Source organism: Armigeres subalbatus, chromosome 1 (genome assembly GCF_024139115.2).
Source record: "Armigeres subalbatus isolate Guangzhou_Male chromosome 1, GZ_Asu_2, whole genome shotgun sequence".
NCBI lineage: Eukaryota > Metazoa > Arthropoda > Insecta > Diptera > Culicidae > Armigeres > Armigeres subalbatus.
The window spans coordinates 156132396-156204484 of record NC_085139.1 but is presented as its reverse complement, the minus strand read 5'-3'; the positions used below and the strand labels follow the sequence as shown (position 1 = coordinate 156204484).

Genomic DNA, 72089 nt, shown 5'->3' with positions numbered 1-72089 from the left:
GGAACGTCCACGAAAAAAGTTATAACGCTTCGAAGATTGAGTGTTCAAACCATATGCAAAAAATCGTTTATTCTGCCAGCACAGCCTAACTACGTAGACCAATAATTTAACTGAGTGTTATTTCAAAATAATTTGATTTTATAGGGCTTTCGAGCTAATGGGAGCTATCCGGAATCATTTCACAAAGAAAAAAATCCGACAAGAAGGAAGATGGATTTTGCCCTTCGAAATCCATAGGTCGTCCGGTAGTGCTGACAGAAAATCGAAGCCGCTAATAGCAAAAATGTAAAAAAGTACGTTTTCCCATACTAATCTCCATGTAAATTGCGATGCGGCATGCGAGGTCGCAACCAATCGAGCCCATATTTTGCACAGTTGATTGGGGTCCCAAAACGATTCAGAAAAACCTTGATCTCACTTGATCAGACGAAGTTTGCGTTTTTCCATACAACTGCGCCCCACTCTAATACCTACCCTATCTTGATTGGCTTTCCTATTCATATGGGACAGATTTCTATGAAATAGGAAATTTCATTTAGGTTGAAAAACCCAGATTAATTAACCTAGCGGTGACGATGCCTTTCTCGATTCAATCGTTTGGTTTCGCCTTATATTTTTCATATTTATAACTTTTAAATACATTGACCGATCGTGATTATATTTATTCAATAATGATCAACTAGGGGTTGTACCAAGTCGAATGCCGAGTCGATTGATATGCAACATCATGGGTCTCCGAGACTTCTATAAAAAGTTTGTTTTTGGAGTGAAATGATAGCCTTGCGGTGCTACTTTGTTGTACGAGAAAGGCAAAACCGTGGAAAAGGCTTCATTTTGGTAATATAGGAAATAGAGTACCGAGAAAAATACATGACTATAGAAATGTTCTACGATTACGTTTATTTTATAATTGATTACAAAGAATGCAAAGTGAACTAGAAATAATATTATAAATCTGAAACGGAAATGAATGTAACATCTCGATCATTCGCGACCACATTTACAGTGTTCTCTGCTCCGGCACAAAGTTGTTCTGCGGCTGGTTCGAGGGATGGTTCTGGCCAACAGAATTGGTATCCTCGCTTATACAAATCCACTGTCCTTCGTTGTTTTCACGCCACAGACTGATCTTGTTGTCACCACCTGACACGGCCAAAATATTCCCCGTCAAAGACCAACTCACATTCCAAACCACGTCGTCAAAGTTGTTCAAAATTGTTGACTGCCAGTTTTGCAAATCGTCGCTATTCCAGATGATTACTCGTCGATCCTGAGAGCAACTGGCAATCTGATGACGAGGGAGCCCCACATTTGGCGCCCAGGCAACATCCCGAACCCAATCTGAATGCAGCTCAAGTCGCTTCTCCTCTTCCCAACGATCACCATCTTCTTTCCAAATTTTCACAGAATTATCGCAGCCCCCAGAAGCCAAACGCTTCACAGCCAGGTTTACTTTAGAAGGTCTCTGGTCAAACGCCGGTTCAGGAGCTGTAGCCGGACACCAACTGACCGTGTTGCATCCGATGCTATGGGCATTGGGGATTTTCTTCGAATCCCATGTACCTGCTTCGACACTGGCTGTCAAAATTGACACCGAACCATCAGAGCTTCCGCAAGCCAGAATCAATCCATATTCTGGAGGAGCCCACGCCACAGAGTTAACTGACGAGTCATGATTGCTATACTCGAACCACTTCGTCCAATCACCGGGACCGGCTTCCTTCCAAATAATGACCTTTCGATCATACGAGCACGAAGCCAAGATGTTCCCGTAACGAGGATGTGCCCAGGCCACCTGCCAAACTGGTCCACCGTGGCCCTTCAGGTCGACAGCTAATGTTTGGGCACCGCCTTTAATGTCGAAGATTTTTACCGAGTTGTCGGAGGAACATGTCGCCAGACGAAGTCCGTAATAATCCACTTCCGCTCCGTGGATCATATCTTCATGACCCGTATCAATTGTGTTTAATACAGACACCATTTTAGACGCTGATGCTGAATAAATATAATTGAAATTATCGAAAAAATTGAAATATATTAAATTTTGTTACCTTTTCTAAACTTTTTTCAAAAACAATCAATCTTTGACGTGGAGAAGTAACGGGAGGCCTGTCAGTTTTGTTCTATGAGACACACGTTACGATTTCACTGTTCACATCTTCACAAGGGCACTTGCATGGACTGTTTTAATCTCTTTCTCAATTTTCGCCTGATTTTTGAAAACGTCGTGTGTTTTCATTCAAAACCGTAGTTTGCCCCAACAACCCAATATATAAATAAGTTCTGCAGCATGACGTCACGAATGAATTCGGTCCTCGTCAAATGAACTTTTTTGACAGTTCAGTAGTACTTTCCACTGACTCCGACAAGGTTCGAGTTCGTGATTGGTTGGCTGCCCCCGAGTCCAACGTGAAGTACTACTAATCTGTCATCAGTTTGAGGTTAGATACAGACGCTGCAGAACCTAATTGATTATTCTCGCAAGATTTTTAGGTAACCCTACACTTCGGGAACTTGGTTCGCGGAATTTTTCCCCATGGGAGCATCCACAAATTACGTTACGCTTTGGGGGGAAGGGGGGTTTGGGCAATGTGTACACTGAAAATATTATACACGTTCACACAATGTTCTTTTTCATGTGGATCGAACGTGTTTCATCGACCGTCTTTTTCACTAGCCATCCACGTTTAAGCCACAAGATATAAATATGGATTGATACCATAGGTAAAAACTGTGCATATTGACGTGTTTTAAACATTGTTTTCCATAGCAATGAAAGATGAAGAAAAAAAATATGGCGCTGAAAGAAAAAGTTTGTGAGTGAACCAACCGTCTGAATATTGCGAGCATCTTATAATGAAGGAAATTATTTATTATTAATTTTACTTGGTCTATATAGTTGAAACATAATTACTTTCTGCCTATCTCGTATTTTTAATATACAAAAAGGTAAGTTCTTGCTATATGATTGAAAATTATAAATTATTGTAAATGTGCCCTACTGTTTCAGGTTTAACCTTTGAACTTCGGAACTGGTATTTATGATGGCATTGCATTGGATTATTCAATATTACACAATAATTCAAGCAGCAATTTTAGAAACCTTCACGTCTTCGGAATCTCCTATGCAGAATTTTGCTGGTAGACAAGAAAAAATACAAAATTATCACCCTGTTTTAATGATTGACCCGAGAATATATTGTTTTGTTTAATGTTAATAAACTATTATTCAAAATTCAAGATTGATATGTTTCATTTGCATGTTTTGCATTTGCGTGTTCGAATCATTACTTTCATTTGTAATTTAGAAAGAAAAAAAAATCCCGGATTCTGACATTTTTCACAAAAACAATCCATGAAGATTGAACGTGTTTTCCATTTTAATTATCGATGAAATCTCGCTTAACTTTTCAAAAGGACCTAAGTAACATTTTTTTCATGAATTAATTTGAATACTGCAATCAATAGATTTCATGTTGTTCTGTTAATTGCGCTATTCAAATAATTACATGAAAAAAATGTTACTTAGGTCCTTTTGAAAAGTTAAGCGAGAAATTCATCTGTACCGAACGTTCCATTTTTTGACGTATGCGACTGGAATTCCACGTTATTTAAATATGGTTTACAAGTAGTGAAAATTCACGTGTGAAACCAGTAGCATGAGTGTGTAGAATAATTTCAGTGTAACGATCCGCATACAAAATTTTCAGACGTTTCATATAAAAAGTGTGACATAGTGGTAGGGGGGGGGGGGGGGGGGGTTGAAAATGCTCAATTTTTGCGTTACGTAATTAATGGATCTTCCCCATGCATTTTTACATATGCGATGTTTGGGCAGGGAAAATCAAAACAAGACAAAATTTTCAAAACGACTTATCTGCTTTTGTAAACAAAGATACAAACGTCGATTTGACGAATCTGATATCACTCCCACGCAAACCAACACTATCAATAGGTAGGTGGAGGTTTCGGCTACCTGTTAATGGCGTTGGTTTGCGTCGAAGTTTTATCAGATTCATCAAAACGACGTTTAAATCTTTGTTTACAAAAGCAGATAAATCTTTTTAAAAATTTGGTCTTGAAAATACCGGCCCCCTTTAAGGACACTCCTCACGGAATCCAAGTTTCGAAGTGCTCGCGTTTTCGGGGGCACACGACTCGATACGGAGGTGGCGCACAACTGTCATTTTTGTTGATTTAGCTTTGTTGCGTCGCAGCATGCGTGGAATAATAAAAATGACAGTTGTGCGTTGCTTCCGTATCGAGCGGTGTGCCTCCGAAAACGCGAGCACTTTGAAACTTGGATTCCGTGAGGAGTGACCTTAAAGGCTACCTTAGAGCAAGATTACCGGTGGTGAGTTTAAGCTGTTTGGCAACGCAGTATCATTACTTGACACTTTACCGGTCGCTACTAAACGCGCTGCTATAACAGTAGCGCGACTGACAGGTGACCAAATTTGGTAGCGCGATAAGAGCGCTGCTTTTATTTAAAAGAGGGGAAGTCGACGAAGAGAATCCTCTTTTGCGACATTCGTTCTTATTCCAGATAGAGCTTATTGAAATATTTAAATTGAAAACCGGAATTGGGTTGTTTAGAGCATCATTATCACGTACGGATTGTGAGAAAAATCCAACTTCGCTATCCCCCAATTGGGTTGTTTAGCAAAGAAAAATATGAGGTTTTTCATAGTTCAACATAAAGAGCATGCTTTCCTGATCTCCAACATATTTTTATTTTGTTTGTAAAACTTTTATTTACATTTTTGAACAGCAAACAATAAGCCATTTCAATCGATAGAATGACACTAATATTCATAAAATGACAGTTGGCCCATGCAGCATAAGAACAAATTTTTAGTCCCATATAAGTTTGAAATCCAAATTAAAAATGGTTCCGGTGCTCCAAAAATTCTGAAAAATTGGGGTTAGGCTCTGTTTTTATGCAGATTCAGAATATGTAAAAACATATCTAGATTGCTTTGAGAATAGGTCGTATGTGCAAAAGAGAGGCTCTCTCAAGGGGTGTCTCACATAGATTGAATTGAATTTATTTGCTCAAAATTAACCAAGCAACCGAAGCGACTTTATTTCGATATAAATCGAAATTATTCAGACTCCAAAGTGATTTTAGCAACGCAACGATTTTATCATCTGTCAGTGATTGTCAAAATATGTAAACGCCTTCACAAATACCGAGTCGTTGGATTTGTTAAGTTGTTATAAATACTGATAGAAAGAGCAGGAAAGTGCTACCCGGACAATACCTCGTTTTCCAGAATACGTGAATTCTGTCTGATGGCCATAGCATAGACCGAAGTATAGATGTTGTCACCTGCAACCCAGAGTCCAAAAAAATTTAATGATTAATGTACTATGTATTTTTTTAGCAATTTCGTCCAGTTTCTGACATTATTATTTTCCCTATACACATCAGAACAGAAGCACCGGTGCATTATTACCTAGTGCAATTGGCCCACGAGTAGATGAATAAATTAAATCAATTCATGAAATTTATCAGACATACCCGCTCTGACTCGTAGTAGAAGCCTGGACAGAAAACTTCCACTACCTACACTAGCTATGATACTACCGAGGACACTCTCTCAGATCGAATTGAAAAAACGATTCGCGGTCCTTGGGTAGTCCGAAAATAAAAAATTACTGTAGCAGTAGCAATAGTTAAAAATGGAAGCTATCATTAATTTTTTTGTACACGAAATGAGCAAACCATCTGAATGGGCAATGAGCTGGGCAAAGAATGTGAAAGTTGTGCGAAATATTATATTTTCGGCCACCGTTGCAAAAGCTTAGATTGGGTATAATTTCTGTATGATTTTCTCATTAATCATCAAAGCTTGAGATAGTATCGTCCTGGAGATCACTTTAACATCCAAAACCTAAAATTAGAGAACTGTTTGTTATTAATTGACATAGGTAAATAACAATTGTAAATTCAGATCTCATGCTTAAACTTAATTGTTGATAGAAAAATAAACAACTCGATTGATGCCATTGGTAACATGTAAAATCCACGTTTGCTTGGATGAAAATTACAGTTCAGTGCCGCAGAAGGTGTGTTGCAAATTTGATTAAATAGTACCATATTATAAAAATCAACACACAAAAAACAAAAACTATTTTAATAAATATTTTGAACTTTATATTTAAAAAGTGCTCTATTTTCTTCAAAATGAAAGTATTTTTTTCACAGTGAAAGTTATCTTTTTATTTTAAAAGTGTTTTTCTTCAAGTTAAGCTGTAAATTTAAAACGCGTTTCTTTCAGTGCAGCAAATGATGAAATTGTCAAATCCGCAAACACAAAATCGATGTGCTGGCGTGTGTCGCATTAGTCGCGGGTGACAGAAAAGAAAATTTGTTTTCTGTTTTGCTGGTCGCTGATATGCTGATGGTAGCAAAATTAATTTGATCGAATTTGATTACTGTTCCCGCCATCGTTATAATCGGAAGGTACGTTTTAGTTTTATACAAGTTTTTACGCGAGGCTCTCAAAAATGCTCACACGAGTAAACCCAGGCAAAATAAATAATGTATTTCTGTTTTCATTTTTCTCTGATTAGATATGTCGTCTCGACGGAGCTTATTTCCGGCTCGTTTGCTTCGCTGCAAAGTCAAGGTATTCCGGTGGCGACCAATCGATTGGAACAGGGAAAAACTCAAAACAAGGTAGTCACAGGTGAAAAACTTTGTTCAGGCAGTGAAAAGGAAAATTGTAATATATTAATTCTAATATGCTTGTTTTTATTGTGTTTTCAGAGCGGAATGGTTGATGGCGGATGAGAAGGCCAGTTGGTCAGCAGTGAGCCAAACGTAATCACAAAAGATGTACTAAGTAAATAAGCCTACAACTCAAGGTACGTCTCCGGGCAGTTCGACGAATAAACGGGACGACGGGATAAAAACAACGAATAAAATGGAATACCCGAGAGAATGCCTGGTTTAGCAGATGCCAACAGCTTCACCGTTTCCCGATAAAACTACCCTGGCATCCATGTATTTTTATTAAACAGTGTTTAAATCTTGTTTGAAATAAACAAGTAAACTCAAATCGATATTAAATAAAACATGTTTCAAAAAAGAATTGACTTGATTAAATAAATGAAATGAAAAATTTTAAAGTAAAATAAAATGTGCTAAAATTTTGGTTTTAGGAGGGGAAAACAACTTTTATTTTTAACAGTGTAACAATTTCGGTTCGACAGTTCTACAGTTTCATTTCTAAAAGTTTAAACTTTTAATTTTGGAACGGGTGATTAACTTTGAAACGCTTTGAAAACAAAAGTTGATCAACTTTTGCACTGAACATATGAGACTCTCTACGAAAAAGAACCAACGCAACTTTTTAAATTTACCAATGGTTTTTTTAATTTTATTAGTGTTTTTTCTTTCTGTGTATACAAATCGACTTTATTTCGATTGAAATTCGCTCCCTTCGATAGCTGTGAGACACCCCTTGGGCTCTCTTGACTTTCATTCTCTTTCGATTATTATAGAACTATACTAAAGTTCACTTCGGATTTCTTAGCAGATATCTAAAGATAATAGCTTAGTCTATCGTGCTGAAGTGAAAATGTAGCAAAATATGCAAAAATAGCTTATCTATTAGCGAAAGAGAGTGCAAGCAAAGAGAGACTCTCTTTTGCACATACGACCTATTCTCAAAGCAATCTAGATATATACCCCTAAGAGCAAGATTACCGGTGGTGAGTTTAAGCCTTTTGGCAGCGCAGTATCATTACTTGACACTTTACCGGTCGCTACTAAACGCGCTGCTATAACAGTAGCGCGACTGACAGGTGACCAAATTTGGTAGCGCGATAAGAGCACTGCTTTTATTTAAAAGAGGGGAAGTCGACGAAGAGAATCCTCTTTTGCGACATTCGTTCTTATTCCAGATAGAGCTTATTGAAATATTTAAATTGAAAACCGGAATTGGGTTGTTTAGAGCATCATTATCACCCGCGCAGCGCTTTTATTTTAGTTTCGTCACTCGTTTCCGTATCGGTCACTATTTTCGGCTCTCAATTTGGTTGCTGTATTCCGTACCGGTGACGTTTGACAGTTGACAGTTTATCAAATAGCAGCGCTCTTATCGCGCTACCAAATTTGGTCACCTTTCATTCGCGCTACTGTTATAGCAGCGCGTTTAGTAGCGACCGGTAAAGTGTCAAGTACAGTGAACGTTCGCTAATTAGGGTTTTTCTAGTTGGGGCGCTTTTTAGTTGGGGGTTCGCTAATTGGGGTGAAACCCAATTAAAAAGCAGCTAAACGTCAGAATGTGATGTCAAAAACGCGTTGACGTTTTGTTTCCGTGTTTGGCGGGATCGATATTTTCTGGCGCTTGTTCAATGCAAAAAGTAATCAACATTGACGCTTGTCAAACCGCCCCAATTAGCGAACGGCATTCGCTAGTTGGGGTGAGGTCGTGCCCCAATTAGCGAACGATCACTGTAATGATACTGCGCTGCCAAAAGGCTTAAACTCACCACCGGTAATCTTGCTCTTATATATAATTTCTTATATATAATTCCATCGCGAACTTTTCGAGAATCCTTTCAGGATTCTTTTGCGTTTCGTTTTTTCAAAACTCCTTCGCGAATCCTTCCAAAATTCCTTTGCGAATCCCTACGCGATATCTTCACTAATCTTTTCGGGAATTCTTTTGTGATTCCTGCATGCATCCTCTCGAAATCACTGTGGGAATCTGTTCGTGAATCCTCTCGGAATTGCTTCGTAAAGCATTCAGCTCCACGAGTCCTTTCGGGAGCCTTCATGAATCCTTTCGACATTACTTCGCGAATCATTCGGTAATCCTTTCACAATTCTTTTTAGAAGTCCTGCGAGAATTTTTTCGAGAATTATTTTTTATCCCTTCACGGGCGCATTCCCGAGCAGAATATAACTTGCTACTGTATAACGATATATGTAAATAGAATTTAAATAAACATTTTTAAATAATTCTAAAATTTTCAATGTAAACAAAACAAAGAAAAGAACAAAAAAGAAGAAGAATCATCAAGTACCCATATCTCCATCATATCTACACTGAAAATATTATACACGCTCATACTACTGGTTCCACACGTGAATCTTTACTAGTTGAGTTTCATACTAAATTAACGTGTAATTCCAGTTGCAAATGTCAAAATCCAAAACGATTGATTCATTTGAACTACTAGAAGAATAAACATGAAAAACACGTTAAATCATTATGGATTGCTTTTGGGGGGGAGACGTCAAAAATGGGTACCGTGCCTTTTTCATCCACTTCTAAATGCAAACTATCTACAAACATTAATTAAACGCCTTTTAGAATTTACTTTATAAAATAATTTATTATTGCATCGAGAACTAGATATCCGACTAGTGTGCACAAAGTAATCCAATGGTGGCATTTATAGGCATTTATATGGAATGTCGTCTACATCCTGCTGCCAAAAACCTGTTCCATGCGGCTGGAACATACGAACAGCTGGTCGCTTGTAGCTATAAATTTAATTATTAAGTATTAAGTATTAAGAAAAGACTAGGCCTTGAACTTACCTTTTGTGAAATTCATCTCCGTTGCCGTTCTAACCGTTTGGACCACGCTGAACTGTGTTGTAAATATGACAGCACAAAGTTTTTCTCACCATGCTTGACAAGGGGTTCAGTATAATGAACCTAAAGAAATCGATGTTTAAAACACGTTAAAATGAACAGGATTGGCAAGTGGTATCGATTCTGAACTATTTCCGATGAATTTAACGTGGATTGTTAGTCAAAATGAAAAATAATGAAACACGTTAGACGCACATGGGATGAAGCATTCAAACTAACGTGGTTTACTAGTGAAACTAGTAGGTAATAAAACACGTTACACACTTAATCAGCATTTCAATGTTCGGTATTTTGTTTGCCGAGTTCCAACTGCAATATTTCGTTTTTACTGAACTGCTAGTTTTTTAGTGGACCACCAATGATTGTCAGTAATAAATTCCCGAGTTTCGGTAAAAAATTATGTTGATTATTCTGACGTTTACTCATTTTTACTGAACAAATCATTAAATTCCTAAATTGCTGAACAGCACAAAAAGTCGGTACAAATCCACCAGTGAAAAATGAAAATTTACCGACTAGCCATTTAAAAAATGTTGAACGCTGTTGTAGAGGCCCTCGATGTTGTTTTCTTGATTCTTTTTCTCCGGTTGGGCTACCATTTTGAAAATTATTTCCGTCGTGCTAGTTGACGCGTTTCCAATAGTGATCATTTTTGTCTGCAAATTGAAGTTTTCGTCGCACAGCAGTGTAAAACAAGTAAAATGCATTATGAGAACCCTGTGCCTCCTTCATCTGGGAACTTTTTAAAAAGGATTTATCATGGGAAATAGCCTCTCGAATTATCGTATACGGTTATAACCAGATTGCATAAACGTCTTTCAGGGTATGCTAAGCCCCGACGGTGTGGCGGCGTGCTAAGGATGATGTTAATAAGTGAAGGATTTTCTTCTTTTGTTTAGGATCCAATTCCCTGTCTGGCAATAATAAATTATAACCCGCCAAAGTCTTCATTTCTCCTTAAGTATATCCTATTCATTTTACGATCAGTTACAAGGTATTTTACATGAAAGATGACAATAAGAAATTCAATTAAAATACGATGAGTGAATTATGACATCAAGAAACTCTTTACCATGTTAAATACCACGTAAATGATCGTAATCTGAATACGCTATTATTTTTCATGCAAAGATACATTGATTAGACATTCTGTCCAATCGGTAAAATGCTTTAAAATAAATAAATCCCCATTTACTGACTAACTCAGTAATGTTCATATAAACAAACACCCTTCATTACCGATTTTGATGTTAATTTGACATTTCTCGATTATGCTGAAAACTCGGTAATGTAAAATATTGCTGTTGAAATTACTGGGTGATCCGTAGTCCAAAAACTCAGTAAAATTTTACCGACTCCGGTAAAATAAAATAGCTGTGTAGATCTACGTGTAAAAGAACATTGGATGAGCGTGTTGATTATTTTCAGTGTAGCAAAAGTCTAGCAGAACTGTGGTACCAAAGTCTAGGAGATATCTCTGCGTTATCTAAGAGAACCGATGTGTCAAATCCCTCTCGGTTTAACCGGTTGAAACGGTCTACTCGTCTAAAATCTGAGGTAGATACCGGTGTAAACGGTTGTTGCATTTGAGGCGGATTTGAGGTCTGATAGGTGCTAGACATCGAAGGAAAATATCTATACCCGCTCGGAAAGATATTCTAGACTTCTACCGTGATATCTCTGAGACAAAAAAAATAGTCTCCTAGATATTTTTCTTCGATGTCTAGAACCTGTCAGACATCAAATCCGCCTCAAATGCAACAACCGTTTCTACCTCAAATTTACGGCGAATAAACCGTTTGAACCGATAGGGATTTGACAGATAGAATCTCTTCGATATTTCTTAGACATCTCTTAGACACGGGTACCATCATTCTAGTAGATTTTTGCTAGATATAATGGAGACAAGGGTACCTGAATATATACTTCTTCTTTACTTTTTTTTTTGGAATTTTCGATTTGTTGACATAATATTATCTAAAATTGAAAAGCTGGAAAGTTCAGAATTTTATTTTTATTTTACATTTTTATATTTATTTATTATAAAATAATGCTATGGACTATAGCTCATAACCCTAACTATTTACTCCTGATGCTGGTCTACGTGTGTATCGTTTTTAGTTGGTCTTGTACAGCAGTGTAGTGGCCAGCGGGAGATATGTATATACGCCCAGCGAGATTTCCTTATGTTCCAATGTCCTACTTCCAATGTTGAAGGAGAACCTCGTTATGGATTGTCGCTCGGAATTCACGAGTACCACTTCGGCGATCAATGTGAATTGAATCAGCATCCTTCGGTTTCCATATCCAAACATGGACAACTTTCCGGCAAAATCCCCGACATAAAACAGCGGGTTTTGATTTTAAAATACTCTGGATCACTTCGCGGTGTGGCTTTCGATGGTAATTCGGATCACTTTTTCCAGATGCGGGATTTTCTTCGGAGGAATTTGGCAATGGCAAAACCAAAGCATCATGCATCAACATCAGTTTCTTCATGATTAATTTCTCCGTCTCCTCTTGGGATATTATTTAGTAGGTATTTAGTAATAAATATCACTCGGATATAAATTTATAACCTCACCGGTGAAAAAATGGCAATTACCAGCGGAAAAAAAATGTCAGTTTTAACCGTTGAACCGTTGGAGTGCGAATTGGCGAAAAAAAAATTCTCGGCGAAATTACTTTAGGTGAGGGGAAAGGCGAAGGGTTAAGCGGTTTAAAAAATGGTGGTTTTGTTCAAATGGACAGTTGATGGTGAGGTAGATTCCTGTTCGCTGTTAGATATCCTCCAATGCGGGTAGGAGACTAATTTTTTGGTCTCAGAGATATCACGGTAGATGGCTAGAAGATCTTTCCGAGCGGGTATGATTCGTTTCAGATTCGTTGGCATTTGGCAGAGCTGTGAACAGTTCTCAGAAAAAATCAAGCAATGGAAAAAAGTAGAGGCCTGAATAAGAGAAACGCGGATAGAAAATATGACTCTGCCAACACTGCATTTAATCTTCTTCATCAAAGAACAACACATGAAAAGGAAGAAATGGTTTATTGTGTATCCGGAATAAATTTATACCGCTTTTTATACCGAAGTTGGATTTTTCTCCAGATACAGGCAACTTTCCCAACTTCGGAAGTAGTGCGCTGGATTCGCCTAAAGATGCGCTAAACAACGCATCAATTAGTTTGACAAATAAAACTTCGGAAGAAAGTTCGGTTCGGAAGTCCCGACTTCCGAATTCTAACTTAGTGCTACGCCGACAATATGTAGATAAAATTAGAGGCCTGAATAAGAGAAACGCGGATAGGTATGTGCCGCCAATCGAACCGTCAAAAAACAGCAGCCAATCGAGCAGGAGACCTGTCAAGCAGCCAAAACATTGACTCAGATACTGAAAACGGCCAAATTCGATTTTATGACATTTTTAAATAAACAAAATTTAATTTATTTTACATTAGTTTGCAATAATATATGCAAGTCATTTATAGATTATGACACACTTAAAGGTTGGTATCGTGTTCAAAAGAAATTTCTTTTTCTATCTCAATCACATGTTAAATTCCGTTCACTTAATCGGAAAAGTAAAGAATCGAAACAAAATTCTTACAGCAGTATCCACATGAAAAGAACAAAAAACAAAATTGGCATTGTATACCTACACTCAGAAATAAATTTATACCAAATAGGTTAAAAGTCATACTAACTGACTATTTGCCTGGTTGACCCCTGAGACGAGACCTGCAAAGACGGCTTCTTTTTCCTTGTTTTGACACTTGTTCTTCTTTTCATCACAGTTGATCATCGATTCTCAACTGTTTCCTTGAGTGTTTCACCTAAATCCCGGGTAGAATCTTCTGAGCGCAATAAAAGTGTTTGCAATTTACGGATTTATAATCTTATTTTAAAGAGATTTTCCTATCGGGAATAAAACACGTATTCATAACTGTGCAATATTAAGCTGTCCGGCTATTCTAGAATACTTTTCAAAGTGAAAAAGTACTCGTAAAACAAAATCATTCGGAATACTTTTTGAGGGATACCAATACTTTCACACAAAAAGGTGCTGGTTGCATCTGACAATTCGTGACAGCGCTTGCTGGTTGCAGATGAAGTTACATTTTTTCCTCTTTGCAAGTCCCGTCCCAGGTTGACCCCAAGCTCGTATTTAATCAAACTAATCCGCGTTAGTATAACTTTGAGAAATTGAGAATTAGTATAAGTGAGCTTTATTATTATTTAGATTACTTTAACAATCAGGTATCAGGTATCAGAACGTCGGCTCCAGGGGCACGTTCACCTCAATTCGGGAGATTTGTGCCATCGCCTTCACAGCCTTTCTCATCACGCACCTGACGGAAAAGGAAGTGAACAAAAAGGAAAGGAATATGGATGGGAGAAAAATGGGAAGTTTGGGAAAGGTACCCTTGAAGAGGGCATACAACGTATACAACACGTACAAAAGCTCATAGCTCCTTACCACAACGGGTTATGAACAACAGAATACTTTGAAGGTTCAGGTTTCTGTAGTCAATTTCACTTAGTAAGTGTTTACCAAATATTTGGAAACGCAGTTGCAAACTGATGATAAGAAGTTCCATAATCGGATTCACAACCATCACAGACAAAGGATTCAACACGTTGAATATTTGCCATGTGATAGTTGAGTCGGCAGTGACCTGTCAAGGCCTTGACTAAGACACTGCAATTCTGTTTAGACAGATTAGCTAAATAGTTAGCTACTACCGGAGATGGCTCTCGGATATACAATTTTGTTTGTCGACATGAATCCAAACTACTCCAATACTGTTTGTGCTGAGTGGAAGCCCAAGAGCTAATCAAGCGCTTCACCCAACACTTAGATATTGGAATAGCTGGCTCAGGACCAAAAAAGTCTTGTGATGCTCCAGTGCGAGCTAACTCATCAGCCAATTCGTTTCCAGCTATGGAAGAATGGCCAGGTACCCATATAAGGTGCAATGTATTAACTGAATTCAGTTCCTCTATTTGAGTTCGACATGCGATTACTAACTTCGACCTTGAGTTGGCCGAAGCGAGGGCTTTGATAGCTGCTTGACTATCTGAACAGAAGTATATTACTTTGCCCATTATGTGTTTCTGCAGTGCGGATTGCACTCCACACATAATGGCAAATATTTCCGCTTGAAAGACAGTGCAGTGTCTACCCAGTGAGTGGGACTGTTCCAATCTTAGCTCACGCGAGTAGACACCTGCACCCGCTCTACCTTCGAAGAGGGAGCCGTCAGTATAACAAACAATGCTGTCCGACATACTTCTCTCCAAATAGCCAGATGTCCACTCATCCCGCAAGGGAATTGTGTTGAAAATGTCCTATAAGGAAAACTACTAGCGAGTGTGAGATCACTTGGAGCAAGGACTGTTCTGTCCCAATCAACCATGGGTTGTAACAACGAAGTGTGTGTAGAACTGCGGTTTACAGGATTCTCTTCCATGAAACCGAGAACCCATAATCGGTAAGTACAAGAAAGTGCTTCTTGTTTGAGATGTATGTGTAGTGGGACAACGTCGAGAAGAACCTCGAGAGCAGCCGTGGGAGTCGAAGAGAACGCACCAGTCATTGCCATTAGGCACATCCTTTGAAGATGGCCTAATTTAGACTGAATTGTCCTCACTTCACCCTTTTGCCACCACACAAGACATCCATAAGCCAAAATTGGTCGTACAACTGTTGTGTAAATCCATTTAATATATATAGGTTTAAGACCCCAAAAGTAAAGAATCGAAACAAAATTCTTACAGCAGTATCCACATGAAAAGAACAAAAAACAAAATTGGCATTTGTATACCTATCCGCGTTTCTCTTATTCAGGCCTCTAGAAAAAAGTAACGCTCTTCTGTCAAGTCGATGTTTTTGTCGGACATCTGGAATAACTTAACTCCGACAGCGGCAGTCAAAAGTTATGCCGGGCTGTATGTGTCAAAAGCCGCGTACACATCGCTTTTTTCACGTTCTTGTTTTACAAAATATTGTAGATTTTAAGTGAAGCGTCCCACTTGAAAATAGTGAAAAATTGAAGAATAGTGACTATTCTTTTTGAAGATATTCATATTCCGTGGGAGTTGCATCGATTGATTGCTGAAAATGGCCTCCGCTGAGAATACAGTGAACAAAGCCGCAGGTAGGTGTGGAAGCCTTCGCGAAGGCTGGCTTGGATCGTAACTTTTGGGTAGACAAGAAACCGAGGAACGCCATTATGAAAAAAGCAAGCTTTTTTTCACTGGCATGAAAAATGGAAAATAGTGGCTAATCGGGTTCCCAAAATAGCTTGTTTATTGAAAAATAAACAAATTGTGGTATATCAATTATGGGACTCTAATAGTAATATTCACAAATTGTAATAATTTGCATTGAAATATATCGTAATCAGTTGATATTTTCCTCTATTCTTTTGGTATCAGAGGCGGCTCCAGGAGGGTGGTACAGAGATTGTTTACATTGATAGGGTACTGTGACTTAAAATGAAGCAGAACTTACAGGTACCATTAAAATAGTAATAAAACGTAAATACTTATGTATACTGTTTCTCCTATTATGTATTTTAATAATGAAGCTGGTCGCGGTATCCACAGAACCAGGTAGTGCATGACGCATTTTTAATTACCGCATGGACTGACCCGATTCGCATAAGTCCCATGTCGATTTTTCACGATTTTGATTTTCTTTTAGAACTAAGTTAAAAGTCACCTAATTATGTAAAACTTATATGGGTTCGTTCAATAAAATTAAATTTAAAACTTGAGTTGTCTCATCTAAATATTGTTTCGCATAATAGTCACATTCCAGATATGGATAAACATAATTTTGGCTAATTTAAAAGTTCTCTACCAATATATACAGATAAATAGTATTATGCCAAATTTTCAGAAAAATTGCAGATTTTTATAAATTTTATTTTTTTTGTATTTTTTCATGTAAAACGAGTTTCAAAAATTCAACAGCAAATTGCTCAAGTTGGAGAAAACTGACATGGGGCGCTTATGGGAATAAAGGCACCAGAGCACTACTACAAAATTTACCTTTCATGCAAAAACTTTCCATTCGCTCAATCATATTTTTAAATTATTTAAGGTCGACTTTCCCAAAGAATTCATGACTTATAAAAATTTAAAACAAAGAGGCTTAAAAAATATGAGTTTTTTTTGGGAAAGTTGACATTAGATAAGTCACAAAATCGAATGAATCAATAAAAGAAACAATTCAGGCCTGGTAGCGAGTCACTTTTTAGTGACTTGGTCACTATTTTGAGTCTAGTCACTAAAAAGTCACTATTTGCATCCAAAAGTCACTAAAGTCACTATTTTTGCATTGCCTGTTGTAAAAAAGTTCAAAATAAAAATCATTTGTACCTATTATTATCAACCAAATCAAATGTGAATCTGGTAGTAATATATTAAATTTGGGAAATATGCATCAAAGAGGTTCTAAGTGTGTTGTGAAAATCGTGAGGTTATTTCCGATTCATGTAAACTATGATCTTTTTCTTCATGAATGAAATTTGGCTAACCTAAGTAAAGAGTACATAATTGAGAAGTATTGGAACCAGAACCACGCATGTTGGTGAGCGTTAATACCCTCCGGTGACAAAGATAGTGAACAGCCTCAGTTTCATCATATGACAATGATGTTTGATGTTTCTCAACATCAGGGAGAATAATGAGCGATAAGGGCGACGATGACAGAAAGTATTATGCCTCCCAAGATAAACACTCAGATCATGATCATCTCAATCAGCCTCCGTCGAATTGCGCTGGAATGCGCCCATTTACTTTACACACGGCGGCTATTCAGCTATGGCAACCCCATTCGGCGTCGCATCCTGATGAACATCCTGAACAGAACATGAACCTAGAGCGTGCCTTGGTGTTCTTAGTTTTGAACTCTGAACACAGTTCTGTGTGCACTGGGTTGGTACGCGAGAAAAACTATCCTGGTAACTAAGATTCCTTAGATTTGGAATCATGCAAAACAATACCAGCAAGCTTGATTTCTATCCGTTAGATGCCCACGTGTTTCATTACTAGCCGAAAAATGTATAGCATGCCGTCGCTTGAATTTGTTTTCCTAGGATACGAGTTGCTAAGTTAGGTCAGTGCTCTTGGACAGTGTGCTGTGTTCAGAACATTTTGAACACGAACACGCGTTCTCGTGTTCAGATACATCTCTGTTCGGCGGCTTATTAAATTTAACAGCACAGACACGCACCCTGTGTAAAAAAATATGCATGGGCGCGCTGCTGCGCAATCTTTGCTTGCGCGTTACCACCGCGAAGGGCTGAGCATTTTAGAAGAGCGTGACAATACATTATGATTGTTTGATGGTTGTTAAATAAACGTAGAGCAAGTAATTCTGGCACAAGCCAATGAATTCAAAACTTATTGATTGAATTTATTTCAGAAATATCAGTTTTATTAAAAACTAGTTTATTTGTGGACGCAGTAGCGCCCATGGCAAGTGTTTTTTTTTTGCGATATAAACGGTTCATTAATTCATGCATTAAAAAAAATTTAAAATTTTCAACGTCTGTTGTCTGTGATTTTTTTCATCAAATGCTGTGTCTGGTTGTCTAAGGTTGTCACTGGTTTTCTTTTCTGCATCTGATAGTTAAAAAAATTAAAGTGTCAAATATTTTCTTTTTTGTTAGAATTTCCCCGCGTGCTGCGTCTGATTGGCTAGTCACCGGACAGACAAACAGGGCTATTATATATAGTAAAACTGCTCATAAACAAATAAGAATAGGAAGATACCCAAAAAACTAGTGTGGAGGTCAAACAAAATCAAATCAAACAAAAACTTCATTTCAATTTGTTATTAAACCATAGTTTAATAACAAGTATATCGCATTTTTTTTCGTCATTTTAATTACTTTATATTTTTCAAACAAATGGTCCTTCCAAAAATTTATAAGTAAGCTTTCTGAGACCAAATAGTTCACCGTTTAGGTATCAATAAGATAATTTTCTATTTTCTATCATTCTTTGGCCGTTAAACAGAAAACTTTGAGCTCATATTTAACAACAAAAGTTGTTGTAATTCTCAACATAATTTCGAGACGCAACTTGTAACTCACTACCAGTTCCCCTGACACCGGGTAGTTTTCTTATCGTGGCGTGTTACTTAATATGAGGTATCATGGTCACATTGCTAGTTTCTGTCTGATCCAACGAATACCATCCTCAATATCCTACTCCGTGGAACTTATGAGAGTGTCGCAGGCCTCTTGCTTCCATCCTCGCCGTACTCACGATGAAGATGGACGTGACTAGTAGCAGTAATCCTCATTCTTTTGTTGTTTTTGCCTTTTCTTGATTTCAGATAGCATTCTAGTTAAGGTTTTCAAAAATAAAAGACTAGTTTTCAATCTACGAATTATGCCTAACAATGCTAATGCAACTTGTAGCTCTATACCGGTTCAAAACTTTATACAAAAGTCACTTTTTCGAACGGCATTTATCGCTACCAGCTCTGACAATAAATCAAGATATTTTAAACTGGAAATGTAAAATGAGTCGAAGACGTAAAGTTTGTTTTTGTAGTTTTAACGCTAAGCTATTAGTACGTTCCATTATTAATTTATCAATCTATATATATAAAAATGAAATGGTCTGTGTTCGTATCCGCATAACTCAAAAACGGCTGGATGGATTTTCTTCACTCCTTCAGCAAATATGTTCGTTATCGTTTCCGACGGGTTTATATGATATTTCCCCAGTCTAAAATCATTAGTTAGGTTGAGTAAATAATGAAATACTGAAATAAAGATTCGTATGGGAACCTCACATATAGGCAGTTCTCAACGTTAATATTCGCCTACTATGCAGGACAACGTCTGCCGGGTCAACTATATATAATAATATTTCCAAAAGGGATGATTTCGACTTTTTTTATTCTTTATTATAGTGAAGTGGGTAAAAGTATTGATTAAAATAAGAAGGCCAATTAAAGATGCACAATCAGCAATAGTGTTAATATTTATTTTAGATTAGAACATTTCGCTTCATTACATGTCAATGTTTTAAAAAAGTCTGCAAAAAATAATTTCCGTAGACTCGGAGTTTGGAATCAAAACATTAAATTATTTTTCGTTGACGTAACACATATTGATAATTGGATATAACTGGTCGGGTAAACCAAAAAATTAGATGACTTCTGAATTCTGTAGTAACTTAACTTAATGTATGATAATCTACAAAACCATCCGAACAGTAAAACTAAATGTAAACTGGCACGGTAGAAGATTCGCGATAGAGATTACTGTAAAAACAACATTTGCGTTTGAGGATTTAAAGTCAACAAACAACATGTCTAGTGTACTTCTACCAAGGGTGTTTTCGATGATAGTAATCTGGGCTCAATCATTTTAGAATCTAAGTTTCAAAAAGTTTCGTATCGTTGACTTCTCAAAGGTTTTCCTACAATTCTGCCAAACAGTTGTTTGAATTCCACTAATAACGGAGTTACAGCGCTACTTGCAGTAACTTATACTAAGTTATACTGCCGTGAATCGCATATTTGTCCCATATGAATAGGAAACCCAGCAAAGATGGGACAAATATGCGATTCACGGCAGTATAGGGCACTGCACGGACTGCTTTGTCTCTTTCTCGTTGCAAAGAAATTTGAAAACAACAAAGCCAGTAAACGTCAAAATATTTGAGGAACGAAAGAGAAAGATATGTTTCCGTGCAGTGCCCTATTGACCTTTTGTATAGGGTTTGTTATTATTATGAGGTAAGGTGGGGCAAGATATGCCCTCCCCTCGGTTATGTGATCTTGCCGCGATGGGTGGGCTTACGCCATTAGCACTGATATGTCAACTAAAGACATCTCCTATCGTGGTGGTATCACATGTTGACTATTTTTTGTATTATGCCGCTTTACATATGTGGCATTGACGGCTTCATTCTCGATAATTTTTACTAATAGTTAGAGAATAGGCGTGATGAAGCTCTTCTTTGCCACCGAAAAGTGAATCCTATAGCTGACTCATAACTAATCATTAGTACATTATAGATCATAACAGTTCATTTGGAATCGAATAATAAGTAGCTTATAGTCTTAGACTACCTTGACAAAGGAATGACAATAAAATAGACTAATGTACGAACAGTTTCCACTTTTCAACAAGACATACATTGAGTTCGATAGTATTGCCACAGAACAAAAATCATGAAGAAATAATAACTTAGGCAAACAAAGTAATTCAACCAACGCATACTTCGTACCTTCTGACCTTAAAGACAAGAACAACATCGTACAGATCAATCTATATGATTAAGAATGAGATAATGGGAGAGAATATCTATTTAAGTTGTAAATATAATGTCTTTTGAGCCAGTTCAACAGTGTCTTGGACGGCATGATTCTTTTCGGCTGGAAAACTGCTTCAAAAGGTACTAACTTGTCATTTGTATAAATCGGGGATTGAACACTTTCTAATATTTGATAAAAAAAAACTTCCGATTCAGTTTCTACGATGAAGCATTGGGCAACATGTTCCATGTGAGTCGAAAAACTGCTTCGGTCGATTTTGAGCCCGTTCAATGACAATAGACATCTAAATAGCATAAAAACTAACAAAATATTTTTTCATACCACAAAAGTTCAACTCAATGGACGCAGTGCGCCCAAAAAAAAGCAAAATAATTTGACTTTGACAAGAAAATGACAAAAATTACTTTAAACTACTACGATGTTAGTTAGCATGAGACCTGTCTGACTATTTATGAACGTAATTCCCTCTGTTCCAGTTGCAACAGCGTCTTCTTGGACATGTTCCGTGTACGGCTGGCAAACTGCTTTGAAAGGAATCATGCTACGGTATCATCAAAGGCCTGGTGCAGAGGTTTCTACTCTATTCAGAGTCCCGCCAGTAAACCTTCATAAAAACCCATATTAATCCACCTACAGTGAGATTTTAACCCTTCCTTATTTATAAGGAAACAATATTTTTAGACTCTAGTATTTAAAACGAGATAAAACTACTCAACTTCCCACGGCGATTGAACGTGTAAAGTGGCAAATTAATTGCAAATTAATTAACAGAAAGGCGGATTTCATGGGTTGAGTGAAAAGATATTTTAGTTACAAACAAGATAAACATTGTCGCTGTCCGGAACATTTTTTGCTGGCGAGTATAGGGGATCTAAATGTCAATGAAGGAAAAATACATACGATTTGATAGTTAGGACAGCTGATGTTTCGGACAGCAGAACAAAGGGAACCGAAGCGACAATCTTTATCTGGTAACAGTAACTAAAATATCTTTTGTTGAGTGACAACAAAACGAATGATAATGCACTGTACGTCAAGCTGCCTATCTATCAGGCGCTCGTCGGATTGGATAGCTATTGTAACATGGTTAGTACCTATCGTAACGCTGGTAGCGTATATAGTCGCAATTTCTTGAGACCTCGATATAAATTAATTCACAATTAACTAAATCAGTCATTGATCTGAATGAAAATCAATAGCGTTCAATAATAGCATACAATTCGCCTTATGGATGGTTTATTTTGTAAAACTAATTTTGTATAATACACCCGATTCTTTTTTTACACGGGGGATGCGTTCCGTGTAAAAAAAGTTTTCAGTTCAAAATTGGAAAATCCGTGTAAAAAAGTTTTATGATTTCTCGACGAACGAATGCAAATGGAGCAACTTTTGCAAAAATTTTGTATGGGATTTTTTTAACACGGCCGTGTAAAAAAAAAATCCGTGTAAAAACAGAATCGGGTGTACCTTAAAAATGAGTTAGATTTATACTGCCGTTCTACACATAACTGTCCCATGTATATAGGAAATCTCAGCAAACATGGGACAAATATGCGTATGACGGCAGTATATGACAGTTAACTTCAGAATTTGCACACATACGCGCACATACATGCATATAAGTGGTATATTAGTGTCTCAAAACATGCTCACATTTGCTATCTAGCTTCAACTGAAGAAATTTTTGAAATTCCTTTGAATTTTTATGTTTTTGCTTTTCTCAGAAGATTTTTTGGTACATGCTTATACGTACTTGAATTAAAATGAATTGTTTCTTTCAAACAAATAAGAAAAATAAGCATATCATATACTTTATATAATAGCCCTGTTTGTCTGTCCGGTGACTAGCCAACCAGACGCAGCACGCGAGGAAATTCTCACAAAAAATAAAATATTTCACACTTCAATTCTTTTTTACTATCAGATGTAGAAAACAAAACCAGTGACACCCTTAGACAACCAGACACAGCATTTAATGAAAAAAAAATCACAGCAACAGACGTTGAAAATTTTATTAAAAAAAAAAACACTTGCCACGGGCGCTACAGCGTCCATAAATAAACTAGTATCATATAATTTGTTATAATTATATTTTCAATATTAAAATGAATTTCTCGCGGTTAGTTTCATAGGGGCGTAACTGAATAGATCGATTTCTCTTCATCGATGTTTTCTTTTTATTATTGTACCGAATTGCGCTAGTTTGTCGATTATATAATGGTTTGGTGTGATAAGGGATGATTGTATCTTGCACCAGTATCAATAATCAGGGTTGTAGCATTTGAAACAATTGAGTTATTAACACAATATAAAATCGATTAAGAGAAATCGATCAATACAGTTACGCCCCTATGAAACTAAGCGCGAGATTTGTTTCAAATTCCATATATTTTATTCCATAATTTAAGAGATTTGTGATAGATTAGTGCGTAACACGCCTGCGTAACGCATACAAAGTGAAATTATAGACACTTCCGAATGAAGGGTCAAACAGGTAACGTGGGACAAGATATGTCACGGGGTAAGAGAGATCAGTACCGTTTGCCGTTATAATAATTGTGCCGTTGAAAGATGAATAATTTGATTTTTGTTTATTGTCACTTGATTTGAGAATAAAATTCAATTTTAGGGGTTCGCCGTAGAGCTGTACGAGCTCGTGGTTCATTCTTCGTTGCCACACACAGTTTTATTGCACACCGCCAAAGATGGTCATAAGCACCCGTCTCTCGTATACTCCGAGTGCTTGTAAGTCCTCCTCGAGCATTGTCCATGTTTCATGTCCGTAGAGGACTACCGGTTTTATTAGCGTCTTGTACATGACACATTTGATTCACCTTTTTTGACCGCAGTTTCTTCTGGAGCCCATAGTAGGCACGACTTTCACAGATGATGCGCCTTCGTATTTCACGACTAACATTGTTATCAGCCGTTAGCAAGGACCCAAGGTAGACGAATTCCTCGATCACCTCAAAGGTATCCCCGTCTATCGTAACACTGCTTCCCAGGCGGCCCCTTTCGCGCTCGGTTCCGCCCATAAGCATGTACTTTGTCTTCGATGCATTACCAACAGTCCAACTTTTGTTGCTTCACGTTTCAGGCGGGTGTACAGTTCTGCCACCTTTGCAAATGTTCGGTCGACAATGTCCATGTCATCCGCGAAATAAACAAATTAACTGGTTCTGTTAAAAACCGTACCCCGGCTGTTTCACCCTGCTCTGCGCATGACACCTTCTAGCACAATGTTGAACAACAGGCGCGAAAGTCCATCACCTTGTCTTAGTCCCCGGCGGGATTCGAACGAACTGGAGTGTACGCCCGAAATCTTCACACAATTTTGCACACTATCCACCGTTGCTTTGATCAGTCTGGTAACCTTCACAAAAAGTTGTTGTCGTCCATAATTTTCAATAGCTCTACGCATTCTATACTGTCGTATGTCACCTTGAAATCAATGAACAAATGAGGCGTTGGGACCTGGAAGTCACGGCGTTTTTTAAGGATTTGCCGTACAGTAAAGATCTGGTCCGTTGTCGAGCGGCAGTCGACGAAGCCGGCTTGATAACTTCCCATGAACTCATTCACTAATGGTGACAGACGACGGAAAATGATCTGGGATATCACTTTGTAGGCGGCATTAAGGATGGTAGTCGCTCGAAAGTTCTCACACTCCAACTTGTCGCCTTTTTTTGTAGATGGGGCGTATAACTCCTTCATTGTCGTTGCATCATCAGGCTACATTTGGCCCCAATGATGTAGAATATTTGAAAAAAGTGAACATTAAGAGATGGTGTCAAGAGATAATACTAAATAGGTATAAAACATGTAAACAAGCATAGTCATTGTATTCGTTTGTTTATGTCTGCGAAGAACGATGAAAATCTTCGGCGTAACATGCTCCGTGTGGCGTGGAAATCGAAGCGTGATCCCTCAAGGGTGGGGCTGGTTGGCTTCCATCGCTCGCTGAACTGACCATTTAAGAGCGAATGTTCGGTATACCCGATGAGGACAAACCAACAAACACAGGCTTGCTTTAAATACTTCGATTTTGGACATAAGTCATATGACTGCAGGAGTCCAAATCGGAGTAGGTGGGACTATGCCGGAGTTATGCAGCTGAATGGCACAAGGATAACACCTGCCAGGCTGCTTCGAGGTGTTTGATCTGCGCTACTGACGTAGACTCAGATGAATCTCAATCACTGCGCCACTAGCACCTGGCTTAGAACTAAAAGAAGATTGTGACCATTTTCACCATCAAGCTATAAAGCTTTTATTATGTGATCGTTGGCAGTCTCTAGACTAAAAGTTTACTCCGGGCCCATTCCATGTACCCCATTGTAATCGAATGTTTTTTCTATTAATCTCTAAGCAATAACACAGGTTCCAAAGCCATGTTGTAAGTCCCCTTTAATATTTTAGATTATTTTGTTTGAGTGGTTTTGTGTCAGAGTCGTTTTGTTTTTTTTTTCAGTTTTCTCATCAGTAACGTTAGAGTCATGTTCCCTTTAAACAAAAAAAGGTTTGAAAGTTCGTTCAAATACTTAATCATCAATCGCAAGAGTCTGATATTGGGATATTGGAAGAAAAGCGATCTATCTTGATAAATTTAAATTGCTGATTAGTAACCAACTCTAATATATCTTATTACCTTTTGATAAAAATGCAGCGCCCAATTTTTCGAAAATTATCTAGTCTAAGCAGTCTAAACTGAATCAAATGGCTGAAATGTGCCATAGTTCAGAACCAATCCACAAATAATAATCAATAATGTTCAACCTACAACCAACAGCTAGATATTTAAAGAATTGTCGAAAGAAAACGCCGAAAACTATCTTTGAAGACCTTTGAAGACCCATTCCACATCGGCATCATCACCAAACAAGATTCTGTATGTAAGGTTTTGAAAACATTTTGTGAACTTCCATTTGATGATGGGCTTATAAAGTCATTGGTCGATCCTTACGACCTTAGGTGGTCAAATTACTAGTCATGTAGAGAGAATGACAGTGGATTAAAGCATCATATGATCTACCTCATGTACGTAGATGGTGATAGTCGCAATGAAACGTTTGCTCGATACTCCATAACCATACTCGGACGCAACAGGAGGATAATGTTGTTGTCAATGGTAATGTTTCAGTTTAACATTCGTTAACATTGTATAACAATTTTATCAGGAAATATTCTGGTTAATCTTTCAGAAATTTGTCCAGAAATTAATTCAGTGAAAATGCTTTAGTATATTTTGTAAAAACAATTATTCCCTTCAGAAAATTTTCTAAATTACTTCAGAATTCTCACTGAAACATAAAAAATATCCCAGAGGATTTCCAAGAGCTCGCTCAATAGTTTAATCCTGGATATCCTTGATGGATGTTTAGTAATTTTTTTTTAAAAAGCTCCGCTCCAAAAACTTTGTAGATTGTATGGTGTTTACTCAAATTTGAATTGAAATGTCTTCGTTGAAGAATTCATACACAAAATATGCCAAGTAATCTTCAAACATGTTAAAAGAAACTCCATTAGATGTTCCTTATAAAGTTTCATTGCCTGTTGTTGTACTTACATCTAGTTGAAAGTAGTTGAACTTTTTTTTTAAATAAAACATTGCTGGAATTTCAAGACCATAGATTCACTTTTGGCAAACAACTAAAAATCGATAAAATAAATTGAGTAAGTGTAGCTCCCCTTAGCATATGAGACTAGTTATGCCACTTCTTTACAAACATGACCATTTTTTTGTTATTTTTCCATGGGGCCATTGGCTATGGCCCCAATCGACAAATATTAAACGACCTGAGTGTATGCAGACCAAAATATTTAAAGTATTACATGGTTAGAATGTTTTTCAAGGCTGTAAGTGTTGCATGGATGTATGTGAGCTTGTAGGGCTTGATTTCCTGATTATTTCCTGATACTCCACAGAGAGTGAACAAGAATTCTTACTCCATAAGTATTTCTAAGAGCCAATGGAGGTTTCTCGATGTCCACAAAAATACCTAACCCGTACATTTTTTTAACGGAATTAGAAGGATTTCTAGAAGCTTCCACGATTGTTCAAAAAGTCGTGTCAAAAAAATCGTGTTAGTAGTCTTGGAGGGAGGTGCATTGCGACTCCAGAGAGTCCGTGTAAATTCCCAATGGTGGATGATTGCACCAGTAAGTTTATAACATTGGAGCAAATTTTGGAAAGATGTGAATTATGAAAACCTTTCAGGAGTTCTGCGCATTTACTTGATTCTTTGTGAACGACCAGAATTACCTATTAAATTCTACATATCCTTAATGTTCTGCTTCAGAAGTGATTAGGCTTCCAGTAACTCAGGAACTCATATGGACAGGAATCAAACATGCAGAGATTTTCATATGCTTCTAGGAATTGAAAAAAAAACACATTTTTCATACCTGGAATTTTTCGAGAAATGGTCTGGAAAGTCAGGGAATTTCATTCTCAAATTTGAGTCGACACCCTGAACATTGCACTTATTAATCCTGTTCCATTATTTTCACAATTACAGACAACGGCAAAAAGTTGAACGTTGGCAACTTGCCAGCCGATGTGACAGAAGATGAACTAAGGGAACATTTCAAGGACTTTACTGTGGAAAATGTTGAGATCTTCCACTATCTGAAGTACACGTTGGCGCTGCTATTGTTCAAGGACAAAGACACGGCAACGAAAGCTCTCAAGGATAAGGAAGGTTCTCTATTCCGTAACCGTCGCTTACGGATGCATATTGAATACATCGCCATCTGGAACATCAAGAAGAATGTCTTTGTTACGGTTGTCGATGATGACACAACCGAAGAACAAGTTTATGATAAATATAAGGATGCAACCGAAATTACCGGAGTGCTGGTATTCCACCCATTGGCTTACGTTTCCTGCAAGACGCAGGAACAAAAGGAAGCTGTCATCAAGGAGCTCAATACAGAGGAGGTTACTGTATACGACGTCACCGGTCATGATCAAAGTAAGTACGACCTGGAAAATTATTATTTATTTAGTTTGCTTAACATGATCATTCTTTCCTGCAGATCATCACATTGAAATCTGGCGTGCTGCCAAGCTGTTCTTCCGCAATATGAACCGTGTATCATTGATCAATCTTCCGGAGAGCTGGGTCTCCAACCAGGAGGAACTGAAGAAGGCCGTCGCCGACACCGGCAACATGACCGAGGTTAAGGTTATCAACAATAGTCATGGCGCCGTGGCTCAGCTTTTCTACGAAAACGAAGAAACGGCCCGGAAGGCGGCTTTGGAACTCAATCAGAAAATTTTCGACGGCAAACGTATCCACGCCCTGCACGTCACAGCGGCCCTCATTCCAAACTACGAGACGAGCGTGTATCTCACTTCGTTAGAAAAAGGTAACATAAAGTCGTGGAATAAAACGGGGTAGTACAAACTCGTCTTTTAGATTTATGAATGATTTAGTCCATTTGACTATTTAAAAATATTATAAAACATTCAACTTAAATGTTGCATATGCTAAACAGTCCACATAACACTTACAGCCACTTCCGAGGAGACTATTTACGATCATTTCAAACAATTTGGAGAAATTGAATTTGTCAGCCGCCGTAAGTGCGCCGATGAGCATGCCGTAATTTGCTTCAAGGATGCCAGCGCGGTTGAAAAAGCTCTGGATTGCAAAGCACTTCCAATCCCGAAGGCGGACAGCGACAAGGCCGAAGATAGAACTATTTCCGTTAAGAAATACAACGGACCTTTGAGTAAGTAAACTGATGTTACAATTTTGTAAAAAAAAATCGCCTTCCTAATTATATTTTTTCCTCAATTTTCCAGTCATCGATCTTAAACCCTCGCATGTGAAAAAGCTTCTGGAAGATGGCGAGGAATCAAAAATGCGCCCACCGCCACTACCGCTGGCTAAGTTGTGGCCAATTTATGTATCCAATCTTCCGTACACCGCCGACAAGCGGGACATGAGAGACTATTTCTCCAGTGTGGGAGGCCACATTAAGTTCATCTTTTCTCCGAATATCCCAGCCTACAAGACCAGCCAAACGTCCATGGTAATGGCTGCGCTGATTTATTATGCACGTCGCGAGCAAGCCACCGACGCTATCAAGGCATTTAATGGCAAACACTTCCAAAACCGTTGTCTTCACGTGTTCCCAGGACGCAAGGACACTTATTTCAATCCGGAGACATCGGTTCGGCTAGTTCGATTAACAATTGGTATGTTATTGGATCAAACCACTATTATTATAACAGTTCTTACCCGAATTTATATCATTGCTGGTTATTTACAGGTGTCACTGAGGAAAAGCTTTTTGAGAAGTTCCGCAAATTTGGCTTTATCGAGTGTGTGGTCAAGCGTAATCGCAACACCGCCCTCATCGAGTTCCGCGACAAGGAGATCTGTGACAAAGTCCTCCAGCTTCCCGATAGCGAGAAGCCCGTTCGCTGTGGCATCGAACCATTGACCGCCAAGGTCAATCGTAAAATCTTCAAGGAAAATGATGAAAAGATTTCCCTTGCCATGCAGGAAATCATTGACAAGAATCCGGCTGTTCTGGAGAATGTACAATCGACCAGATTCAGCGGCCCGCCACCACTGAAGCGTGGACGTTTCAATGGACCGGATCCAAGTAAGTAATTATGTTCTCTTCGTTTGGTTTTACTGTTTTAAATAACACTGCACGCGTTTAATGCTACCCGTAAGCACTTTGCTCTTTGAAGAGAGCATCACACTAGACAACACTTTTTTTTCCAAAGAAAATTTTGCGACTGACTTGGGAATCGAACCAACACTTCGCAGCACAATTAGATTGACTGCCAGTCGATACTTACCACGACCCGAACGTCCACATATTCAGCCTTCTCCCATTTTCTTTTTAAATTTCATTTTATAATTTTTAACTTGTTTTTTTTTTCTGCATGTAAAAGATATTTTGTAACTTTTGTTATTTTGTTTATTTTATTGGACACGAAAACATGTTAGTGTTACACTTTGTATCAGGTCAAGGATTTTTTCTAGATAAATTATAAAACTAAGGATTAAAATATTGAATGAAAGTCAATTCGAAGTGATCTGGAGCTCCACTTTCATTTTTTTTAACGAGGAACAACGGAAATCTGCAAACAGACAAATGAGGAGTTTGTTTATTTGTTTGTTTTATTTGCATACCGTGAGAGACTTTTTTTTCGCGAGGTGTCATGATAAAGCACTGAATACTGATTCCGAGGGCCATGATAGTCCTTAATAAATTTCTGTTTAGGGTCTGTCTCATTTGGAGAATTAAACTGAAATTAAACTTAAAAGTGACATTTCAATAATTATCGAATAACTACTTTTGACAGATATCGAATCATTATTGATCGATGTCCTATTGGAATTGCTGGGTAGCACGCAGCCATTCTTATGGCTGGCTGAATTTCAAATTTTCGAACTGTCAGTTTTAAGTAAAATTAAATTTGATTCGGGAAATGAGACAGAGCCTTAATAACTTAAATGTGACAGTTCGAAAATTAAACAATCTCCCGGTCATAAGAATGGCTGGTGCTACCCAGCAATTCCAAAAAGTTATCGATGAAAAATGATTCGATATCTGTCAAAAGTAATCATGCTCTTCGAGCAGGGTTATTCGATAATTATTGAAATGTCACTTTTAAGTTTAATTTCAGTTTAATTCTCCAAATGAGACATACCTTAAAAGCTCCAAACATGGAGAGCACTGGTTCTGATTATTCGTTTCAACTTGTTATAGCTGTGCGGTACCCAACCCAAAATGAGTGAGAATCATCACTTCTCGGTGAGGGTAGCCTTCCGATGTTGTTTTATGACGTTTTGCAAATGAACCCACCGCTCAGCTTCTGAGGCGTGCAGACGTGTTTCCGATTGCGCTCTTGGAAAGTCAAGTGATCGATTACAGTGGTTAAAGTTCAATTCCGTCTGTGCCGCGTCGCGCGTTTTAGTGATCCGCGATGAGGCGAGAAAATACTTTTCGTATTGACTATTCGAGTTTCCCGGTGAAGCCGTCATTCGAAAAGGTTCACGGCTTTTGCCGCACGGTACTCGGCCTGAAGAAAGAAGAAGTGTTGAGACTACAGTGCCACAGAGGTGAACAATGTGCGTTCGTCAAGGTTGACAACCTGGCGCTCGCACAACGAATAGTGCAAGAACATGACGAGAAGCATGAAGTGGAGCACGCGGGAAAAAAATACAAGCTTCGCATCACCATGGAAGATGGATGTGTAGAGGTTAAAGTACACGACCTGCCAGAAAACGACCCCGAAGAAAAAATCGTGGAATTCTTGAGTGCGTTCGGTGAAGTGTTTTCGCTGCGAGAGCTAACATGGGGAGAAGGGTTCGAGTTCGGTGGGATACCGCTCGGCATTTGGTCGGCCCGAATGCTAGTCCATCGAAACATCGATTCGTGGGTAACGATCGATGGAAAGCAGGCCTACATTGTTTACAAGGGGCAGATCGTCTCTTGTAAATACTGCAAAGAGCAAGCGCATACTGGCATATCGTGTGTCCAGAACAAAAAGCTGCTAGTCCAGAAGAGCTATGCGAACGTGGCGAAGCAAACTGGTCCACGACAACCACCGAAGAAGGCGAACGGTGCAAAACCCCCGAGCGCCAAACCGGTCGGTCAGCGTTCTGTCGCACCACCACCAGCTTCGCTGGAGGTTTTCCCCGAGCTGCCACAGCCGTCGAGTCAGACCGAACCGTCTGGCTCAATAAACCCAACTGCAAGCCAGCCGACTGCGCCCATTGCACGAACGGTGTCTCCCAACCCGTTGCAAACACAAATCGCGCGCAGCACATCGTCGTCGTTGCGCACACAACCACAGACCGCTGAAGTGGTCTTGGTTGACATATTCAAAAAGCCAGTAAACGCGTTGCGATCGAAAATCCGAACCGCCGGCAACGACACGGACGATTCATCCACATCGACAAAAAGCAGCCGAAGCCGAGGACGCCCGCCCGGCAAGAAACAGCGATGCAACGACGGTGACGACGAGCAGGATGTGGACTTTCTTCCATAAATGGCTCTCACGTCTTACAACCTCGCATCCATCAACATCGGCACGATCACGAACCCCACAAAACTGAACGCACTCCGAACCTTCATAAGCAGCCAAAACCTCGATATCGTGTGTCTGCAGGAAGTCGAGAACGAACAGCTTTCCTTGCCTGGCTTTGTCGTTTTCGCGAATGTGGACCACACGAGGAGAGGCACAGCTGTTGCGGTGAAGGAGCACATTCATGTCACTCACGTGGAGAAGAGCCTGGACAGCCGACTAATCGCGCTGCGAGTGCACGACACAACGATCTGCAACGTCTACGCTCCCTCCGGCACTGCTCAGCGCGCTGCTAGAGAGGAGTTCTTCAATGGCACGCTTGCCTATTATCTCCGCCACCACACCGAGAACGTCATCCTAGCTGGCGATTTCAATTGCGTGCTGCGTGCGTGCGATTCGTCCAGCCCGAACACCAGTCCATCTCTTACTCGATATTCTCGAAGTAATTTTTCCAATGCATTTTCACCTCGCTAATTCGATGTTGTCTGAAACAGTTGCATGCACGATATAGTTAGAAGTTGGAAATGAAAAATACTAAGCGAGAAGTAAGAAATGAGAAGTGAGACATGAAAAATAAGAAGTAAGAAGTGAGAAATGGTAAGTGATAAGTGAAAAAGTTGAAAGTGAGAAATTCAAAATGAAAAGTTGGAAATGACAAGTAGGGTAAAGTGCCCAATAGTGGACCCTCAAGCCGTTTTTGCTTTATGACAGCACAATGTAAATATATTGCTATGAAATTCCATCGGGAGAACCTACCTTACAGTCCTATGATTTGATAACATACATTGGAAATGCTTTGGAAAGTAAAATTAGATGATTTTTTACATTTCTATAAAAAATAAGCACAAGCGTGTCCATTATAGAAATATTTTGTGGGGTCCACAATAGGGAAGAAGAGCGGGACGATATAACCCTGGAGCACATTTCGGACGAATGTCAGCGGCTTCTGAACATCAAACACGACACGGCGATGATAGAGACAGCGTCTTCATCGGCAGGAGTGCAGCAAGTAAAGAAGCAGTACAACAGGAGTTTTCGTTCCGGAAGAGCTTCGCCGGACTCAAGATCCGACAGAAACCAGAAAAGTACCGGTCCAGCAACACCTTGCTGGAGCTGCGGTGCTATGCACTACTCCAAGGACTGTCCGTTCCAGAAACATCGGTGCAATGACTGTGGGCAACATGATCACAAAGACGGATACTGTTCCAGTGCGAAGAAGCTCAAGTCTCCAAATAAGCGGTTATTGTCCAAGAAAGCGGCAACACGAAGCGTACAGGTGAAGAACGTCCGGAAGCGAAGAAGATTCGTGAAAGCGGAGGTGAACGGCAGGCAGGTCAGCCTGCAACTCGATACTGCGTCGGATATCAGCATCATTTCCAAGCAGACATGGCAGAGAATCGGGAAACCTGCGGGAAGTCCGGCTATACTGCAAGCCGCCACAGCGTCCGGCAAGCCCTTGAAGCTGGAGTTCCAGTGTAGCTGCGAAGTGGTCATCAAGGGGAGGAAGCACATCGGTCGATTTTTCATCGTAAAGCAGGAGCTTAACCTGCTCGGGCTCGATCTCATCGACGCTTTCGATCTCGGGTCGGTGCCTATGGACCAATTTTGCAATCAGGTCCGCAGTCATTCAACGACCGTCAACTCTTTCAAAGCAGCCTTCCCGAAAGTCTTCAGCGATGCACCAGGGATGTGTACGAAGGCGAAAGTAAAGTTTACGCTGAAGGAAGGCAGATCACCAGTGTTCCGACCGAAAAGACCCGTGGCTTACGCCATGTACAGCACCGTCGACGCCGAGCTGGATCGGCTAGAAAGTTCCAACATCATCACACCGGTCGACTTTTCAGAGTGGGCCGCTCCCATTGTCGTTGTGCGGAAAGCAAGTGGCGCAATCCGCATATGTGGTGACTACTCCACGCATGGTGACCAGCGAACCGGGAAAACCGGGAGAACCGGGAAAAAACCGGGAATTGAAAATCACCGGGAAAATGTCGGGAAATATGCGGGAAATTTAATAACCACCGGGAAAATTTTCAAATCTGCATTTGTCTCTTTGTAAAAAATGGTGCAGTAGTCTCAAACATCATGAGAGAATTGGTAGACTCATTTAGTCATTCCATTCTATTTCAAAGTTTACAAATTTCTAAAGTAGATAATGTATTTATGAAGACCCTAGATACCCCATTCAATCGAGGATCAATCGTCACCAAAGTTGAGTTATTAATTACAACTCCGGGTTACTTATACCCAGAACATGAGTAATAAACTTTGATTGCACCGATTTTTTTGTATTAAATCTGACTTGAACTTTCCTTAATTTTTAAATATCCATTCGATTTGTCCAATCGATTGTCCAAATAAAAATATTTGGCATTCCTTCTCTTTTATTTTAAATATTGAAACATTTCCAAAGCCATTCAAAAAAGCGTTTTTCCACATTCGTTTTCAACAATAATCTTGTATTCAACAAAAACAAATCAAATTTGTCTTTCACGATCCTCATGATGCATCAAAGAGTTGTGACGATGGAGATTTGATTCACGGTTACACATTATATTAATTCGTAGTATCATATGAGGTTTAGGTTCGGTAATCTTGTTTACGGACGAACTATACTTTCAAACGTTAACAAGAATATGGACTTTCGATTAATAGAACATTGTACACATGTTCTTAGAAAATTAGGTTTATTATCAAATTGTTTAATGGTTTGAATAAATGCGATACAGAGGAGATGTTTAAACATTTTATTTTTTTTTTAATTTTTCGATATTTTTCTGCAGAATTATTCTATTATAGCAATGTCTAAATAATTTGTCATGAGTTCATACTTACTAGAAAAAAAAATCAAACTAATTAAGTAAAAAAATAGTATTATTTAGCCAACAAAAATCACTCTTCTACATTTAATTTTACAGTTGCATTTTTTTTGTACCGGGAAATTTTCCGTAATACTGGGAGAAAACCGGGAAATAACCGGGAATTTGAAATTCAAAATTCACTGGCCACCCTGTCACGGGCCTCAACGACGCTCTTCAGCCGCACCAGTATCCACTTCCTTTACCGGAGGACATCTTCGCCAAGCTGGCGAATTGCAAGGTCTTCAGCCAAATATACTTGTCAGACGCCTTCTTGCAAGTAGAAGTGGACGAAAGCTGTCGGGAGATGCTCACCATCAACACTCATCGAGGACTCTACAGGTATAATCGGCTTCCACCAGGAGTCAAAGCAGCACCCGGAGCATTTCAGCAGCTCGTAGACACGATGCTTGCTGGTCTCGAACGCACTTCGGGGTACCTCGATGACGTTTTGGTCGGCGGAGTCGACGAAGTCCGGATCCAGCCAAAGTCGAAGCCATCTGCAATATGCCAGTGCCGAAAAACGTTTCGGAAGTTCGCTCGTTCTTGGGGGCGATCAATTATTACGGGAAATTCGTCCCGAGTATGCGCAAGCTTCGATATCCGCTCGATGAGCTGCTCAAAGCCGACAATAAGTTCGCCTGGACGGCGGAGTGTGAAAAATCTTTCACTACCTTCAAGCAGATTCTTCAGTCCGACTTGTTGCTGACACACTACAATCCACAGCTCCCCATAGTAGTAGCCGCAGATGCATCGTCAGTGGGCATTGGTGCGACCATCAGCCACAAATTTCCAGATGGGTCGCGGAAAGTAGTCCAGCATGCATCCAGAGCGCTGACACCTGCAGAGCAAGGCTATAGCCAACCGGATCGAGAGGGACTCGCGATCATCTTCGCTGCGACCAAGTTCCATAAAATGCAGACCGATCACGCTCCACTGCTTCGAATCTTCGGTTCAAAGAAAGGCATTCCAGTTTACACGGCGAATCGATTGCAGCGTTGGGCACTGCAACTTCTCCTCTACGACTTTGAGATCGTCTACATCAGTACCGATAAGTTCGGGAACGCCGACATCCTGTCGCGGCTGATCAACCAGCACGTCAAGCCGGAGGAAGACTTCGTCGTAGCCAGCGTCATCACGGAGAATGATGTAAGATCCATCGTTTTAGATGCAGTTGAAGCACTTCCTCTCCATTTCAGGGCGATTCAGCAAGCCACCCGTTCCGACCCAGTACTTAACAAGGTCTACCGCTTCATTCAGCATGGCTGGCCGCAATCAAAGAAAGCCATCACAGACCAAAAGGTTCAGCGGTTCTTCGACCTTTGCGACTCGTTATCAACGGTTCAAGGGTGCATCATGTTTGCTGAACGCCTTGTCATTCCAGCGGAATTCCGGATGCGTTGCCTCCACCATCTTCATCGTGGCCATCCGGGGATCCAGCGCATGAAGGCGATTGCGCGAAGCTATGTTTACTGGCCGTCGATTGATGCGGACATCGCTGCGCACGTCAAAGCATGCAACAGTTGCGCAGCTGCAGCCAAAAGTCCGCCCAAATCAGCGCCGCTGTCGTGGCCCAAATCAACGCACCCATGGCAGCGTGTTCACATCGACTACGCTGGCCCGATCGAGGGTGAATACTTCTTGCTGGGCATCGACTCGCATTCCAAGTGGGTGGAAATCGTCCGAACCAAATCGATCACTACCTCAGCTACCATCTGTATCCTGCGGAGTCTCTTCGCTCGCCTTGGCATGCCCGAGACGCTAGTTAGTGATAACGGTACGCAATTTACCAGTGCCGAGTTCGCTCAGTTTTGTTTGGAGAACGGTGTCAATCACGTGACCACAGCGCCGTTTCATCCGCAATCCAACGGGCAGGCAGAACGCTTCGTGGACACCTTCAAGCGAGCAATTAAAAAAATCCGTGAGGGGAAAGGAGCCATCCAAGAGGCACTGGACACTTTCTTGATGACCTACCGTTCCACACCCAATCCTTCAGCTCCACAAGGTAAATCTCCGTCCGAAGTTATATTTGGGCGCAGAATACGGACCAGCCTGGACCTACTTCGTCCGCCAACCGTTCCGGAAGTGAACGACCACTCAGGATCAAGGTCATTTAAAAAAGGTGATCCAGTCTACGCCAAGGTGCACACCAACAATTCCTGGAGATGGGCACCTGCGGTAGTCTTGGAGCGAATTGGAAACGTAATGTTTAACGTGTGGGTGGAAGACAGGCGTATGCTTCGGTCGCACATCAACCAGCTACGTAACCGAACCAGCGCCGGCAGAGTGGCAACATCCGGGACGACCCCGTCCAGGACAAGCAATCAACAATTGCCGCTGGACATCCTTTTGCAAGCCTGGAATCTGCACCAACCAAGTCAGCCTCAACCATCATGTCCTTCTGCACTTCCAACACCATCTGTACCAGTGGCACAGATGCCATCATCGCTTGCTGCACCTTTCGATCAATCGACACCATTGCAAGCCACGTCAGTTCAACCGAGCGAAGTCACCGGATTTCGTGAACCGTCGACGTCAACGTCCAGATTCACATCGCCCTTCGAATCAAGTTCTGTACCGTCAAGTACAACCGAAACAGCTGTCCAGGTACCTCGCCGCTCTTTGCGCAATCGAAGACCGCCGATAAGGTTTGACCCGTTCCAGCTGTATTAGAAGGGGAGATGTTGGGAACCACTGAACCACCAACAACACTACCATCACCAACACTGCTTGCTCACTGGTAGCAGCTCGTCTGCTACCCGTTGATGCGCGATAGCAAGAACAACAACAATACTCTGCCATTATGTTTTGTTATGTATTCAGTCCGCACGCTTCTTGCGAATGTTTCTTTATGTTTTAGTTCGTCTTCTAATAAAGTTTTTTAATATGTTTATTTTGTATGTGCGCGTTTAACTTATGTGCAACGATGCACTCGAACACCCCGTCGGCGCGTACATAACAATAAGTGAGAAAGGAGAAGTCAGAAGTGAGATGTAAGAAGTTATGAAGTGAGAAGGGAAAAGTGAAAAGTAAAACTGAGAAGTGAGAAATGAGAACTTCGGTTACCCGGTTTGAACATATTTAAATCGAAAATCATGCGCACGGTCTCTAAAGGGCCTGTATGGTCACCTTCTTCTTCTTCTGTACATGGCCTCTGAGGGCCTGTATGGGCTGTTATTGGCTTGATATCGAGCCAAGTTGTCTTGGTAGACCAATTCATCTGAACTCCACAATGATTTGGAGAACTTAGAACATTCTGTTTGGACATGTCTCCAATATATGAACCCCATGGGTTGTTATTTACTTTGTTTTAAGCCCAGTTGATTTGGTAGACCATTTGGTTAGAACTTCAGAACGATTTGGAGAACTTAGAACATCTGATGTGGAAATATCTAGATCGTAAATAATGCACATAGCCTCTAAGGGCCTATGTGCCCAGCATAAGTTGCTATTGGTTTCGTACCAAGCGTAGTTGAACTGATAGGCTCTGAAATCTAAAATGGTTTGGGAAACCTAGAACATCTGAAGAAATATTGTCTGCAATGATGATTCATCATCTCTGAAATAGTATTGGGTACATTTATAAGAAAACCAGCAATAAAATCGTTCATAAGCGATATTCGCGTGCTATTTTCGTCCTTATAAAAGTGGCCAACTGACAATCTTTCCTTCGAGGATTCTGAACAATATGAGGTCAGTTTCGGAAAATTTATAAGCTGATGATTATTTTGGGTATATAAACCTTCCGGTTTTCCTCCTGCTCATAGTTCTAATAAGATGTGAAGATAGTCAAGCTCAGATCAACCCTTGAAGGCGCCCAATGCAGATCTCGATATCATATGCATTAGAAAATTACCTTCTTTTATTCTTTTTACAGATTTTGGTGGCAACCGCGGTGACTTTAACAACGGAAACGACTTCAGCAATCCTCAAGTCATCCAAGATCTGCTCCGTTTGGCATTCATCTCCGGCAAGAACCTGGGCGAGGGCATCGCCAGCGGAAACAATAACCCATTCAACAGTTCAGACTCGCCCCTTTCCGGATTGAACTTGGCCAACGGGTTCAGTGGTCGCAACTTTGGCGGTGGTTCGAATAACTTTGGAAACAACCTCGGCAACCGGAACAATTTTGGAAATAACCAAAATAATTCCGGCAACAGAAATTTCGTCGGAAATCAGCAGCAGAACCGAAACAATACCGGTAACAACGGTTTCGGCGGCGGTGGTGGCAATCAGAACAAGTTTGGCAATGCAAACAACCAACAGCAGCAGAACCGCAACCAGAACCAAAACCGCCCGTTGGGGAATAGACGCTTTTAGAGAGGGGGTCGTCCGTAAACCGTAGAACAACGGCACGCGGGGGCAGCTTCCCAACTCTGTTGTTTCCGAATGCGACTTCGATACGGATGGTCATTTCGTAGAGCAAAATCGCTTTCCCCGACTTTTTCCAGCGAGCAGAAAAATTATTTAAAACTACATTGTGTGACCGTATTTGAAAATCATGATTAAGGACGAAAGAGGCAATTTGCATACATACAATTTGATTGATGACGATGAAGATATATAAACCACATTTTCAATGATGATGATGATGATACAAAATATTCTTACTTTTACGATTTAATGGATTTTAGACGATCTTGATTTGATATGTGTATGATGATTATAGAATATACAACAAAGCGTATTGTATTTCCACAAATTGGTAGTTTCATAATTGTAATTACACTTAAGATTTGATTTTATTTAATCGCAACATTACAACAACTTACTGAAGAAAGAAAATTTGAAATTCATAACTACATATTTATAAATGGTGAAGAAGAGATACAAATCGATGAGGATTTTGGGATAAATTACGAAAGTTCATTGTATTAGTAAACTTTAACCATTGTGAAAAGATCAAAACATTACAAAACTATTGAAAAATCTCGTTAGCGGTGCGCGTATTGACGAAGAGACTTTCGAGACTTGTTTTGAAATGCGTCACAGAGCAAATACCGTAAAGTGAGCGTTTCCTTGTTCTCTCCTTCTGCACCGCGACGAATTTGAATGGAATATGATCATAAATTATTAAATCTATAAACATAATCTTATCGATATAAGAAAGTTTGTCCTTTTGCATCTTGAGCAATTATTAAACAAAAAAAGTAAATGATATAGTGGAAATTTTCGCACTTATCTATGGAAAACGTTGCTGTCAACTGGAGTAAAAACGCAAAAAGAAACCTGAATGAGGAAAAAATGAAATGTTTTCAAGTATTTTTCGCTATGTTGGATGAAATGTTTCCAACTTTAATGCGATGTCAATGGATTTTTAAACGTATCCAATTTTTATGAGAGGTGGCAGCAACGGAGTGCGCTAAATGGTAGAAGTTAGTTCTGTTTTGTTCGTTTGTTTTATTTTTCTTTCCATATAAACTACACTTTCTTCGTGTTTTTTGGATAGTATAAACAACTCTGCATGAACGTTTCCTTTCTTTTTATATTTTATGAGATCCGATTGCTTCAAAGAAAAAAAAAATAGTAGAGTGACAACCCCTCAACCACACAAACACACACAAATGTTGAAGCTAGCTATGGATCAAAAAAGAGAAACATCTGAAAACTGTTCATTGGAAGAGATGGTGGCCGAACGCAACGCATTTCTGGAACCATTTTTCTGTGGCAGCGAATGTCTTTTCGGGGACTGCAGGCGCATTGACCTTGACGGGTCGGCCACTGGGGGCCAGAGAAGGACCTTGCTGCCATCAGAGGGATGGGTACGAAAGAATGAACACACACGCCGTGACTGGAAGAAGCGACAGTAAATGATTTATAGTCAACATTTCTTAGTGCGGATGTTGATGCAAATTAATATTAAAAATTAATTTAAGTGTGAATAATGGTAACATTATAACTAATAAAATAGTAAAAAAAACGTAAACGCGTGCATTTTTCTTTATATATCACAATATTATTGTTTGGAACCACTGGATCACAGTTGCAATCAAGATGAATAAGCCACTAGGTGTTCCAATATGCCAAATTGCAGACCGGCCCTCTTCTCTTACATAAATTTAGCAGATTGGAACACCTAGTAGTGTATTAATCTTGGTTGCAATCTTGTTTTGTGTTTTTTTAATTCATCAAATTGTTCAAACTTAAAATGAAAAATAAATTCACTTTCAATTGTTCTCTCGACTTGAATTGTTGTCTTTTCATCATTAACATGCTTCCAACAGGTTACGGATCTGCGTTTTCAATAGGTCGTAAAATGGAGAGAACGGGTATTGTCAGGTGGTGCAAAGTAGACCTGTGCGCCGCCGCGCCACGCAACCGCCGCCGACACTTATTGACGTACGCCGACGCCGATCAAGGTGTCGGCGGCGCGCCATACGCCGGTTGGCTCGACGCCGCCGAATTTCGTATTTCACGCCGATGATTGGCTAACACAAAAATCACAGTATGCAGATCGTTTGCATCTGCCGGACTAAGGCAACCTATCAGGCATTAATTAAATAGATGTTATACCTTTAACAGATTGGTTTGTCTATCTCTGTCACTTTTACCCGCATTGGCGTGTTAAATGTTAGATCATCCAAGATCTTATTGGCTACAGAAAGCAATAATGGTAACTTGGCTTCCGAAGCTGGAACACGATGGGGCACGTGACCCACCAAATTGAACGTTTCCTTCACCACCCTTGTACTTAAATAGCCAGAATTGCTCTAAAAATAACGGTTTCGATTTATTCTGATAAACAATTTCCAAAGAAATTGCTTGGTTTTCCTGAAGTAATTTCTGAAGGTAGTCCTGGAGGAAGTTCTGAAGGAATACCTGAAGAAAATTCTTAGAGTCTTGAGGAATTTCGGAATTTATCTCCGTCTGGAAGATTTTCTGAAGGAATCCCTGGAGAATGAAGAAATTGCTCATTGTTAGAATTTATTAACTTCTTCGTGACTTAATTTTCGCTTTTAAACTTGGCCAACCGTTTAACTTGGTGCTCTTATGCGATTTTAGACAATAATTTATTGAAAGAGTTTCATGTCATAGTTTATAAACTATAAGTGATGCAAACAGAATGCGCACAGGGATTTGTTGATTTTATAAGTTTTTTAAAAACTATTAAATTTCATTTCGTATCAATTGAACTGTTTACGTTCAGATTAATATTTTCAATTTTAGATATACTTTCCAGTGTTTCGAGGAAACCGAAAGTGAGCAAGGGGTTGGTCGAAAGGTCAATAATGCATTCCTTAAGCAAACATGCATGCTTTCCATTGTTTGTAACAAATAAATATAACAATTTTGTAACATAAAATGAATCGAAATACTAAAATCTGCATCTGTGTTTAATGAGGTAATGGGATTTGAGGCGGTTTATTGATTACGTATCAATACTTGTGATTTTTTAAAAATATATTCAGATGATATACATCTGAAACTGAAAATGCATAAATTTTGGATACTCAAATATTAAAAATCGTGAATGTTTAGAATGTTTAATGATTTTGAATTTGACACACACCGTATGATATTCCGAACAAACTGCTTGTTCAGACATGTCATTAACAAAAAAAAAAGATTTTGAAATGATTCTTTGATCTTTAAACAGTGAGCATACAGTGACCTGCATAATAAAAAGCCCACTTGCCGTTTTTCATACAAAATGGTCAACTTTGGAGATCTAGATCTCGATTGCGTGTGAACCAATTTTGCTGAAAATTTGACCAGAGCTCAGATACAACTTGAATTTTACCATACCTGAATTTCGACCATATTAATTCATAGGGTAAAAAATTATAGCGGTAATACAAAAACGATTTTTTTGGCAAAAAATTGATTTTATAATATCTTGAAAACTACAACTCATACAAGTATGTTCCGCAAACTTTTTTGTATTGCCAAAATACGCGTTTTTGCTGAATAAGTCATCAGTTTAAGACCTATAGAATTCAAGATATTTAAAAAATAATTTTTTGCCAAAAAAATCATTTTGGTATTACCGCAATATTTTTTTACCCTATGAATCAATATGGTCGAAACTCAGGTGTGATAAAATTCAAGTTATATCTGAGCTCTGGTCAAATTTTCAGCGAAATTGGTTCACACGCAATCGAGAACTAGATCTCCAAAGTCGACCATTTTGTATGAAAAACGGCTAATGGGCTTTTTATAATGCCGGTCACTGTACATGTTTGTGAAAAGTTACAATGAAGTTGTGCTGTATTTATTTGTTTTGCGATGAGATGAATATATGTTTAGTGAAATGAAAAACGGAACAGTTCCCTTCATGAATATACTTTAAAGTGGGATGCATTTTTACAAGTTTTATAAAGAAAGTTAGTTTCTAAAATTCTTTGTAACGTTGCTATATAATCCTATGTCTGAGAAATAATTAAATAAGTACCAGTAAAAGTCAATTTTTGTCACTTCAACTGAAAATGACTATTTGGTCACTTTTTCTGTAACTGAAAGTCTCTATTTGGTCCCTTTTTCGTCAGCGCTGTTCACTGAGGTCACTAAAGTATTTTGAACGACATTGGTTGCTACCAGCCCTGCAATCTCGATATTTTGGGAGTTTTTCTGGACTGAATTTGATTTACTAGTGTCCGGGTTTTTGAAGAAATTCCTGGAGAAATATAGGAATTTCTATGTAAATTCCAATAGCGGTTTGGAAAATCCATTTAAATTTCCCTCGTAAATTACTTTTAGAATTCCTTCAGAAACTCATTTTAAAATTCTGATCGAAAATTTTTTCAGGTTCTTTTTTGGTTATTCCTTCAACAACTGAGTCGGAAATTTCTTCAGGAATTTCTTCGAACATTTCTTTAGAAAAGCCACCAAGAACTAATTTGGACATTTATCCAGGGATTCCTTCAGAAACCCCTCCGGAAAGGCATTTGTAATATTTTAAGAAATTCTTTTGGAACTTCCTCCAGGAAGTATTTAGAAAATTACTTCAGTAAACCAGGAATAGTTCCGGAAAGAATTCGAATTTGGAGAAATTTCTAAAGGTATTTGAGAGTTCAAGTTATTTTCAAATAAAAAAAACACCTAAAACGTCTTTAAAAAAATTAAGGAATTTACAAACAACATTGCCGAAGATTTCCCAATAGAAATTCTGAAGAGATTCCCGAAATAATTCTTAAAGTAATTTAAAAGGAAATTTTCGAAGGTCTACAGGAATTTCTGGAAGAGTTGCTAAAGGAATATCCGAAGGGATTCCTATAAGAAATTAGAAAAGAAGTCCTGAAGAAATTTTTCAAATAAATTCCAGAGGGAAATTTCGAAAGAATACCAAAAATATCTTCCTAGAGTTTCCGAAGAAATGTTTTGAGGAATTACTGGAAGATTTTCTATTAGAAATTTCTGAAGGTTTTCTCCCAAATGGATTTTCGAATGTATTCCTAAAACAGTGTCCGTAGGTATTCATATAGAACTTCTTGAAGGATTTTCCATGGGTATCTAATTTTTAAAGGAATCCCTAAAAATAGTTTCGAATGAATTACTGAAGAAATTCCCAAAAGACTCCGTAAAGGCATTTCCGAAGAAATCCCTCAAGTAGAAGGAAATTCCTGATGGAACTTTTGAAGAAATACCCTAATAAATTTTCAAAGGAATTCTTGGTGGAAGTTCTGAAGGAATTCATTAGGGAAATTTTAAATTAATTCTTAGAATTCCTTTCTCGAATTTTCTGAGGAATATCTTGAGGAATTTCAACACGAATTTCTGGATTTATATCCGAAATCCGAAGTACTTTCCAATGAACTCATGTGCTGTGATACGGAAATGTCCTAGTGCAGGATATAATGTAAACTTTTGCTGTGGAGATACAAGCCATAGCTATAAGAATGCTCCCCCCATCAGTCTGACTGAGGCTAGCAATTATACAAAAAAAAACCCTAAAATTCATAAAAAGCATGAAATGCCCTGCTGCGTGATTTTTTCCTCAGCTCAAAATTCTTCACGCCGATTCACGCCGCCGCCGCCGCCACCGGTGTAAAAATGGCCTTACGCCGCCGCCGTTCACAAATACTTCGGCGCACAGGTCTAGTGCAAAGCTTGCGTTGGCTGCGTTGGCTGCTGATCGGTCGATTCAACGATCAAAAAGCTCATGCGACGATTGGGTTGCCGCTAAATCGGAAGCAACATGGTCACATCCGGTGATTGACCAAGAGTCAATACGTTTGAGCATAATGAAGGATAAACACCAACTGACGTGTTTAACCAAATAATCAAAAGAAACATTTTTGAAATGTTAACGGGAACGCAAGGTGAAAAGTGCTGTTTCATATTGATTGCGCAAGGGTTAGCAAGGACAACCGAGGAAAGTCAATTCCGCAACTGGTTGAACCATTTTTTAAGCATGTCGACGCTTTTACAATTATCCTGCCGACGGATTAGGCGAACTGATCCTGTTGAATGTGCTCTATTAAAATCTCGACAAGGAAACGCAAGAGCAGTGGGAGCTAAAAGCTCCAAGAGGAGACGTATACCTGATTACAAAGAGTTCATTCCTGCGGGGACGAGGACGCGTCCTGCAACATACAATCCGCTCGCAGCAACATCTGTTGAAGTATACTTGGAAGTAGGGGTTCGGAGAAGTTAAAGCAAACGCGTGTTACTTCGAGCTGGGAACGAAACTGAATGAATATTTTATTTTCTCTTTTACATAAAACGGAAGTAGAATATAAATGTCAAACTGTGAAGTGTTGCCAATTTGATGCATATGATAAACTGTCAAGCCGGTTGGCTCAACACTCCTCCTCAACACTGATCGGTTTGATCCCAATGGCCTTACGGAGATTCTTCAGTTTCACCGCTTGTAACGGCTTAGTAAGCAAATCCGCTTCCATTTGTTCCGAGGGGCAGTATTGCAGTTTGACAATCCTCTCCCGAACTAGGTCCCTCACAAAACTGTATTTAGTGTCGATGTGCTTTGATTTTTTCTCGTTGCGATCTGTTTTTGTCAAAGCAATACAACTCTGATTATCTTCTTTCACAGGTATCGGGTAATCCAGTTGCTCTCCTACATCGTCCATAAGCTTTCTGATCCACTGCACTTCTTGGAGACACTCCGCCAACGCAATATATTCTGCTTCGGTGCTTGAGAGGGCAACGCATTTTTGCTTGCGGCATGACCATCCGATCACACCGCCATGGAATTTGAAGAGATATCCTGAACTTGATTTACGGTCGGACACATCACCTGCCCAGTCAGCATCCACATAGCATTCGAATTGCGTATTGTCAGAGCCAAGGCAAAGTTCAAAATCAATCGTATGCTTGAGATAGCGCAATATACGCTTCGCTTCATTCCAGTCGGCTTCGGTTGGCGCTTTGACCCGTCGTCCTAAAATCGAGGTGGCAATAGAAATATCCGGTCTTGTACTCACGGCTACGTACAACAAAGCCCCAATAAGACTTTGGTACTGCTCAACGGTTTCAAGTCTTTTACTGTTCTCCTCCTTTTGTTGGAGAAAGCCGGGATCCATTGGAACTTTGGATATTTTGGCGTCACTCATTCCGAATTTTTCAACCAGGCGGTTCAGATACGTTCTTTGATTAATACGATACTGCCCGGATATCAAACGGATTTGGATTCCGAGAAAGAACTTCAAATCTCCCATTATAGTGATCTTGAATTGACCGTTAAGGGCCTCAGCTATATCCACAAATTCCGCCTCCGTGGAGCATATAACAATTATATCGTCGACGTAAATTAGTAGGAAAACGTACATACCTGCAGTTTCTTTTATATAGAGACACGGATCAGCTTGCGATTGGTTAAATCCCATGGCCTTCAGAACTCCATCAATCCGTTCATTCCAAACACGGGCGGCTTGCTTAAGCCCGTATAAGCTGCGTCGTAATTTGCAAACATTATTTTTATTCCCAATTTCATAGCCAGGAGGCTGTCGCATATAAATCTCCTCCTGAAGCTGTCCGTATAGATATGCAGTTTTTATATCGATGTGTTTGGTCAACATTTTTCTTGCTGAGGCCAAGGTCAACATAGTTCGAAATGTTGTCTGTTTCACTACGGGTGCGAATACCAGGTCATAGTCAGAGCCGTATTTTTGACAAAACCCTTGCGCAATCAAGGCGACTGCATGCTGCGTAGGTTAACACAACGAACGAACGAACGAAACGATAAATGCGCGAGCAAAATGCACGTCAGTACGCGCTGCTGTCACCAATTGTAATGACTCGCACACGGCAGGCACTACTTCTTTTATACACAAAGAAAATCTTGTGGTGGACCCGAAGGTCCATGACATACCGCATTCTGATGTCCGTGTTAGGAATAGACGGGATTGGATACATATGAAATTTTTGCTGGCTTTGCAAAAATTGAAGTTTTCAATAGCTCATCGTTAATATTGTTAAGTTTCATTAAAATAGCCAAATTGCTGGAGAGTGTCCGAGTCGATTGATATATAAATCTTAAAAATCCATCGAAAGATAAAGGCGCTAGTAACGTTCGAAATCTTCCCTTTCAGCGTAAAGCCCCAAACGCAATACAACGGAACGGCGACGGAAACGGAAAATTTGACAGTTAGCCCATATATTTTCTGTCAAATTTGCCGTTTCCGTCGCCGTTCCGTTGTATTGCGTTTGGGGCTTAACGCTCTCGATTTCCAAAAATCTAAATGACACCCAGTATAGTAAAGAAAGACGTAAGTCCTACGTCAAAATGATTTGTCACTGCACATATGGGACGTTGCACCAGAGTCGATCAACCATGAACGCGAACGAAGCCGAGTGTAACTTTTTCCCCGCACCATAAACGTAAACTCATGAGCGTCCGTTTCGCGCACTTTTCTCACTTTCTGTTCCGCCCTCGGCATGTGCTTTCCGCTCCCGTTTTCCTTATTCCCTTTTTGCCTCAAAAAGTCCTTACAGCTCCACTTTTTGTGGCCCGTTTTCCACAAAAATAGCATATCAATGCTTTCACATCATTGCTCGCTTTGAGAACCCTTTCCTCCGCTGTTTTCTCACCGTATAGCTTCTCACTCTCATCGATGAGCTTTGATTTCACAAGCTCCATCGTAAGATCCGCATCGGAGCGGCTTTCCAATGCAGTGGTCAAAGCGTCGAAAGCTTTAGGAAGACTGCGAAGAATCATCGCCACCTGCATATATTCCGATAGCTTCTCTCCAGAGTTTTCCAACCGCGAATACATTTCTTCCATTTCATAAAGAAATTCCTCCATACTGTCACCTTCTTTGTAACTTGAACAACAAATTTCCTTCAATAACGACACTTTTCCAGTTAGCGTTGCCTTCTGATGGTGAGCTTTCAAGGCATCCCATGTGCCTTTCGCCGTCGTTTTCGTCATTATCAAATTATGCTGGTTGTCCTCCACTAGCAACGCAATGGTTGCCCTCGCTTTAGAGTCTCCATCTTGCCAATCTTGTGTAGCAGGATTCGGTGGGACACCCGGATCAACATAACACCACGTTCCTTCGCGACGCATTAACATTTGCACTTTAAACGACCACGATCTGTAATTCCGATTATTCAATCGGATTACGTTCACCTTCGAAACATCCATTTTCTTATTACACGCGATTTTTCGCTTCCCTTGGCCCCAAGGCTGAGCACATAACCTGTTGGAGTAGAATTCACTTGGAAGTAGGGGTTCGGAGAAGTTAAGCAAACGCGTGTTACTTCGAGCTGGGAACGAGTGAATATTTTATTTTCTCTTTTACATAAAACGGAAGTACACCGAACCAAAACATCATCCTACCAGCAACTGAATCTTGCTTTGTTCGGGCCCCTTAACGAAAATCATTCGTGCTTCGGATGATCGTCATTCGATTTCTTTGCCGCTGCTTGAAGTGCTGCGAATGACAATCATCTCGTTTCCGTCTGATCCAGTTTATGGTTGCCAGATAAAAATAATATGATTAATGAAAGAAAACGGAATGTTTGTTGAAAGATTTTAACCCAAATAGAAAGTAATTTGTGATTCACCATATATAATTTTGCAAATAAGAGAAAAGGGAAGAACATCTGAGACAATCAAACGATAATTCAACACTGAGTCAATTTATTCAGAATCGAATACATAACAACAAATTTATGCCGCAATTATGGATTGTGCTGTTTAAAACTGTCCGTATTCTCCGGAAACCCATTATCCAGCATTCACTTTATAATTCATCATTAAATCATTAACTGAAAAAACTGTATTTTCCCGGCACGAGTTGAAAAAGGTCCTATAATTTTTTCGAGTAGAGTCGTTAACGGAATTCCTTTCGGTCTGCTTGCTTGCGGGATAGAATTTCAAATGTTCACCATTCATATGGCTTCATGTACGATGTACCTTGTCTTGCTCATAGATTATATTCTCAAACAAGGAACTTTCGGAATCCATCCTCCAAACCCAATGATCGGAATAAGGAACGAGTAGATTAAGATGTACCCTTATTCCGGTCAAAATATTTTTCACTTTTCAGCATTTTCTATCGGGAAAATACAGGCAACAATTTGGTAATACGCTATAATGTTACCTGTTTTGTCTTGTTATGCTGCTGTGTTTGAAATCCAGGGCAAATTTTCACTTAAAAATGCTTAAATATTATGACAGACGATCTTAGCAAGTGGGTTAACGAAAACAGTCAAAATGGCGCTCGTAGGGACCACCAACAAATTTTGTTTAAATTTTCACTATTAATCGCTAAAAATGACGCTGGTTTTCATTTCATTTCATGCATACATAACCATATAAAAGTACAAGGATATTTTTCTGATGTTTTTAGACAAAAACTCTTTATTATTTATCATTTTGTCTTGCGTGAACGGAATTAGGCGCTGATTGGAATAAGGGCACAGCAGCAGTCAACGGTTTCAGGGAAACAACATGTCGACGTAGCTGGTAACAAGGTATCACAACAGCCATCTAAGCCATTCATTCAAACGGCTAAGGACATGTGTCCGTGTTGTCAAGCCGAACACGTCATCTACAAGTACAGTCGGTTCCAGAATAAGAACGCTTTTATGAACACAAGTATGTTATATCGTTATAACTGTTTAAAGCATCGGGTCAATGAATGTCAGTCTGACCGACCAAGGATGCAAAATCGAGGGCTGTGGTCGCAAGCATTATAATAGTCTATCGCATCCTAAATATGGGGTACACTCCGTTAGGCATAAAGACGTTAAGCATAAGTACATTACGCATAATAGACGATAGGCATAATGTTATAACGTTAGGCGTAAAATGGCCAAAAGAACAGCCTATAACGAGAAGGCGAATTGACCTAACATGTTTATACCTAACGTACTAAACTTAACGTGCGGACCCTAATATGAGGAGATTCCCCTAAAACATGGAACCCTGTCTGGTACAACATGATAAAAGCAACAAACAAGAATCAAACGGTTATCGAAGTAAATTCAAATGTAAAAGTTGGTTAATAAAGTGCTTAAATACTACTACGCGTTTCTTTATTCATTGCAATAATCACTTCCATCGGAAAATTAAAATCTGACTACGATTAACAACCCTTCAAGCGCAATTTTAGACAACATGAATGAGGTGCATCACCATGGCATAGTCCATGGAGGAATCAGAACGTACTGAAGAGTTTGTCCGAGATCTTCACACAATTTACACACCAACCATCGTTGATTTTACCAGTATTTTAAGCTTCCCGAGAAAGTGGTTCTCGTTTAATAAAAGTTGTTCATTTTGGAGCCTCTATTCGATGACTACAACAGGAAATGGGTCGGGGCAGCACGCGCGCGCCGAACCATCTTTAATAGGGACGTGTCAACTGCACCTACCAGAATCAAAGTTATTTGCCTTCATCTACTAGAAGATACGCCTAACGATTTTAAACAATCAAAAAAAAAATTGAACTGTGAAAGAATGGGTTTTAGGTATGTATCTATATTTTATTTGACATAACATACAGTGATAAATAAATTATACAGTCAACAATAAGTTTTATTTCCTATTTGCATTTATATTCGATTAACCAATGTTGCTCCTTTATGGCGTTTGAATATTGAATACACCCGATTCTGTTTTTACACGGTCGTGTAAAAAAAAATCCCATACAAATTTTTTGCAAAGTTGCTCCATTTTGCATGATTCGTCGAGAAATCATAAAACTTTTTTACACGGATTTTCAAATTTGGAACTGAAAACTTTTTACACGGAACGCATCCCCCGTGTAAAAAAAAGAATCGGGTGTAATGTTTTTTTTTTTTCAATATGATTTTGAATCTCCACTTGACTGCCGTTATAGGCATAGCTGCCCCATGTACATGGGAAATACCAGCAAACATGGAATAAATATGCGTATGGCGGCAGTAGATAGTTGCCCTGTTTTTGTATTGAAAGTATCTAATTTCCAAAGCTAGTGAATGATTCAATTTAAAAGTCTAAACATTTACATTGTATGTACAATACTAACTTTATTGATTCAAGTGGCCTGTGCAGTACATAAGTCTTCTCAATTCGGTTCGGTCCATGGCTACACGTCGCCAACCACACAGTCTACGGAGGGTCTGCAAGTCATCTTCTACTAGATCGATCTACCTTGCCCTTGTATCATTTTCGGCACTCACCAGTAAGCCCAACTACACAAATTCTACTACCACCTCGATTTCGTCACTATTGTCTTCTCTTGAACCTTTTCCTATCATGTACTTTGTATGTCTAGTGCGATCCGCTTAGCTTCCCTCTTTAGACTGATGTAGGCTTCCTCCATCTTCTCCAAGTTACGTGCCATAATATCAATGTTGTCGGCGGAGCCGGACTTCGTGAAAATCGTACAACTCGTGTGAAGCCCAGCCCTTCGTATTACTCTTTCCGAAGCGATGTTGAATAGCTGACACGAAATACCATGGACCCGAGAATGCCCCTACGACATCACCCGATTCGTCATCGCCTTGATAAACCGTGTCAGATTATCCGGAAATCCGTGTTCGTGCATTAGCTGCCACAGCTGGTCTCGATCTGAGACGTTTCGATCGATTGTATGATATGCTGCTGCCGGTGAGTAGATGACAATAATAACAAATGCAGTCTAAAACATCTACGCAACCCAACTACATGCCTTATTTACAATTGTCTTAATTTTTCTAGTTATAATGCTACCATATTACACGTATAGTCAGATGATCCAAACTGTAAAACATTTCGAGGAAATAAACACTAACAAAAATTGAAATATTCTCTCAAATAATCAGTGGCCACGACTCGTTACTTAAGTAATAATAGTAAGTAGTCGTAAGATCTGTGATATAAAATGCTACATGGAATTAAGTACAAATGGTTAGGATTCTGCGAAACAGCACAAAATGCCAAATAATAACCTCATTCATTGTGGTAGATAACATCCGATACGATTAATGTTCAATTGAAACTGCTACACGAAAACTTTTGCCAAAATTGGGTTATTTTTAATTTGACCTTGGTGCGAATCAACAGAACCCCGGCCCAATGGAATGTATCATACCCGTACCGAATTAACAGGTCTTGCACATCGCTTACTTCAAAAATTCTAATATATCCTCTTTCGATAGTATACTACTACCCTGACTAGTACCCGTACTGGTGCTCCACGAACTGTTCGTAGGCTGAAGCAGCGGGGTTTTCGTTTGACTGTTGTTATTCAGATAATTGCTACCGGTCGTTGGCGGTAAAAGCGCCTGGAACTGATCCATGGGGGCTTTGGGTTGACTGGCGTTGAAACCCATTCCCCCGGCATTGTACTGAGACGCCAAAGGTCGTTGCTGTGGCTGCCATGTCGACATTGGCTGGAAAGTTGATTGCGGCGGAGGCGCGAATGGTTGCGTGGATAGGGAGAATGTCGCATTCATCGAGGTGGACACCGGTGCACTAATTTTGGGAACGCTGAAATGATATTTTTGTTGAGTTAGTATGGAATTCTGAATTTCCCCAAGATGTTTGCAAGTTACCTATTTTCTATGGGTTTTATTTCGCTAAGCGTTAGTGGTTTTGATGGTGCGGGCTTTTCAATCTTTGCCTTATCAACGAAATCCTTGGTCATGATACCGATATGTTTATCCTCGTGGTTATTATCGGCCTTGGATGGTGCCAAGATGTCATATTGCAATGGATTGTTATCGGTTCCACCCGTGTTCAACTGTTCCAATTTTCTAGTGTGTTCCGATTGAACTTTTTGAGACAGTTCAGTTATGAAAGCCATAATCACATTATACTGCTGCAGAGTTAAGCCGTTCTCAATCGATAAGGGCCACATGAAGGGAAGGACTTTATTGGCGGCAAACTCTTTCGGAATTCCAAGCATTTCGTGATTTGCGGCTACTTTGTAGATGCCTGGAATAGAGTGTAGGATAGCAATATAGGAACGGTTAATCTTATTATCTATATACATAAAAATGAATTTCTGTCTGTCTGAACCTTATAGACTTTTTGTAAAATTTGTTTATTTGTGCATAAGATAAAAATTAATTTACAAAATTATTACTTAAGCGTGTTGAATTTCAAATTCTAGAGATCCTATATCTATAGCATTATTACATTGTGCAATAAAGAAGACATATTGAATAAATATTTTCAAATTTTTTAACTTTTTCCATTTCATTATCCCTAATAGTTTGGGTCGCAGGAGCTCTCCTATCGAAAGTCTTCGCCATCCATTGAGCAATGATGAAATGTTGCCTTGCAGCAAACTCCAAGCTGCTTGGACTCGTACACATTTGCTGAGTTTGTGTTCAAGTGTCTCAAGTGCACCGTTGCAGTGCAGGCAGTTTTCTCCGTCGGCCCTGTTTATTCGGAACATCAGTCTCCGATGATCCAGTTTTGCGTTCACCAGAAGGTAGAGGGTGCTACGCTAGGTTGAAGACATACCTCGCATTGCAATATTTGTCCAAATTTGTTGCCAATTCTCTGTTCTTCTGTTTGCTCAACGTAAAATTAGTGAATATTATTGGCGGATGGATGTTCTTGGATCAGTGGAGGGAGTAAAGGATAGTTGGAAAGGATCAGCTTTAAGGGCACTCCTGACGGAATCCAAGTTTCAAAGTGCTCGCGTTTTCGGGGGCACACCACTCGATACGGAAGCAAAGCACAACTGTCATTTTTATTTTTTCACGCATGCTGCTTTTTTTGCTTAAGGATCCTGTACACCTCCGGTGGTGCAAAGCACCGACTTGAAAGATCTCCATCCTGAGCGTTGCCCGGCTATCGCTTTAACCTGTTGCCAGGATAGATTTCGGTCGACTTCTTTTATTTCTTTATTGAGGCTTCGCTGCCATGAGCCTCTGGATCTGCCTCTGCTGCGATGTCCCGCTGGGTTCCAGTCTAATGCTTGTTTACAGATTCCGTTTCCGCCCCTACGTAGAGTGTGGCCGACCCAGCCCCACTTCCGATCCCGAATTTCTGTTGCTATCGGCCTCTGGTGACAACGACGATGGAGCTCGTTGTTTGAGATCCAGTTCTGTCTGAGGCCACCAGGCCCGAATTATATACCGCAGGCATCTGTTAATGAACACCTGCAGCCGTTGAGTGTTCTCCACTGATACACACCATGTTTCGCTAGCGTATAACAGCACAGATTTCACGTTAGAGTTGAAAATTCGTATTTGGTTGCGTTCACTTATCTGCCTGTTTTTTCAGATATTTCTTAAACTCGCAAAGGCAGCCCTTGCTTTCTTTATCCGTCATATATCAGAGCGCCGTTGCGCGAGGAGTGCAACATCATCCGCCAATGCGAAGTCATTTAGGTGCTCCATGGTTATAGGCTGCCATAACAGCCCGCGGTTTGGTTCACGGTCAATCGCATCTACCAGAATCTCGTCGATTACGATGAGGAACAGTAACGGTGATAGAATACATCCTTGCCTCACACCAGCTATGACCCGGATAGGGTCGGACCAAGACCCATTGTGCAGCACTCTACGAGTGCCTCGATGAACCGATGATTTTCTCAGGAACTCCTTTGCGTCTCAGGGCGCCCCACATATTCTCGTGATTGTGACGGTCGAAAGCTTTTTCGTAGTCAATGAATACCAAGTAAAGGACTCTTGGAATTCGTTGACCTGCTCCAGAATGATGCGGAGCGTGACAATATGGTCCCACACAGGATCTTCCGGCACGGAATCCGGCTTGCTGCCGCCGGAGATTGCATCGATCTTCTCCTGAATCCGGGCTAGGATAATTTTGCACAGAACTTTGAGAATGGTACGCAGCAACATAGAGCCTCACCAATTATCGCATACAGTCAGGTCACCCTTTTAGGCACTTTCACTAGGACACCTTGCATCCAGTTGACCAGGAAAGTTGTGCTGTCCCAGATATTACGAAATAAACGATGCAGTAGTTGAGCGAATGTCATGGGGTCAGTTTTAGGCATGTCGGCTGATATGCGATCGACCCCTGGGGCTTTATTCGATTTCATGCTTTGGATGGCTGTTTGAATCTCTAGCAGTGATGGAGCTTCGGTATTGACGCGTGTTATACGTCGGATCCTAGGCAGATCATGCCGAGGTGGTGATGGTCTGGCTGGCACTTGAAAAAGTTGTTCGAAGTGCTCGAACCAACGTTTCAGCTGGTCAGTTGGGTCGGTCAATAATTTATCATTCGCGTCTTTCACAGGCATCGTTGCATTCATCTTCGCCCCGCTTAAGCGTCATGAGATATCGTTGAGGAGGCGAATGTCCCGGTTGCGGCGGCTCTCTCTCCTTCGTCGGCCAGAGAGTCTGCCCACGCTCGCTTGTCCCGTCGACATGAGCGTTTACTTCCTTCTCAAGAGCCGCGTATCGTTGACGGGCTAAGACTTTAGCTCCTCTGGTTTTCGATCGCTCTATCGCGGCTTTGGCCAATTCACGCATGCTGCGACGCAGCAAAACTAAATCAACAAAACGACAGTTGTGCGTTGCTTCCGTATCGAGTGGTGTGCCCCCGAAAACGCGAGCACTTTGAAACTTGGATTCCGCCAGGAGTGATCTGGACAGTCTGCGGGTGGGTTGGGAGTCAGGAGTGACATGGACAGTATGCGGGTGGGTTGGGATTGACTTGGGAGAGGAGGGATTTGTAAAAAGCAAGGGAATCGATATCATTCATATGCCTGTTTAAGAGTAGAGCTTTGCATTTAAAATCAGGCAAATGTAGTTGCATACCTCAAGATTTTAAATTCCACGCGAGCTGATGCATTGGCACCCTTGCTGGAATTCCACGCCAGAGGAAAAAACCCATCGTCGCCGTCAGCTTTGCGATGTGTACAGCATTCGGTGAGAGAATCGAAGCGAGATACCACTAGCTCATTCCAATTCAGCTTATTCATCAAGCGAACGGAGTTTGCAAAGGTTACTCCCAAGATGCGAACAGTGTTTTCACTCCGCAGCCATGGTATAGTGAGTGGCATATCATCCGTGTACTCAACTGATATCGACGATGATTTCGTCAAACTTAGCTTGGCGCCAGACACGCGTTCGAAGAGATGGAATGTTTCCCTCATACAATCGAGCTTTGTTCTGCATGTGGACATCACCGACACATCATCGGCATACGCAACCACGAAATCTGGCCCACCCAGCATCTCGAGTCGTTTCATTAGAGGGTGCAGGTATAACACGAACAGATGCCCCCTTGTCCCCTTGTCGAATCGATCTCTCGATTGGGAGCGGTTCTGGTAGATGTCCATTAACAATGAGCCGTGACGATGAGAGTTCTCCTATATTGGTGAGCAAGCGTACGAAATTTGGATCGAAGCCGAGTGAGCACATGTTCCGAGCAATGAACGAGCGATCCACGAGATCAAAAGCGTGCCGAAGATCGAAAGAAGCCAGCAGTCCCCGTTGTTTTGATTTTTTCAGATATGCTATGCGGTCCTTGATAGCAAGAGTAGCTTGAAATATATTGCGACCAAAATTAGAGCATTTTTGGCTATCACTGATCACATGGTGTGTTCGCATAACGTTTTCGAGACGCTGCTTCAGAACCCGGGAAAATTTTTTATAGTCGCAGTTTAAGAGAGATATCGGGCGATATGCATGTGCCGTTTGATCATTTCCTTTTTTCTTCACCAGAACGATCACGCCGTCGACGAATTCGGGCTGGAATTCTCCAGCAAGCGCTTCATTCATGACCAATGTTAGTTCTTTCCATATAAGTTCAAATGTTCTGAGGTAGAACTCAAGTGGTATAGAGTTTCCTCCGGGAGATTTGTTCGGGCTGCTCGTTTTGATTGCTTCGAAGATGTCAGCTGGTGTTATTTCCTCCATGCATTGGTTGTTCGTCGGATCGTTCTCGGGATCACCCTTCCGCACAAAATGTGTTGTCATCCACTTCTTCTCTCACATCAGCGGAATATAGCGCACGGTAGAATTCAAGCAGGTGCCTTTCGATGGTTTCGGATCTATCGATAATGTCGTTGTTGTCATCCCGTAGCTGTGTTATGATCGTTCTTTTTCCGCCTTTCGCCTAGATGAAACGCAGACATCGGCTCCCCGGATACAAGGGTCTCACTGATGCGCATGGATGACTGGGAGAAATTGCGTTGCCGACTTAACATTTGTGTCTTTATCCGATTTATCACTGACAGCAGTGCTGGATTATGGTGATAGTTGTCGTATGTTAGCCGTAATTAAACATATAGTTGATGATGTGCTCGATGAAAGGAGTCGAAGGCTTCCTTCGATTTCCACCGGAAAAACGATTTTATTTTCGGTTTCGCACACGACAACCACCACAGCATCCAAGACGGAAAATTACGACGCTTTCGAGTCCAATATTGCCAGCGCACTTGGAACTCTTCTATATTTTCTGCGGTCAGAATGTGGGGACGGAGAGACCAGTATTCACGACCAGGTTCCCGTCCAAGATGTGGAAAACAAATTCTAGCGGTCAGTGCCTTATGATCCGTGAAGGAACAAACGTGTGTGTAAGCTGACTGCAGATGGGATCTTAGGCTCGGGCTGACGTACATTCGATCGAGGCGAGACGACGAATTATGCGTTATGTACGTATAACCAGCTATGTTCGGGCATACTTTTTCCCAAACGTCAAGAAGTTGAAGCTGCTGTATGGTAGCGAGGAGAGCGGAGCTGGAATTGGAGCCTGTGGCATCGCATTGCCGCAAAACACAGTTGAAATCTCCTGCTAGCAATATGTGTTCGGTTGGATGCTCAGGTAATACGCCAACGTATTGCTGTAGAAGCGCTCTCTTTCCGCACGCAGGGCTGTGCCGGACGGTGCATAGACGTTACAAAGTGTTGTGCATTTTGTACCTTCAGGGCGATTAGCCTCCCATCTAGGCTCTTCTCGACGTTTGAAAATTGTATATGCTCTTTGAGCGCGATTGCTGTTTCCCTTCTAGTGTGATCTACATTGCACACAATGTTTATAGCCTGGTGGAAAGCAGGCTGTTCATTTCTACTTCTTTTATTTAATTATTGTTGCTACGTCAAAAGACTAATTTGTCCCAATGATGGTGTGATAAAAAAAAAATATTTGGGCGAATATAAAACAAAACTAAAAGTAAAACATTTTACAAAAACCCAGATTTATCCACCTAGCGGTGATGGTGCCTTTCTCGACCTTCGTAAAATGTGTTTGCTTGAAAGTAGATGAGCTAGTAGCTAAGAGTAAAAAAGAAAAACTTCTAGGCCGGAAAACTTGAAAATCGGATTATTTCAAGCAAAGATATTGTAGATCCAGTTGAGAACGCGAGATCTCGGTTCGGTTTTCAACTTGATCTACAATATGCTGATAAGAATTTCGACAATTTTTTTCCTTTTCCAATCTTTTTGATGTACATACCCCTGTTTTATTTTACCCAGTTATATATTTTAAGTATATCACATTTGGATGTTTGTTAAACTGAAGCTCTGACTACACAAAAAGAAAACGGAAATGTCATTCCCATCGAGCGAGCGGAGGGCAATATTTGTTATGATATAAATCTCATGACCGTCCTTCTGCCAAACTCCCGTATGAAGAGGGAGGGAAGTGTATCAGTGTGGAAGCATCCGATGGTTCGTTTTCGGAGAGAAATAATAGCCTTTCGGTACAACTTTGTAGCACAAGAAAGGCAAAAAGTAATAAGTACCAAAAAAGTGAGCTAAACTTTTCGCACTTTTGGTGCGCGCACACACATACATACAAACACAGAGACAACATCTCAGTTCATCGAGCTGAGTCGATTGGTATATAACACTATGGGTCTCCAGGTCTTCTGTAAAAGTTTGGTTTTGGAGCGAACATTTAGCCTTTTTGTATACTTTGTAAACAAAAGGCAAAATGGTGTTTCGGCCATAGCTTCCGATCCCATATTTCGATCTGGCCAATTTTCAATAGGAAACAATGGGACAGGAATCTGCGTCGAATGCAACTTGTTGCGTGTAAATCGAAAAATAGGTGACATTTTCTTTTCTGATTTTTTTAAAAGGTGGTTTGGCCATAATCTTCCCGATCCCATAGTCCGACCTGGTCAATTTTGATAGGAAACAATGGGAAAGGATTCTGCGTAGAATGCAATTTGTTGCGAGCAAATCGGTTGAGGATAAGTGCCCGAAAAATTAGTGACATTTTTACGCGATTTTACGTATAAATTTGTATTTTGGCCATAACTTCCGATCTCATAGTCCGACCTGGCCAATTTTCAATAGGAAACAATGGGAAAGGATTCTGCGTCGAATGCAACGTCAGATGCAACAATCGGTTGAGGATAAGTGCCCAAAAATGAGTGACATTTTTTACGCGATTTTTTCGTATGAATTTGTATTTTGGCCGCAACTTTCGATCCCATAGTTCAATCTGGCCAATTTCAACAGGGAAACAATGGGACAGGATTCTGCGTCGTTGCGAGCAAATTGGTTGAGGGTAAGTGCCCGAAAAATGAGTGGCATGTTTTTCGCGATTTTTTCGTATGAATTTGTATTTTGGCCATAACTTCTAATCCCATAGTCCGATCTGACCAATTTTAAATAGGAAATAATGGGACAGGATTCTGCGTCGAATGCAACTTGGTGCGGGCAAATCGGGTGAGGATAAGTGCCCGATAAATGAGTGACATCTTTTACGCGATTTTTTCGTATGGATTTGTATTTTGGCCATAACTTTCGATCCCATAGTTCAATCTGGCCAATTTCGAATAGGAAACAATGGGACAGGATTCTGCGTCGAATGCAACTTGTTGCGAGCAAATCGGATGAGGATAAGTGACCAAAAATGAGTGACATTTTTTACGCGAGTTTTTCGTATGAATTTGTATTTTGGCCATAACTTCTAATCCCATAGTCCGATCTGACCAATTTTCAATTGGATATAATGGGACAGGATTTTGCGTCGAATGCAACTTGTTGCGAGCAAATTGGTTGAGGATAAGTGCCCGATAAATGAGTGACATTTTTTACGCGATTTTTCGTGTGGATTTGTATTTGGCCATAACTTTCGATCCCATAGTTCAATCTGGCCAATTTCAAATAGGAAACAATGGGACAGGATTCTGCGTCGAATGCAACTGTTGCGAGCAAATCAGTTGAGGATAAGTGCCCAAAAATGAGTGACATTTTTTACGCGATTTTTCGTATGAATTTGTATTTTGGCCATAACTTTCGATCCCATAGTTCAATCTGGCCAATTTCAAATAGGAAACAATGGGACAGGATTCTGCGTCGTTGCGAGCAAATCGGTTGAGGATAAGTGCCCGAAAAATGAGTGACATTTTTTACGCGATTTTTTCGTATGAATTTGTATTTTGGCCATAACTTCTAATCCCATAGTCCGATCTGACCAATTTTAAATAGGAAATAATGGGACAGGATTCTGCGTCGAATGCAACTTGTTGCGAGCAAATCGGTTGAGGATAAGTGCCCGATAAATGAGTGACATTTTTTACGCGATTTTTTCGTATGGATTTGTATTTTGGCCATAACTTTCGATCCCATAGTTCAATCTGGCCAATTTCAAATAGGAAACAATGGGACAGGATTCTGCGTCGAATGCAACTTGTTGCGAGCAAATCGGTTGAGGATAAGTGCCCGATAAATGAGTGACATTTTTTACGCGATTTTTTTGTATGGATTTGTATTTTGGCCATAACTTTCGATCCCATAGTTCGATCTGGCCAATTTCAAATAGGAAACAATGGGACAGGATTCTGCGTCGAATGCAACTTGTTGCGAACAAATCAGTTGAGGATAAGTGCCCGAAAAATGAGTGACATTTTTGAGTAGTTTTGCACACCACACACACACACACACACACACACACACACACACACACACACACACACACACACACACACACACACACACACACACACACACACACACACACACACACACAGACATCACCTCGATTCGTCGAACTGAGTCGATTGGTATATAACACTATGGGTCTCCGGGCCTTCTATAAAAAGTTTGTTTTTGGAGCGATCATATAGCCTTTACCGTATACTTAGTATACGAGAAAGGCAAAACGTATCAGTCTTTACGTAGTCTACTGTGCTGAAAAGAACTGGTAGAAACGGCGGCGCAGCGTCTGTCGGGGAATGTTAAAGTCAAACAAAGCTGAGACACGATTGAAGTTTCTCTGCAACCCGCTGATAGCACCATGCATGCTGTAGTTAGTTCGGCTGAAAGGCATTCTTAGCATTGCGCTGATTCGTAGTGCTCTGGGACGGACGTTGATGCTAATTTGATTCAGGATAGAGCTACAGTCAATTCGGCCTTGCAAGATGTCAGCAATTAGAAGAACTCGAGTTGTCTCCCTACGGTGTCGAAGCGGTTCCAAATTTATCAACTGACATCGCGATTCATAGCTTGGAAGGCGTTGTGGATCCCTCCATGGAAGTTTACGTAGTGCGAAACGTAAAAATCGGCGTTGCACCGATTCGATTCTGTCGGAACCGTTGTTATAGTTCGGGTTCCAAATTGCGGAGCAGTAATCCAACATAGAACATACCAGCGAGGAGTACAAGGACTTCAGACAATAAATATCGGAAAAGTCCTTGTAAAGGAAAGATAAATCCTAACACTCTGGAAGCCTTGTCCACGACATATGAGATGTGCAGTTTGTACGTGAGTTGGGAGTTGAGGGTAACCCCCAAATCTTTCACCTGAGTCCTCCGTTCGATCGTGGAGTCAAGTAGCTTATAATCGAAATTAATTGGTTCTTTTCTCCGGGAGAACGTAATCACAGAGCATTTTATCGGGTTGACCACCATTCGGTTGATGGAACACCAGCCAGAAAATAATAGTAGTTGATTCTGCAAAAAGTGACAATCGTTTATCGAGTTGATCCGAAGGAACATCTTCAAATCGTCAGCGTATGAAAGCCTTGGACATTTAATTATGAAGTTCACGTCATTAAAGTACAATAAGAAAATCAGCGGTTCTAGGTGGCTTCCTTGTGGTATTCCCGATGAAGCCGGGATGTGCATTCACCGACAAAAACCGACAACCGGCGTCCAGTCATGTATGTACGGAGCCATTCTAAGAAAGAACCACATATTCCAAGTTTTGAAGTTTTATATAGCGATAGAGTGGTTCAGCTTGTCGAAAGCGGCGGATAAGTCGGTATATATTACGTCCGTTTGCGCTTAGGCTGACCATACGTTCCGTTTTTAACGGGACAGTCCCGTTTTTTAAATCTTTTTGTGCTGTCCCGTTGCAATCTAAAAAATCCTCAATTTGTCACGTTTTTTAATTGATTCTTTAAGGCCGGAATCTGAGATCAAATACCTACCAAGAAAGGGTTTTTATGTGTCTTTATCAGAAAGATTTACAGCCCTCGGCTGGCACATCTCTCAACAAAGAAAGTGGACGAAATCTATAAAAAAAAGTGTGAGATGTTATTTTATTAGTGTTATATTAAAAACAATTATATCTATGTCATTTTGTATTTTCTATTGATCAACTTTTTTAAAGGTTTTTCACAGTAAATGACAATCTGAGCTTCTACGGGTTTTTTTTCATAAACTTTCATTTGAATTATTTTTTCTGCTTATTCCGGAGGCATTAAAATGTGGCCAATTTCATTAGTGGATTGATCGAAATTAGTAACTTGGAAAACAAGTATTTCCTGAAAATCAGGTCACGCCTCAACGTCAATAAAATAAAGCGCAGGGACAGACATTCTAATGTTCAGATTAAAGTCTTTCTGAATAATTTTGAATATTTCGAAATCATTCACTATAAAAACGACGTCATGAAATAGTAGTTTGTGCAACTAGTTGCAAAAGATGATTTTTCAGCATGAGTTGTACGTTTATCCAACGAGGCTTGCCGAGTTGGATAAATCTACGATTGCTGAAAAAATCGAGTTTTGCAACGAGTTGCACACGCTATTTTGCAATGACGAAAATGGGCTTTAATATGATAAATCTATACCAAATTGTACAATCGAATTTACTCCTCATGATCATTCATGCCAATAAATTATGTTGCGGCAGAGAACAATAAGATTCCATCTTATCGTGCCAAATTGCATAGCTTGAAAATTCTGTTGGTATGGAAAAGTAGGCCTTTTTATCACTCAAATGACAACTGTAAACCAGGTATTATGATCAGGAATTGCAAAATAGTAGTTTGTGCAACAAGTTGCAAAAAGATGATTTTTTCAGCACGAGTTGTACGTTTATCCAACGAGGCTTGCCGACACTTACCCAAGCTAATTCAGCAAAATGTAGTCATGTAATTACTGTTCTGATGTTGGTTTTTCATTATAGCACCCAAATGAGTGTTATAATGAATATTATGCAACCCATTTGAGTTGCATAATGTTCATTAAAGCACCCATTTCGTTGGTATGGAAAAGTAGGCCGTTTTATCACTCAAAGACGAACTGTAAACCAGGTATTATGATCAGGAATTGCAAAAAATAATTTATAAATCAACTGAACAAAATCGAGTTTAAAGCAGTTTCAAACCGAGGGAAAATTTGGTCGGATTAAATATTTATATTTATTGTGCACACGTACTTTAAGGGTAGTTTACACATCAGGAGCTTATCTCAAATTTCGCTCCCATGCGTATGGACGAGTTTTCCCTAGGATTCTGTTATGAAAAATTAGAAATTCGACCCGATTTAAAACACAATCAGGCGGAAATCTCCGAGAGTCCGAGCTGGAAACCGAAGTATTGCCCAGGATTTTTTTATCGTTCGCGACAAAATCGCATGAGTCCCGTTTTTTGGGAGCACATGGGCACAAATCAATGGACAAGATTTCCGAGGTGTGAGCGTGAGGCTACTTTTAGCATCATTTAAATCAATTTCGATAAAAAAAAGACTGTGAATGGATTAGATTTGACATTTATTCTCATGTCCCAATCATATTCATGGAAATAGTTTAAATTACATTTTATCAATGTTCTTTCCTTGTTGAGATTATTATTATTCTTATTTTAAGATTTGTTCCCACTTATATTTATGAAAAAGGGATTTGGCACGGAAAATCAATAATCCCGCCCTATTGCTCTTTTCGCATTTGTCTTTTGGCATTTTTTCTTAGCCTTAGAACTTCCTAAGACCTTCCTTAGTACTTCCTTAAGCAGAATTGGAAAAGTTCTTGATATTGGCCAATAATAAAATCACTAATGCATGTCTAAGAGTAAATTAAAATAAAATTTCAAATGTTGAGAGTTGCGTAATTTTCTTTGCCTTCGTGTTTGAGAGTGAAATATTTGTAGTTTAGTATTTTTCCACAACTAACCTTATACAATATAAGGTTATGGTGGTGAATGATTCACTCTAAAATAGTTCTAATTTCTTACAAGGAAAATGAAAATTAAGTCCATAAATTTTGAAATTTCCAAAGCTCTTGGATTTTATTCAAGTTTTTTTTACATGGGGACACGGCAGGTATATCCGTCCATCGTCGTCTAAACTAATGTGACGTTGCATTTTTCAACTTCGTTTTGCAGATTTATTACAATTCATACAGCCTTACACATATTTTCCATTTTTTGGGCTAAAATCTATGCGAAATGCATTTTTGGAGGATCCATTTTCAAGCCTGTGACGCAATCCATATAGGCGTCCCGCGTTTCGCAGGACGCTTACTGGTCACATTAGGCTAAACCAACAAAAGCAACGCCAATCTCCAAGAACTCAACTATGAAGAACGTTTCTCTTGAGCTTACGATTTTTTTTTGTTTTCGATACTATGACGAAAAGATGAAAATGCCTGTCTTAACCCTGTCCCGTTTTGCAAGCGCGTTTGTCCCGTTTTATCACCGAAATGATCTGGTCAGCCTAGTTTGCGCCCTGTCATTCATGAATTCCGTAATATATGAAGTGAGGCACAACAAGTTAGAAGTTGTGGAGAGGCCGATCGTAAGCCCATGTTGGTCTTCAGACAAACAATGTTTGCAGTGAGAAAGCAGAGGTTCCATGATTACAAGTTCGAACAGCTTAGAAATGGAGCACAGAGACGTTATTCCTCTATAGTTATCCACGTCTCGTCTATTTCCCTTTTTGTGAACAGGAAACATGTTAGCAGTCTTCCAGCATGAAGGAAAGTGACCATTGGAGATAGATAGCCTAAACTTGTATCGATATCAGCATTCGAAGAAAGGTTCGGAGGGCATTTAGTTTGGTCGTGTTTGCTATGGTATTGATGTTTATTGTGGCGATGTTATAGCTGTTGAAAGTCATTACAAAACCGAATCTCCCTCCTCGTTTGCCTCGTTCCTATGGTTGTGCCGAAGCTTCTTACCCGGCGGACGACCACCATGACGCTTGCTGCTTGTTGAGCCCGAAGAGATGTCGGTTTCGTTTCCATCGCTAGCTGGACGCATAGAAACTCGGCTTGATGACAGAACGGTCTGTTGGAGCGCCGGCGGGGCATGAGATTGCTGCTTTGCTCGACAAGACTTTCTTTTGTCGGCTTTTGGACGTTCGTGGTAGGGCTGTGCACAATGGAGGTTTATCGATATCGACGATATTCATTTGGTGATATATCGGTATCGGCGATATATCGTGTTGGGAAATATCGGATATCGAATCGATATTCGATAAATAAAAAAAAATAGTGTTTACCCGAGTTTGTCAACTACCGATTTTATCACGTTTGTAACTCTAATTTGTCATCCCAAACATTTAGTCGCTCTTATCCATCTCGGTAAAACACCGCAAACGACAATGATTTTCATGAAATAACTTTCACCGCCTGTGGTTTATTATGAATGATTTTTTCATGTCGAGGGTTTTGTAAGCTTAATCATTCATGCGTTTTAGTGGGTACTGATGAGCCCAAATTCTCAACACTAGATACAATGTACATTTTAAAAAATGTGGTTAATTTGCTACATATGTTTTAAAGGATGTAGTCGGAGAGCCAGTGTATGTAGTTTTCAGTTGATTTAATTGTCATTTTATATCATTTTATAAGTCGATTTCAAAAATTTATCGATATCGGCGATATTTTAGTTCAATGATATCGGATATCATATCGATAAATTTCTTCCGATAATATCGATATTATCGATTTTATCGATATTATCGATTTTATCGATATTTGCACAGCCCTAGTTCGTGGTTGTAGTTGTAGAGCTCGAAGCGGGCGGCTTCGCGGCGGCAGGTAAATCGTTCGCGTTTGCTCTCTTTGTAGACAGCGGCTGGGATTGTACGTTCGTTTCTCTTGGCTTTGCTGTAAACAGCTTCGCGAACGACGGCTTGGGCTTTGATGGACCGGGCTTTGGTGCAGTAGGAATCGATGTCGTCTATTTTGTCACATTGGCGTAGGATTTCTGTACAAGTAGTTTCTTATTCTGTACACATGTGATGCCATTGTGTACGAATTCGCTACAGTATTTACAGGTGTGTAGCTGCCCGAAGTAAACTATATTCGTCGTCTGCCCGTCTATTGTTATGTAGCTTTTTATGTTGCGCTTCACCAACATTCTTACAATCCGAGTACCCGTCGGTAGCCCAGCGAAGAGATATTTGCTATCCCATACCTGGTCGCAAATTGAGAGCACCTCTCCGTAGGCGCTGAGAAACTCGGATATCTGCTCGTTTGTTATATCCTCCGACAGATCGGTCAGCTTCACCTCTACAGCCCCATCTTCGAGTGTGATACGTAGTTTGTAGACTTTGCCATCAACCTCCGTCTCGTGCTTGTTGTCGTGCTCAGCAACGATGTTTTGGGCTAGTTCCAGGTTGATGACCTTCACAAATGCACAACCGAGTGCTCTACTTGGCTGCAGTCGGACAACTTGCTCGCTTTGTATGCCTAATGTGGACCCAACAAAATCGTGAAGCTTTTCGAAAGACGGCTTCTTCGGCACGTTCGCATAATCAATGCGAAACGTGTTTTCGCGTCTAATGTTCATCGCAACACTATTCGCGACGAGAGAAGAACGCGAAACGATAGATGACGCAAAACTAAAGCGATAGAAAATATAATCGTGCGGCTTCCAGCAAAACGCGACTGTACTGCTTGGAAGATGAACGCAAACTATAGACTCCGATACTACTGAACGGATCCGCATGAAAATTTGTGTGCAGAAATTTTTTGGGAGCGGGAAAGGTTCTTAAGAAGGTTCGAGACCCCTCCCTCCCTTGGAAAGGAGGCCTCCCATACAGAAACATGAAACAGAAATTTCTGCATAACTCGAGAACTAAGCAGAGAATAAATCTATTTTAGGCGAAACGATGTTGCTAGTATGAAATAAATCAATCTATTATTATTATAGAGTTTTGACACAACCTTAGCAAAAACGCTGAGAATTTTTACCCCGGGCAATCTGAATGACAAAGGGCATCAGGTTCTGGGGATCTCATTCGCCGGTCCGGATGAGTCTAAAATACGGATATGTATCAATTGTGAAGATTCAGGAACCTTCTTACAATGCTGCAAGGTCAAAGACTGCTTTCTATATTCTACTTTGATGTTCTGTCTCATCTCTTACTACGGCACTAGTCTATTCGACACTCGTTGAGGACCACTTTCAACGATATCAGCACGGCAGCGGCAGTTTCCGCTTTCTTTCTGCCTCCTTTTGAGCTTTCTTCTCCTCCCTTCACCTGGTTTTATTCTTCTTCTCAGCTCCCTTCTACATCGTCTACATTCGAACTTTTACGGGCTTTAGGGGCTGCTTCCTTTATCGGATCCCCCCAACCCGACCAGTAGATGATAACAGATTTATATTATAGCTTGTTATTTTGTTACATCATTTTTTTTTATAACAGAGGTTGTTATAAAACATGTATCATTAGTAGTTAAAATAACATAAGTTCTTCTTTTAACAAAAACATTACAGTCCATTCAAAATTAATTGCCTATATATATGTTAGATTTAGTTCGAAAAATGTATTGGAGGGTAACCACTGCCTTTGGTGGTGTTTGATCCCACGAAACCAGTACGCTAGATGACGCTGCAAACCATTGTTTTTATACATACCAATGATGGCCATTATGACCGCCGGCTCACGAGGAGTAACGGTCGGCAGGAACATCAGGATATCGTCCAAAACCAACCATTTGTCAAGTTGCGGCAATAGCTGACCCACGCACAAAAGACAATTCACTCTAACTGAAGACACGCTGCTCTTCGCGCATAGATGTTTGATTCGTGGCAAGAGCGAGTTCTTCATGGAAGGATAGTCGATCAGATTTGCGAACGATGGGAGAACCGCCAGACAAAGTTCCTGCACTTGGGTAGAACTCGACTCCAAAGCTTTGTACACCATTGGGAGCACGTAGAGCTTTACATCGTTGGGCGACGTCAGTTTCAGCAGAAGTTCCATGTTTTGCATGAAAATGAGCAATATTTGGACGGGGTCTTGTAAGCTCATGATGGATTTGATGTGGGGAAAGATGTGCTTTTCGTACTCTGCTTTGCTGCAGCTTTCGGCAATCAACAGAACATTCGGTAACACGAACGGTATCATGGTGGGGTGTATGAATTCTTTAACGAGGCATTGCAGTATCCTATGCAGATTGATGCGGGCTGGTAGCATTTTAATTATCTGCGGCAAACCTTTGTAAAATTTGGCTTTATCTTGATTGTCTCGTTGGAAGAGAGTATCCAAATAGCTTAGGCTTTTTACTCCTATGTCGTCAAAGTAAGGAACCTGTAAGAAATGTTAGAAGAGTCATATGAGAATTTACCAATATTAAATTCAGTAGTCTTGGAATGAAAAATCGCCATGGCTGTCCACATCCATTGGAAACATTATAATAAATCGTATATTATTACCTTGCTTAGCTGTACCAAATCTGGTCTCCTCTCGGGACTGGCCGTCAGTAACTTCTCAACGTTATTCCGAATAGCCTGTGGAACGTTCATCAGATTTGGACACTTTCCAGAGCGCAACTCTTGAGCGTGCTTCTTGAAAGCCGTGTAGTCTCGCCCAAATGTTTTGAATGGATTACACTTTTTCGCATATATTGCACCTATGAGAACACCTAAAATGTAAATAGAATGTATAATCAATGCCTCTAATTGCTTTATTTTGATTATAATTAAATAGAGTAAAAAATAATCCATGAATGGCATTTTTCCCAATTATATTTTTCCAATGTTTCACATACCTAGCGCATAATAATCCGCACGCGATGAATACCCGTTTTCAAGGGCACACTCGGGAGCGGTGTACTCCAAACATGGAATGGCCAGGATATTCTGATTTGGATTGTAATCGTATCGATTGGCACTTTCAACGCTTGTGCAGTAATCGAAGCCGAAGATTTTCCAAATTCCATGTGAATTCAGCACCACACTGTGCGGACTGATGTTCCGGTGGATTAGCTTAGTTTCATTGTGTATAAACTGGATCCCTTCGATCAGTTGCAACAGTCCGTACTTAATTTCCGTCTCGTACAAACTGTAGCTCCCCAGTTCAGAAATGACGTGCGCTGGGATGTTCGTTGTGTCGCCGAGCACATTGGCCAAACTGGCATACACTGGTTCCGTGGCGAAGGCAAAGCTTTCCCGACTCTCTTCCAGTGGATGCTGCACAGTCAGCACTTGTGGGTGACGGATTTTCGTTATCTGTGTCACTCCCCTCCGGGCAATTTCGAAGATCTCTTCTCGGTCTTCTTTGGAATATCGCTCGAACAGTCTTTTCTCTAGAAGGAAGATTGATGCTTCCTGTCCGGTTGATTTTTTCGTACCCGAGTAGATTTTCCACATACATCCTGAAGCACGAAAACAACATTTTTCAGAGGAACTTTCGACATTTTTCATAGAATTACTCACCCCTTCCTGCACTTGCAATATGTCCAGTTATGTCGTATTCTCTCGTCACTGGATTTCCTGGTAGAACAGAGGACAGCTGAGACACTGTTTGTGTTACGGAAGTGTAAAGCTTATTGAAAACCTCCATGAGCAAAACTACGTCGAATCAGATTCGTGTTGAACTACGAAAAATGGAAATAAAATCTGCAAAGTTTTGTCCAGCACAAAAAGTAAATTGCATTTGCTTTTGCTTTTTATAGGAGATGTGACAGCACAATGACAGTTTCTGAACGAAGTTTACGAATCAAAATTTAAAACCCGCAAGCTAATGTTCTTTTTACTGATCATGCTGCCACCTATGTTTCTGATACAGCACTGCACGATAGGGCACTGCACGGACTGCTTATTCTTCTCTTTCTCGCTGCAAAGAAATTTGAAAACAACAAGGCCAGTAAACGTCAAAATATATAAGGAACGAAAGAGAAAGATATGTTTCCGTGCAGTGCCCATATAGGGCACTGCACGGAAACATATCTTTCTCTTTCGTTCCTCATATATTTTGACGTTTACTGGCCTTGTTGTTTTCAAATTTCTTTGCAGCGAGAAAGAGACGAAGCAGTCCGTGCAGTGCCCTATAGGGCACTGCACGGAAACATCTCTTTCTCTTTCGTTCCTCAAAATTTTTGACGTTTACTGGCCTTGTCTTGATGGTCGGAATAAAATAGAACAGCAGTTTAACAGCAGAAAACTATTTATTAAACTTGTTCGGTGGAGAGCTTGAACAGGAATGAAAATTTGCTACAATTGTTTATTCAATAAAACTTATGTTGCTATGGAGGCCTTCGGTCTCCAAGGAGGTCATCAGCATACTTTGTTGCCGATTTACTCCAACACCCCCCCTGAATCGGTAAGTCCTAGGAGGGTCCTTAGTTCGCGGAAACGTCCAGGTTCCAGGGGTTTGGTGAACGTGTCCGCTATCTGATTTGCTGTACCAATTGCTTCAATTGTAAGTCGTCCTTGTGCTACGTGGTCGCGAAGAAAGTGGTGCTTCACATCAATGTGCTTAACACGCTTGTTCTCCGTATTGGCGGCCATTGAAATGCAGCCACGGTTGTCTTCAAAAATTTTGAACGCCATATCCGGTTGGACTTGTTTGAGGTCCTGGAGGATTCGTGCAGCCACAGCCCTTCGGAAGCCGCGGCACTCAAGGCTGCATACTCTGCTTCGCACGACGATAGCGCAACGGTTTGTTGCTTGCGGCTAGCCTCAGGACACGGTGTTACCATAAACCTTGAAAATGTAGCCGCTAATAGATTTTCTATCTTCAGTGTCCGACGCCCAGTCAGCGTCTGCGTATCCGACTAATGCCTCAGCGTCCTTGTGCTGCTTGTACTGAAGTTTGAGGTTCTTCGTACCCTTCATGTACCGAACTACTCTCTTCAGCGCTTGCCAGTGAGTTTCACCAGGTTGATTTTGGAAGCGCCCCAGGTATCCAACCGCATAGCATATGTCGGGTCGGACACACAACATTGTGTACATAAGGCTGCCCAGCAACTCACGGTACGGATGCGACACAGGATTTACAGATCGCGCCGGTAGGAGACAGCCCTTCTCCATTGGAGTCTTGACGGGATTGCACTCTTGCATTCCGAACTTTGCTAGAACACGGTCCACAGCAGCTTCTTGCATCAGGGACATCTTACCGGTGGCGCTATCGTATCGGATCTTGATTCCGAGGAAGTGGTTTATACCGCCGCAGTCCGTCATCTGAAGCTTCTTGAACAGTGCACGCTTGATTTCCTGCACCAGGTTTAGCCGATCGGATGCGATCAGCAAATCGTCCACATAGATGATGATGAATACCCTCCCTCGATCGTCGATCCTGGTATACAGACAGTAGTCGTGTCGCGAACGAGTAAAGCCGAAATCCAGTAGGAGGTCGTTCAGCTTGCTGTTCCAACAGCGTGGGCTTTGCTTCAGTCCGTAGAGTGAACGTTCCAGCTTGCATACGAGGTGCGGTGGTGCCGTAATGCCTTCAGGTATGGCCATATACACATCTTCTTCCAGCTCACCGTACAGGAACGCGGTCTTCACATCGAGTTGGTGAACGTGCATCCTTCGGTGGA

General features: G+C 40.3%; 4 protein-coding genes and 1 long non-coding RNA gene across 5 annotated transcripts; 3 read left to right on the top strand and 2 right to left on the bottom strand.

Annotated features, from left to right (window-relative positions):
- Nucleotides 1–879: 879 nt before the first annotated feature.
- Nucleotides 880–2205, bottom strand: LOC134205363 (protein SEC13 homolog). The gene is made up of 2 exons (XM_062680563.1): nucleotides 2052–2205; nucleotides 880–1995 (listed from the first exon to the last, which is right to left on the bottom strand). Exon 2 carries the CDS (start codon nucleotides 1979–1981, stop codon nucleotides 1001–1003), a length of 981 nt encoding a protein of 326 aa, XP_062536547.1. The 5' UTR covers nucleotides 1982–1995; nucleotides 2052–2205; the 3' UTR covers nucleotides 880–1000.
- Nucleotides 2206–6279: 4074 nt separating this feature from the next.
- On the top strand, nucleotides 6280–7100 carry LOC134207743 (uncharacterized). Its single transcript, XR_009978416.1, has 3 exons — nucleotides 6280–6469; nucleotides 6580–6685; nucleotides 6776–7100. It is a non-coding gene; the product is annotated as an uncharacterized LOC134207743 (long non-coding RNA).
- Nucleotides 7101–15540: 8440 nt separating this feature from the next.
- Nucleotides 15541–39592, top strand: LOC134205361 (uncharacterized). The gene is made up of 7 exons (XM_062680561.1): nucleotides 15541–15775; nucleotides 27447–27902; nucleotides 27967–28299; nucleotides 28447–28665; nucleotides 28739–29134; nucleotides 29209–29547; nucleotides 38720–39592. The coding sequence occupies exons 1-7, from the start codon at nucleotides 15739–15741 to the stop codon at nucleotides 39160–39162; spliced, it is 2223 nt and encodes a 740-aa protein (XP_062536545.1). The 5' UTR covers nucleotides 15541–15738; the 3' UTR covers nucleotides 39163–39592.
- Nucleotides 35792–38707, top strand: LOC134205362 (uncharacterized protein K02A2.6-like). The gene has a single exon (XM_062680562.1). It carries the CDS (start codon nucleotides 36199–36201, stop codon nucleotides 37513–37515), a length of 1317 nt encoding a protein of 438 aa, XP_062536546.1. The 5' UTR covers nucleotides 35792–36198; the 3' UTR covers nucleotides 37516–38707.
- An 11120-nt stretch (nucleotides 39593–50712) lies between the features above and the next one.
- On the bottom strand, nucleotides 50713–70247 carry LOC134205366 (SCY1-like protein 2). Its single transcript, XM_062680567.1, has 6 exons — nucleotides 69985–70247; nucleotides 69318–69923; nucleotides 68983–69191; nucleotides 68185–68857; nucleotides 52768–53149; nucleotides 50713–52702 (listed from the first exon to the last, which is right to left on the bottom strand). Exons 1-6 carry the CDS (start codon nucleotides 70109–70111, stop codon nucleotides 52336–52338), a joined length of 2364 nt encoding a protein of 787 aa, XP_062536551.1. The 5' UTR covers nucleotides 70112–70247; the 3' UTR covers nucleotides 50713–52335.
- Between the last annotated feature and the right edge of the window lie 1842 nt (nucleotides 70248–72089).

Excerpts from the sequence above, each read along its gene's own strand:
- LOC134205366 (XM_062680567.1), bottom strand. The coding sequence starts at position 70,111 with ATGGAGGTTTTCAATAAGCTTTACACTTCCGTAACACAAACAGTGTCT. Across the intron at positions 69,924-69,984 it reads TATTGCAAGTGCAGGAAGGG|GATGTATGTGGAAAATCTAC; the intron begins GTGAGTAATTCT and ends TTCGTGCTTCAG. Across the intron at positions 68,858-68,982 it reads ATTTGGTACAGCTAAGCAAG|GTTCCTTACTTTGACGACAT; the intron begins GTAATAATATAC and ends CATTTCTTACAG.
- LOC134205363 (XM_062680563.1), bottom strand. The coding sequence starts at position 1,981 with ATGGTGTCTGTATTAAACACAATTGATACGGGTCATGAAGATATGATC.
- LOC134205362 (XM_062680562.1), top strand. The coding sequence starts at position 36,199 with ATGTTTGCTGAACGCCTTGTCATTCCAGCGGAATTCCGGATGCGTTGC.
- LOC134205361 (XM_062680561.1), top strand. The coding sequence starts at position 15,739 with ATGGCCTCCGCTGAGAATACAGTGAACAAAGCCGCAG. Across the intron at positions 28,666-28,738 it reads GAAATACAACGGACCTTTGA|TCATCGATCTTAAACCCTCG; the intron begins GTAAGTAAACTG and ends TCAATTTTCCAG. Across the intron at positions 29,135-29,208 it reads GCTAGTTCGATTAACAATTG|GTGTCACTGAGGAAAAGCTT; the intron begins GTATGTTATTGG and ends GGTTATTTACAG.